This window comes from Varroa jacobsoni, unplaced genomic scaffold (assembly GCF_002532875.2).
Source record: "Varroa jacobsoni isolate VJ856 unplaced genomic scaffold, vjacob_1.0 contig00851, whole genome shotgun sequence".
Lineage (NCBI taxonomy): Eukaryota > Metazoa > Arthropoda > Arachnida > Mesostigmata > Varroidae > Varroa > Varroa jacobsoni.
Window position 1 is genome coordinate 1 of NW_019214540.1, and position 72,089 is coordinate 72,089.

Below are 72,089 nucleotides of genomic sequence, written 5' to 3' on the forward strand. Positions count from 1 at the left end.
ATAGGTCACTTGTAGAACGATAACAATGTTACTATGCTAAGGCAGCGACCGAAAACGTCGTTTTCGATATCGTTATTTTTTTATCTTCCACTATTAGCGCACAATTTATTTATCCTATTGTTGTGCTAGGTAGAAATTGACGCTGTAATCCAAATATATTCTAAGGAAGATAGAGTTTATCAGGCTGTTTTTCTACGCTGACATGAGATGGCGAGGTGTTGTTACACGCATGAAAATACCCTCTGCAAATCGCTTACAACCGCTAGAGAAATTCCGACCGCCCGTGACGCGCTTACTTTCAAATTCATCACGGCTGTTAAGTTTTATCACGTTCTACTTACTGGAGTTGTAATTTTTTTTTTTTTTTTAGCTAAACAATCTGAATTCAAAGAAGATTTCATCATGTGGTATTTGGCTTGTAAACGGGAAGCATCTATCCCTTTCCTACTTCTTTGAACAGATGTTGTATCGCACTTCGTAGAGCCCATGCGCACACATATAAAACAAGACGCTAGTTCAAATCGTCAAAAATACATTTATTATTAATTAAATTTTTGTTGCTTTTGGTTTGTGTGTATATATTACGGAACATAATTTTTTTTCTTTGTGTGACTTTTGTTCTAGCTGATTCGTCTTTTACTCTTTTAATTTACGACATACAAGTTTGTTCTGAACACGATGAATGGGGTGGATCGGTGCGCACAAACACAGAATTCACGTTCGAGATGGCAGGGTGCCTTCCGCTGCCTTCTCAACGTCCCATCGATATTACACCACTATCATTTTTACATAATCTCTCTCTCTCTCTCTCTCTCTCTCTCTCTTACCTCTACCTTACTAAAGTTCGCATTCATTTACTTCCCTGGGCAATTACTTATTTGTATATAGATATGCGTTATTTACACGTCGACATGTATATCGTTAATGCGAAACCTATTTCGTTTATGTCGCTTAAAATTTGAGAGTCCCCTATTTACTTTATGGACTTGTAGGCTTCGATAGCCGTTTACGCATGGACGATGTTCTGCTCTGAACGCGAGTGACAAATCCGAATCAGACTGTGATTTGTCGGCACATTGTCGTCTGCACTCTGTCTTCTTCACATTTTGCTCAACATGCACCACACTCGAAAGCTTCAAAGTAAAAAAAACTCGTCACGATCATCGTAATAGCTCCTGATCACGCACCCGCACATTTACAGATAAACATAAAGCGATTAGGCGCGAGCTCAGTCACACGGCTGCCACGCCACGTATGATCACCATCCTTATATCGCGCACAGATGAACCAGGCAATCTACTTTTACATGGCTCTTCGTTCAACTCTCTGTTGTTATTGGCTCGATTCTGATTGAGGAATCCCGCGAATGGAATGCTCACACCGCCTCGGCGACCTCGAACGAGCTGGTAACTCCGACAGCTTCAATGGAACCATAAGTGGCATTTAGAGATTCTACGATCCCGCCTGTTCTATCGCCGAATGTTTCCCTTATATCTAGACAAACCATGCTGTCGATGCGTTGCTTTCTATAGATGCTATCGTGATTTTCCTGTCTTTGTCTGCTCTTCTGGTGTCTACGCTCCGATCTCGCCCATGATTTGTGTTATCGACTTATAAGGGATACTATGGCGACGGTGCATGTCGCCATAAGAATGACTGCGTGCTTGTGCAGCTGTGCTGTTTTTAGGCCGCCTGATTCAGAAGAAAGAGACGAAACACAAGCGTTAGGAAAGATGCGTATTTGATACGTGTATAGCACTAAGTACGTCCAGTGAGTGGTCCAGTTCGTAAGTATAGATCCCAATCTCCTGTTCTGTTAAATTTCAATCGGCTAACTGGTTTGTTTCTTGACTGGTCATTCGTTTTGCTGCTGCTCATACGTGTTAGCCTGATGATCTAACGCATAGAGCTTCGGAAACCATCGCACAAACTAGAAACATTTATCTTAGCTGCAGACCTTCTTTTAAAATGTGTTATCGCCACTACTATCAAAAACTGACGACAGACAAACAACACGTCCTTGTAACGATCAACAAATGTTGCCAAAATGTTTTCATCGCCTATTTCAGAATTCGGGCATTTATTAAAGTTTTTTTTTCTTCGAAAAGATATTCTTTTCCAGCCGTTGCTCCGAACAATTCTTCTGTGTTAGCTTTTTCTGTACCACAGTATATTTTATTGGATCCATTTGTAATGGACGGTACTATAAAAGGAAAAAAAAAAACACAATATATTGCGATACATATGCAGACCGCAATCGTCGCTCTGGATATAGCATATAGCATTCAATTAGAGGTATATTAAAGAGAGTCATAACTGCATCAGTGACACTGGTCGTGTGCCACCCGAAAACAAACCGGGACGAATAAACTGGAATCCATTGTATGATTCTTAGGTAAATGATTAATCTTTATGCTACGCTTTTCCTTTCGGTAAGTAGGCCTCATCGGTCTTCTTACGGAAATAAGATCAGTTGTATAAGGAAGACACAGCAAATAAGGTACTGCAAAACAAAGTGCCCGCAAATATTTTAACCATACCTCTATTGCCTTGACTCTAGCTTGTACTTTGAACTTTTGGAGACTTCTATATACTGTAGATAATGAACAGACTTTAACAGGTCGTGTTTAGAGTAAATGTTGTTTTGCTTCTTCTGACTATAAGATACACATTTGATACTGATCTCTTTTACGGTAAATGTATATGTTGATTGTGACAAACAACAACGAAAGTATCAACACGCTCTTCGAACGTACATGGTTTTTTTTTCGTGATGACATCGTTTAAAACAGCCGTCTTCATCGTAAGAAGCCATTAACAGTTGTAGAGAAACTACGAAAATTCATCTTCAACTCAACAAAATCAGCTCTGATTTCTTCCCCTCCATAAAATTTCCTCTGGCATTTGCTATAATTTCGTTTTATCAACCGGTAAAGTGGACGAGGACGAAACGTGTCCCTGATGTAAAACTCTGACGTTCGTTGTTGTCCGTCATATTAGAACTGGGATAGCTCAGACACGTAAGTGTACGTCAGGCCGGGGCTGTAATCCAGAACGTTATGGGGTATAGCCGAACGGATCGTTAATAGACAAGCATCTGCTATCCTTTGCCGCTGCTGCTGCTGCTGTTGGTATAGTATAGGGGTGGAAAGATAAATCGTGCGTTTGCTGGACATATTAACGGTAGGCAGGGTAAACAGTTTGTAACACCTAAAGCGTTACCTCTGCCGAAAGAGACGCTATGTCTTTTCGCACGTACATAAGAATTAACAAGGTAGATAGCGCCACCACTCGGAACGCTGTGCTTCCAAGACTAATAATAATACAAAAACAACATTATCTGTAGGAAATTTTTGGTTGTTGCTTCGAAGGAATAATTCAAAACAAAAAACACTATCCGTTACTGGAAAGCCTGTTGATCCTGTAAAATGTAATGGAAGTAAAGTCATCCTGTGGACTATTCACATGTAGACGGGGAATTAGCAAATTCTAAATTGTTTCAGCCACTTTCAAAAAGACAGGCTTAAACCTTTATTTGTACGTATGCACTATAAGTAATGATAGTAATAAGAATATAGGTCTATCAATGTACGTTCTGTACATGTACTATTATCAGTATTATTAGCTCGTCGACTGCCAATACGAAATATTGCTGAAGTCTGTTGTCGCGACTGCTGAGAACGTTGTTACAATTTACATACCATATGTAAAGGCGCTGGACGTAGCCAGTGGCTCGCTCCGCGGCTTAAGAAGCATTTGTGCAAGGTCCTTTCCGCGGGCCGAACAGCACAATGTAAACGGTATGGAGCTTTCCGCATTAGCCTTAACGCCGGGCCTATTACTATGGCTACCGCCGACACTTCTCTGGAGGCCAACGGTTCTGGTGGTTTGCAAACTGGGGATGACAATTCGCAGAAGCAATTTTTCCATCTGAGGAACTTCTCCGCTGCCTTCCCGCCAGCGGCTGCCTGCCTCAAGGGCGAACCGTGGCTCCGGCGAGACCAGATGATCCACTACGTGGCCGAGTTCTTTATGATAGGTAGGCCCGAGAAATAGAGCAACCGATAGCAGAGTAAAAAGTATAAAAAATAAGCAAGATAATTCTTATTGATAGGCGCGCATATCTGAGTACACCATATACGTTCGAACCAAACATAAATTTAGTTCTATTCGTTTCATTGCGGAGAAATATAGTCGTTCAACAGTAATCCATTGATCACACAACGCGTTTGTTTTAGCAATACGATACACTTAGCAGTCCGTCTGTCTTTTGTAAATAAAATGGATCATCTACTAAGCCGGTGTCTCGATGGAAAAGCCATAGAAAAAATGCAGCTCGTATACAAAAACAAGCAGGTTTAAAGAAGCAATGGATTTCGTAGTTAACTCTTCCCTCCTTCGTCGTAACGCTACGGAAAAAATATAATGTTCTGTAATCAAGCCAACAAGCAAAGTTGAGAATATTTGTTCTGTTAAACCTGGTGGTAAAACATGCTTCCTGGTTTTCTTTTGTTTTCATTCCCCTGTTATTAGTTGAAGCGTAAATTTCCGATCGGAATAATTGTTTTATTTGCACACTGCCGAAGTACTAGTTCAAATTAACTATTGACGAAAGGAAAACAGCATTTACTTTAAACGTTATAAAGTAGCTCACATGCTTATGTCCGTGAATATGGCAGGTAACAAATTTACCGTTTAGAATCTCCAGGACGTACGTGTGACCCGTGCCGTAATCAGATAGTTGTACCTCGTTGCTCTGATCAGGACGGCGCCATTGTTGAGGACGACCTTCCTTTAGCGGGCATCTAACAAGAAGCGGATCACTGGCTTTGCGCAGACGGCGTGTATCGCCCCATGAAAGAACGCACTGATTTTCGTTTCCTCCAGCAACTGACGGAATTTCCAGTGAACATGGTTGAATTTTGGTAACTCCAATGCGGTTCTTTCCTCGACACTCTATTCGTAACGGTTGCTGGCTGTATCTCCTCGGTATACTAAATTCTGCTAGACGAGATCTGGACTGAGTCGTTGCTTTGACTGGTTCTTCTGAATGAGGTTGAATGTTCATTCGTACACCGGCTTCATCAAATACATCCCAGATGAAGTCACACGTCGCGCCATCATCGCAATCCAATTCACAGCCAATACGAATCTCGTCAACGATGTCCTGGCCTATGCTGGACTTCTGTGCATGTAAAGGGTTTGCTACGCCTTTCGAGATCGGCAGTAACGATGCGACACTGGGCGATCTCCATAACGAAACGCAACGTGGCCGATCTGTATAATGACGAGATGATACGCGGGAAGCAAAGGCTGTTTATAGCAATTATTAATAAGCGGTAGTGTTAAATAGCTGTTCGATAGATGCAAATAAAATGAAATAACATTACTCGCACTGGCGTCGCATGTACGCAGATCTACAATGACCAAGGAGATATCTTCATCAACAATCTCTGACATCTGCCTCTGATTTGGAGCGACGATCTAAAAGCTTTAATCTGCGATTTACTGTTCTGTTTCCGGAAAGACGAATACATACAGCCCTTGATGTTGTCTTTTTGATCGGGGACAGTTACCTCTATGCAGTAGTCAATCGAGAAGCTACTTCTATAAATCGCATGATACAGATAGGGGAAACTATTTGAGAATAGATGGCGCTAGATGCACGGGCAAATGTAATCGGCTATACGGGGACCTTGTTTCCACTGGACTTCCACTTATTTATTGTACTGTCCTTTAGTGAGTCACTCACATTTCACCTGCAGGTTTGCCGGACCGCTCGTAGCGCTTCCCAGAAGATTAGCAACAGAACAAGTATAATTTCCTGAGTGTTCGGGTCTGGCGCCTTTCAGAATCAGGTAGGGACCTGTTGTTATGGGCACAAGGTATTCTGGCAGTAAGCGGCTGTCGTGATACCTAAAATTAAGAGGCAAAATCTCAACGTCAAGTTAAAATGAGGTGAACAAAATCGAAGCAAAAGCAAGTCGTCCATATATCGGTAACAACACTGGATAGGTGAAAATGCTGACGTAGCCTTATCTGTCGGAACGACTGAAGACGTCGAGGCCAGACGTTCTACCTGTCTACGTATTGCGCTAACGGACGAGAAGTTTCTCGTTAGGTGTTGCTGTATAGCTTTGTCGGCCCTCTAACCACATCGAGCTCGTCACAGGAAATGGTCGACAAGATGAGTCGCTCAGGGTACCTCGAATTTGGTGCCACTGAAACCAGTGATTTCTGCGCAACTCGGGCCATTTGTGTGCAACAGTCCGGCAAGGACAATTGTTCTCAGACCAACCATTAATAGCTTTGTGTCATCGAATGCTCGCACACATTATCCACGTATGCTGACCCCTTTCGTCGTCCGACTTAACACGTTCAAATAACGACGTCACCACGTATACTGACCCCTTTCGTCGTCCGACTTAACACGTTCAAATAACGACGTCACCACGGCAGTCGGACGGGTTATTCAGATATGCGTAAAAGAAAAAAAGGTCATTATATATTGTCCTTAGACATTTTACTATTATGAACATTATTTGGGTGAATATAAACACCTACCTATTACTGAAAAAAACGTTCTCCGAACTCACGTTGTGCATTTAAAGGACTATAACGTCCAAAATTTTTATAAAAAACAGTCAATTGTCTGGAGAAACTATTTAATCTTTTCCAAAGCAAATTTGAACAGATAAATTTGAGAAAAAACAATTTATTATGTCCAGCTACTCCAATTTTTTGTTTTTTGTAAAATTTACAGTAAACCTAACGTCTTGTTTAACATTATTATATTACAAAGGTGTTAGTACTTAGCAAGAAATTATGACTACACAATTAAAGCAGACAAATTTTAGCACCTGAAGCTGTTTCGGTGCAAGATCAGATGACAGCGGTAATTAATTATCAAATTCGGACAACTCCAAACAGAATATGCCGAGCACGACATCTATTATTGTACTAAGGGTACTTTTCTCTATACGCACAATGCGCTAGGAACATGTTTAGATTGTTCATATTGCTACACACGGAATTATAAACACAGACCAGAGGATGGTATGAGGTTCCGGATTTGCTGAGAAAGTGCATTCTAGATAGACGTCGTCGCCTTCGTTAACCGCCAAGCTGTCGTGGCCTCCTCGGATAGAAACCTGGACCTTTGGAGCATCTGGGAGAGAAGAAGCACAAGGTTAGATTAAAAAAGTCTACATTATGCTTTATATAAATTTATGCACATGTCTCCTCATTCGATTCAATGTCTAATCAGCCATCTTTTAGTTTCTGCGCGATCATATAGGACACGATAAATGGCCTAACAAGAATGACAGTGTCAGGCTTATGTTGGAAACGTCGCATAGTAAAATATCAAATCGTATACCAACGGCGTTTGTTTCAACTCATTGCAATTAATGCTGCAATACGATGAGGGTGCCGAGAACGTGTAGAACAAGATCAATGCTATAAGACACGATGGTGTTTGTCAACGATCAACGACGATCGAGTTCTTCGATACGCTAGACCGTTAGTTATCTAGATAACTAGAAATGCAATACTCTACTCTATCGGCCTGTGCTTAGCCTAAAACCGTAATAGGTTCTGACCGAGATTATAACACATGACAGCGTAATTTGTACATATACGTCAGCGGAGTTCTATTGATCACTTCCCATACGCTGATCCCACAAAAATTTATTGATTTGATAAACCTAAATATATACTTCAGGATAGATACAAATCAAGATATAGACTTACTGTGCAAGCTCGAATAAACGACAGTTCGTCTATTGTGAGCATCGTACAATTTTCGTTATTATTTATAGACCCATATTTATAGACCCGATATATTTGTCCACGTTGTTTCAGTATACGATCTGTCGTTGTCGTATTTCCATGCTTCTGTTCCATTACAGTTTTTCTAAGTTTAGCGCAATTACTCTGTTGTCAAACTTTGTGTACGATCAGGCTTGCTGATAGAATTGTAGATAGAGAGAGAACAATTTTTTCTTGTTATTATATTTATATTATTTACTATTATCACAAATTAGAAATTATTAGCTATTATTGGGTATTTAAGACGATGTGTCACTAGCAAATTGTCCTGTATCAGGCTAAAATGACAATGCTAGTGTACTTCGCGTCGTTACGTACTTCTTGTTTCAGATTTTGTGTATAATCTGGCACGCGTTAGGATTATGGGCTATTTATGTAGTGGCCCTGTTCTCATTGCTGCAACGGTCGTTGTGAAATAATCTTAAGCAATGAATGACTGACCAGCGAAGTTACAATGTAATGGATGTTTATAAGTTTGTGAATAAGTATTTCCAATGTGTCTAAAACATTTAGAAAAATCAGCGCGACAATTACAGGAGATGCTGCAGTAAAGGCAAGTAAGTGTATATCGTAGCAACTTACGGTAATTCTACGAACCGAAAGGACACGACTATAATGCTCGACAAGACTGCCTGTGCTATACACGTACACCCTTCACTGATTACCCCCCTCTCTGTACTTGCTGGCATCCTGAGTACAAGCATTGACAAACTGAATGACGCAGGCAGTATTGGATCCGTTTAGAGACTTTGGGTGCTTTCCACTTCCCGAGACCAATCGTCAGCGTTTAAAGTTCAGATGCAAACATCATAGACATATTCGTATCTAATATGAGTGCCGGAAGAGCTCGATACATAGCAAGAAACAATCCGGTGAGGGAGAGTAATGCTCCAAGATGGCATGCACCTGTTGAAGTCGAGCTGCCCCTATAACGAAGAAGGCATGCTAAGCTGCCTAAGACTCTAGATTTGACCAACCCTGTTCCCCAATTGACAACCACTCTTTAGCCATCGTACGATGCCATACTACAACGTAACCAGAGTCTTAACATCATTCATAACTCACTTGAAGCTAGCCAAATTATAGACTAACCAAAAACGGGAACTGCTCAAACGTCACCCGGTTATGGCTGTTCCGTAATTTTTTAAAAAGTTACTATCGGCGAATACTTGAATCTGCTCATCAGCAATACCTCTCACCGTAGGAGCAGAGGCCTGTATTACAAGCACGATGGGAACGACACAAATGGTTATGACAAATAGCGTCGGTGCCACTTTTTGTTAACTCTACAGAGCTAATGGGTATTTTAAAAAGTACGTATACGCCGATGGACACCATGTAATGAATCGTGCCTTTGCATGCTGGTTCATCCACTGGATGAACACACATTTATCATGCGCGAGGGACTTGAAAGAGAGTTTCCCATGTCAAGGTACCGCTCTTCTAATAACAGTGCCAATCAAGCAAGATGGCTGAACCGGACCTGGTTCGCAATAGGCATTTGTAAAAAATGTCTGACGTGTTCGATTGTTAGACAAATATATTGAATGCTTGCTTACGGCACGTTTGTATAAAAGGATGTTCTTCTAAGCGTCATACCATAGAAAAAAATAACCTGTTCGACTCATGTCGATGAAAACGATCGCGAAGGAAACCTGCCGTTACAGGCTTCTGGCTCATCTTAATATACATGCCAGCCAACGAGATTGCTGGAAGCTTTTTCAGGTATTCCGTCTGAGCATGATGGCTTTTGCACACGACGTTTTACCCACACAGCTTCTGACATTCTGCTTCAAGAGATACACAGTGTCTAACAATGAACAAAACGAACGCTTCTCGCTGTATTCATGGATCTCAAATCACCGTTCGATATCGCCCCTCGGAGACAAAATTTTACAGGACACGCTGGAACGTTCAGGACAACATTAGTGAAAAATCCGTGAGCATAGATAACGAAACGGCCCAATTGAAATCGTTCATCCGATACACTACCGTTACACACGATGATAATCTGATCCTATCGCTGTTCATTCTGCTGCTTAATACGTTCAAGATCCAGCAGGACAGATAAAAACGTTATTGCATACTGACGATCTTGTTGCCCTTGGAAAGATTCGATTTTATGTCCAGCAAGCTCTCATTAAACTGTCGTATTACATGGATCAAACTGGACTGTAGATCAACATGGACAAGACAGAGGCTATGGAGTTCCGCCATAGAGGTCAGTGTACTGCTTTCAACATGCTTTTATCATGTAAATAACTTCGAGTATCTGGAAAATTGAAAACAAATCTGAAAGAAAAATAAATGAAAATCACATCACGTACAGAATGCGACGAGTTATGGTTGTCAGCGTCGAAACATTGAGCCTTTCTTTGTGCATGGCGCTACTTTTGTTCCAGATAAAGCTGGTCCCGATTGTTTCCTATGGAATACCTGTAGACAAAGCTCGTTAAACCGTATCGAGTAAAACCCTTATTTTTTAAAACATGCCTTGGCCCTACATCGTTAATCGTTGGGCAAGTATATGCGCCTTCTAAGCGACACACCAACAGTTGAGAATTTACCCCTATCTGGAACTCATCAGCGCGTCACAGGGAAAAACGGCAAGCATTGATCCCGACTTGTGTTATATAATACGACAGCTGTGACTAATAAAACCTGAAACACATAGTCACACGCTCTGTTGTGCGGGACTTTTTTACATTACATGTAAAACGATGAGTTTTTGTTTGCCAGAAGTTATGTATATCTGATGTGGTGTAACATACCTCAAGAAACAACACGAGCGTTGGGCTATCTCTTTAACTAAAAATACCTTGAAATCTATAAGTTTTTAGTTTATATGTTGCTATAATGTAATTGTATTACTCTAAACACAAACTAACATAACCTCAAATCAAATTAATGCCTGGAAATTTTTGAACCAGTATCAACTATGGATAACCTTTGGGTAACATTGAAAAATATCGTTTAAGCTGCCATTTACGCAAAGCGTGGCCTGTTCACGTGTGGACGCTTCTAGTGTTAGGATACGATGAACTAAACAAACGAGATAAAATTTATTAACTTTCTCTCTAAAGAGTAGTCATTATATTAGATATCCGGTAAGGCCAGCTGAAGTATACTAAGCCTGTACAATCAATGCGGCGCATTCACTTGTCGAGGTGGCAAATGTTTAATTTGGATTGTATTTCGTTGGCTCTAATTTGAGAGCTTTTTTCACACTGTGCAAACGTAAATGACAGACAACTCTAAATCTCGTTGCCGACATGCCGAAACTAGCCCTTAATTCAATCAGGTTCATGAGTGGAAAACTTCATTAACATCAAAACATAAACGTTGTAAGTAATCAAATTACTTATTGTAAACACTCTCTGCTATTCATTTGAAACAACGTTTTTAACAAAATCCGTGCTTTGATCTAAGTCTTCATTTACCTAACTTCAGCCTAGTTCTGCGCCAGTAATTATTTTTCCTAGTAATAGCGGCGGCTCAGGAGCATGCCGCCGAACTTTCTGAGAGTTCCATTTGGGGTTGCCTTTTCAAGGTGGCGTTTAGCTACGATTCATCATGAAACAGAATTCTTTCTGAGAATAGGAACAGCACTACTTACAAAATATGTTGAGTTTAATAGACGCCGTCCGAGTGAGATACGGCAGACGAGGGTGGGCTGCCACGCATTGCAGAATTCTTCCGTGAAATTCTCTACGAGCTTTAAGCATGAGAACGCTAAATGTCATATTGCCGTCAAAGTCGTCCTGGAAAAAGGCCTCTAGCCTTTGCCATTCGACGATTTGATTCTTGTCTTCTCCATCTCGAACAGCTTCGAGAGCCCAGGACACATTGGCCGCGGGTCAAGAGCCTATGGCCCTACAGTGAAACTCGCCGGTCGCTCCGCTTGAAATGCCAACTGCGCTCCGTGGTACGGACCAAACATCGACAGATTCTGCAGGTACTGCAGACAAAACAGTAAGTACCTGCTTCTTACCACTGGCAAACGTACGTTTTACGTATGTGTATTTGATGCCCATGTCGACAGTAATATACAACAGCTATCTATTACAGAAAGATCATGTTGAAATTAACATTATTGAGGAATTGTATTTGTTTTAGGAGAGTTTTTATCTAAATATGGTCTATTCCAAGCAAAGTGCCACTAATTGGAATTGCCTTCACTGAGCTAAAGAAGCTTGTTAAACAAAAATGACATTATTGATAGGACACAGCAGACGAAGCACGCTGTGCATAGCTGAAGCACTACTTACGATTGATATCGAGCCCGACTTCGATTCGTGTAGTGAAAGCTTCCACGGGAGCTTGCTGAACAATGCATTTCAGCTTACGATTCAAGTCGTTTCGGTGAAGGTTATTCAGTGTCAATCTGCTAGCTACCCACCCTTGGGGATTCGCCAGATCTGCATTTGAGCTATCAGGAGTAGCTAGTTCATGAATTTCGTGGGCACGATTGTCTGAACCGATATCCCAGCGTACGGTTGGTAATGGAACGCCTTGTCGCACTCGACATGTCAGACGAGCAATATCATTGACGGTAAGAGGTCCTGCTTCATCGTCTTCGATGGGTTGTCCAGATACCGCATCGATGATCTCCGGCTTACCCGACGGTACTTTTATCAAGAATGTGGCGCCACATAGTGAGAAAGTGGTATTTAATTATACATTTTTTTTATCTTTTCTGTGAGACCCTTCATTCTATTGTGATTGAAAGAAAAATATTTAATTTTATTTGGGGAGCCTTTTTCAATGTGTAGCATGAATACGAATACTTTGTGAAGAGCCGATCATAAAGATTCTGTATCTGTATCTAAGGGTTTTTCTAAAAAAAAAAAAAGGAGTCATTTTTTGTCGGCTACATTTCATTTTTCGGAAACGTTTATTTTTTCAGATAATTAATTGAATCGTTTTTTGGAAAGAAATTACGGTGAATTAGTATTCAATTATCAGTTGAATGTAAAAGCTTGTCTTACGGTCAGTGTTACGATGTTAAATCACAATGATTCTTAAATCCGATGCCTTTCGCACGCCTATTGCTATTTAAAAGTCGTCATTATAATTTAAACATCTTTCCTTGTAATCTAGGGGCTCGGTCTACGATGCTTAATGATGACTTTACATATATTCCTCCACCGAAATGTTCTCATATTCATATAAAGTAGATTATATCTAACTTCTAATTTTCTTCGTCTTTTTCTCTCTATCATAGATGTTGCATTATATAATCCGCTAGTTTGAACAGTTAACCCAATCTCCCTAGCTTGTGTTTGGCATGCAGGTCTTCCACAAGGACCAATATGGCCTGCAAGTTCACAGCTATGAACTTGATAGCACCTTCATAACCTTTTCAATAATTCATCATATTTATGCATCAGCCAACCAACCTGGGCACTTCCCTTCGTATTGTACTGTTTTGTTCGATTGTTCTATTGTATATTGTACGTACGAATAACGGTGAACACGAGTCTATGAGTGAGCGTCGTCCCATCAGCGTGTTGAACTTCGCAGGTATATTCATCCGAGTCGCTGAGCTCAAGGCGGGCAATTTTGAGTGTCGCTGGTTGGCGAGCCAAAGAGAAATAACTTCGACCTGTCCACGCCGGCGAGGTAACGTGATGTGGTGAGGCGAATACTCCGCGAGCGTTTATACCGCGACGGCCATCGAGACGATAGATCACCTCCTTCTGAAACCAGAGTACGCTAGCCGTCAAACGTTACACATGCATACGCTAAGATTGTGTCACACGAATGCTATGCAGGGCAGCAAGGCCTCTCGGTTGTTCACTCTAAGCCTTAACATTGGCATTTGGACGGAACTTTTTGTAAGTATCGACAACGACATCTCGAACAGACGCGCTTGCTCAGTGCAGAAATCATTTGCTTCGGTGATAACTTTTTGTCGGGGCCTAAACCGCTAACTAGCTTGTGCCGACTTATTCTAATCCGTCTTTTTGAACCCCTCCTAATAGCGACAGTGAGCTAGTCGACATTAAGCTCTTTCTAAATCACGCTCTGCACACTATCATGCAACGAATTTAAATATGATCTACAAGAGGGCCATATTCCAGAGGAAACTTATGCGTTCAACTAGCTGCGCCGGTTCGAATTTGCTTAGGTAAAACGAATGTCCAACCCTTCGATACTCTAGCCAGGTACATTTCCATTACAGTTGTTAAAACGCCCAAATATGCTTACGTATTTCTATATGAACATGACGGCGTGATGCCTTCTTCACTAAATGGAACATTCAGAACTTGGATATTATCTATGAGTTTAGTCATACCCGCATTAGAGACATATGCGGGGTGTTGGCAAGTCAATAATAGTATCAGAGATCGATTCTTGTACACTCGGCGAATATTATTTCGCTTCCGAGGTATCTACGATGGGTGACGGCTGTTACGTTCATGAACTTGGAAAAAATAACACTGATCTTATACCTTAGCTTCATTCTTCTGAGCGGCTTGTAAATAAATCAACTAATGATAGATTTATACGCGTTAAATTTAGGCATTAAAGTGTGCATCATAAAACTGAAATGCGACCCAACACCGTTCATATTACAATTGTAGAGTTCATCTAATGGTGCTCTTATTGTGTGTATCTTCGCATCCTGGTGTGCATATAAAAACCTGTTTCTGTTTCTGTAAATCTTTGCTTTTGTTAATAAACATAAGTTATTTTTCTTTCCGGCATGATAAGTTTACATTTAAGTTTCGAAAAGCAATCAGAGGCCTTTATTCTTTTAGCAGATAAACGCATGCAGGCTACGGCAAATTACCCGCTAAAAATCTATCCCAATATATTGGTACCACTCTGTAAATATAAGCTGTTGATGATTTTTCCCAGCCGTCGCGTCGAAGAACTTTTGATTCGATCGGAGCGGGGACTATTTTAACTCAAGTAGACTGATTTTATCGATGATCAAATCAAATCAAAGTCATGCGCGTAATTATGGCCGAAATATTGTCTCATCGTAGATGTCTCGTAGGGCTCTCAAGGGCTATTACAAAGGACGGGTATTCCAGGGCTTTGAGCCTCGACCTTTTCGACCCTTCTCAGACAGCATTATCTCGAAAAACTGACAAACACTAATAGGTACGCTACTTTTTCTCGTAGTCGGTGCCGGAACGACTCTATGCCAGAGCCAAGGATTCTATACCATACGAACAAAAGCAACCGAACTCAACTACTCTTCATTCCCACTATTCTGGACATAAGATACTATTACCTGTCATGCGTGCGTAAGCCTATCTCAATAAGTATTTAGTACTAGCTGTATATGCTTCGATTTTATATACGTATCGGTATAGTGTCTACTACTGATAAGCTTCTATTTTATATAAGCTTGAAGATCATTACGATTCACGACTACGCCCAGCACGACACTATGTAAAAAAAATAAGTACCGTAATGGGAACTATTAAAGATTACCCATAAACATTTTCTTTCGACATACCGCGTTCGTTGAGGGTGTATGACTTTTCTAGCGCTTGAACTTCTAACATCTGAAGCATCGATTAACTGGTGATAACGAGAAGTTTCAAACATGTATCACAAGCATTTCTATATTTTAAAAACGATACTATTTTGATATACTTGAAGACTAGCTAATTCTGACTTAAGAAAGGTCTATAAATGAACACTGGATCATAGTCTGGCACTCACGTCACTGCTCATTTATGCCGTAAGGGGCGTCTATAGGGCTGTGTGATTTCCATTGGGTCGCAATTGTTTTTTAGTTTCAAATTTAGCAAACAGACTTCAGCTTCTCGGTGATAAAATTTTCCTTCCAGCTTAACAACGGAAAGTTGGCTAGAGAATAGGGATCTTGTGTGCCAGATACCGAGAACTTTGTTAGAAAAGCAAATAACGACCTTTTGCCAACAAATATCTATAAATATATTTATAGGAAGCTCACCCGATACCAAATGTTGATTGGAACACGATTGAGTGAGCGAATCCAGTGCTTTAAAAACGAAAATGTTCCTATAATAAATATTCATATATGAACAAGCTTGCTGGCCACACCGAATGCGTTAGAAATGAACTCGGCTAAATTAAATATACGTGTATATAAGCATATTCAAGTTAGCGTAAGCAAAAATCTTCTCACTTATGGCCAAGGTAATTTAGATGCCAAGGTGTTGTATTATGCAGACAGAATGATAACTAATAGGAAAAACGTCGCCTTTTTGACGTCGACCTCTATCAGCCGTTTGACATTACTTTGTAAACAACTCTATTATATTCGAGGGCCTCGTATACATGATACGCGAGGAAAAAATACACAGTGCAAAAAATATACGTGTTCCGTATAGTTCCAATCTGTGTACAGTGATGGCATCCGCTCGATTTATTAATACAGACAAAAATAAAACTGTTTTCTGTCGTTTTGTGACAGCTAGACCCTGTTTCGATAGAGGGGTTTGCTTCGAACGTACCATCAGTCTACCCAACGCATCTCGGGTCTCAACTGTTCAGGTGGTGATCTACTTGTATTGACTGGATGCAATAAACAAGACAAGAAGGAACTTTGACACAGGACAAAGCAGGGACCCAGAAATAGCTAGAGGAGCCTAGAACGGACCAAATTAATGCCGTTCAGCATTTTTAGCAAAAAAAAAGTACGTTGATTCGAGAATCCTCTCAAGCGAACTTGTTTCGGATTGCCGCTTAGAATAGGAAAATGAATGCAAGAGAGGACGAATTAACAAATACTTTGCGTTGAATGACGTTGGTAGGGGTCAGCTTTTATGATATTTATGGTCCTTGTTGTTGCTGCTGCTATATTAGTAAAAATTTGTAGAAGGTCGCTATTCGGTATAGGCTATTTCATGTTTATGGGTATGTGTGTACGTGACTATATTGAAGTGTGGTCACGAGCTCGATCATTATCGTTCGACACAAACATTTTCTACTTTCCGAAGCTGCTTACCCGTTCGCTTGAAGTTCTTTCCGGTTTTCAATGCTTTAGATTGCTAAACAGACCATAAGATTAGGAAATGTCAATAAATTCATATAACAATAGTTTTGTTATATACAGAAGGCCTTTCCAATAGGACATTGGCCGTATGCAGACGAAACGCTGCCCTTAGCGTTGTATAACCTAAGCTTCCTCAAGCTTATCTATATATATATATATATATATATATAGGCGCATAAATGAACGAGCATGAAACGTCTTCTTGACCGTTCAGTTGCGTTTTTTTGTCAATAAGTACGTTTGGCCATTAAAACGATATATAGAAAGCTGCTACTTTTTCATGTGTCGTTGATAGTTTACTTAGTGCACAACTGTTTAAATTACTTAAGTTTCTAACAAAGTAGATACACCTATCTGTGGGTTCTTACCGAGTTTCTACACTATTCAACGTCAGCGTGAAACAAAAAGATTGGAACGCCAACGGTTGCCGTTAAGCACCAAATCGAGGCTGTGGAGCCTAGCTTCCTAGAAAGACGACTCCCGTCTCGTAAACACAGAAGCTGAATATAATAAAGGACGATTTTAAGCTTTAGGAGTTAGCACTGATCATCACTAACTCGCTATGAGGAATGTTCTCTATTGATTGGGTATCGATCTCTCGACGAAAGGTCCAATACTGCCTAATTGATATGACGATAGCAATTCGGATATTCAGTGATAATAAAAGACGATCTACGTACCGTCGACACTCGGGTCCAGACAACGTGCTCCACGACAGACGCTTCGTATAAGCGAAGATTGCAAGGCAGTGATGCTTGACCATCTTCGACGCTAGCGTAGACGTGCTCGATCTGGCCTGTTAGATCTACGACTGCAATTAAGATAACGTGCATAGACATAACATTAGGCCTGGCCCGTTGTCGAGTAACACTAATATTAGAATATTGTTAGGAACGTGCAGTATGTCTTTACATAAATATTTCAATAAACACTAGGCAAAGCGTTTTATTAATTACAAAACAATCCGCTGTGTATATTACTAGCATCGGGGACGTAGTTACAGTATGGTATAATGTGATCGTATACACGGAATGGGTAGCTTTAGAGTCTAGGAAAGTTCAAGTGTAAAGGAGGGAAGAACAGGGCTTTTTGCTACGAATTATGCTAGGTTTCCAGTTGATATAAAGGCTAGTTCGATTGTAAGTCTGCTTTTTTCATAACTATAAGCTCGACAGTTTATTGACTGTATGATTGAGCCGTGTTCAACTTTAAGTCGAGCTTTATTTCACTTTTTTTGTACATATATATGATGCATGAATCTGTAACGCATTGCTTAAGCCGATTCCTAAACTAACCGAATTAAATGTAATAACACTTATCATGAACCTCCGAAACAAACACTGAAATCACTATTCTGTTTCTGCCTAGAAGGCTTATTCGAATTGCACATGCCTAAACTCCTGTATCTCACTTCTAGGTTAGGCTAAGCTGGCCAGATCTATTATATACCACTATTATAAGTGTGGTATATTTGATTCATGTCAAGAATATCCTAATAGGATTCTGCGTGATTTTTAGGAGCTATAACTTTGACTCCAGGAGCCGACAAGAAGCTGCGGTGGTGATCTTCATCGGAAAGGGCTTTTTAGTTTCCTTGCGAAGGGTAGCCTTCGCGGTTTCGTTTAGAGGCCCTGAGGGCCTGCAGGGTTTTTTTTTGCTAAATGATCAGTTGTCATACGCCTGGACCATGTTCAAGCTGCTTCAAATAGATAAGTAACGAGAGGTAACTTAGTATGTTAGCATGAATTAAAGCGAAACGACAAAACCTCTAACAGATACGTTTGACGATACAATTGAAGTCTATGCAGTTCTCAAGCTAGTGACACATACATCTATTTGAAGACTCTCGAGTCCTCTAAGACACTGTCGACGTGTGTATGATCTGTAGAGCTAGTCAGACAGACAATTATCGCTTCAAAACACTGTTCATCAATTATTCGAGGGAAACACCCGAATTTGTTTACCTAGTACTAGGGTCACTTGTCGAAGCGAGGAGTGCTAGCATGGGTCACGCTCGCCATTCACTGCTTTAATAATATTATGACAGCTCAGTTACAGATATCATAGAATGCAGCTATCTAACACTTCAACCGAGACATAGTTATCTAAATACGAATTATCCATAAGCGTTACCATAGCGTTGTATGATAACAGCCGGCAAAGGGCTTGCGTCTGCGTAAAAGTTATTTCGACATCATTTATTGAAATTTAGGAAAAAAAATGTCAAGATTTAAGAAAGTATAGGAAGTTTTGGGAAGAATGTTTGGCTAAAGGTATTTTTGTCATCGTTGTCGTGACCTTAGTGCACATTTTCTGTATCATCTCTCTAAATGATTGTCAGTACGCTCTAACCTTAATTGACAAAACTGGAACCGATATCATCTACATTAGAATAACAGGGCGCTTACAGTTGTTTTAGGGTGATATTCCGCTAGTGTATAATACCTTTTAAAAAAAAGAAAATTTATTTTTCATCATCAGTTACGGCTCAGTGCAGGAATGGATCTTTGTCGGCACGCGAGAACAACGAGAAGCAAGCGTCTCTGCTTTTGAAACTTGCTGAGATAGTGCTGTATCAATCCACCTCAATTTAATTGGTCGATGCTTCTAATATAAGATCTTTTACATACATACAGGGTTTATATAGCGAGTCGTTCCCGTTACTGAAGCTCCGATTCGTAGTCGTGAATTACTGATATTTTCTGATACTCTATAACTCGTTGTAGCTTGCCCGCTCAGAACCCGGGTGATGCCATCCCAGAAAGCGGTCCCAGATTCTCTAAACTGCGCTTCGATGTCAAAAACCAAAAAAAAAATTATTGTCTTAGATTGAAGCATCATCTTCCAACTCAATCTACGAGATACTGTTCTCTATTTTGCTACAGATTTCCAAAAAGGAAGCAGCCTACGACTAAAACGAATCTTTTGTTCGATCCCCCTTGCCTCTAGTTAATATTGGGACAATGTACATGTCGACTCGAGGTTTATAAAGCATAAGCCTTTAAAACAATCCGGAGATTGTACCTAGCTGATTGTCATCCAGTGCCTTCGTATGCGATCTATACACGAAAAGTTCAACTGAACAACTTAACGATAGTGAAACTCAGAATACGTTCAAAGTATCGCGAGGTTAGTTGACATAACAGTTAAACAAAACCTCTGCGTTGTATCTTCCGGGCAGTTGAGCGGAATCAACGATGTTTAGCAGATTTGCGTTACAAATTTGTCTCAACAGATTCTATGTGTTTGATCTAAGGGAAAAATGTTTATCTCTCACTAAATTTTTGATAATAATAATTTACATGTAGGAGTATCAATAGATGAAGGACTCAATCGATTTCTAATGCCCCCTAACGAGAAATACGCTCGCGGAGGTCTCCATGAAGTGTCGTTCAACCCGTTCTACTAACGAGTTAATATTACGGTTTGAGGTGCTTTCTTTACTTCATCATACGTGTAGCCTCGTATATACCGATAACTGGGTGTGACCCAACCGCTTTTTTTACGTTTTAGTCCTTTTTTCCATTTAGTTTAGGTCCTGCTTGCAGTACCAAACAAAGTGACATTCATTGACAAGACGTAAAACTATTTACACAATGTTGACGTCATTTAAGAAAAAAACGCTATTTATAATTAAGACAACGACTTGAAATGATAGCGCATGTCCCGTTTATTAGAATACATCAAAAGCGTCCCCGAACATTAAAGCGTATGATGTGGTTCCGCAAGTCCAAATCGGTAATCGCTTGCAATAATAAATCTATGAACAATACGCTGCCCCTTCTTTTTAAGCTTCTTAATATAATCACTGCTAACTAAATAGCGTGCATCTTCATGCACGCTACTTATGACCCTGTTCAAGCTTACGCGCTCGACAATGTTACTTAGCGATTTTAGTTTACATTTCAGCAAATGAGTGAAAATTTCTTACATTTAGATGCACCCATATGCCATCCCCATACGAATCTCAGTTATTTACCCATCAACTTATATGCACGGCCTTGAGATTCCAGGTTGTTTGGTACTGCCGCTACAGAAGTTCTACTCTACCGTTCTTCGGCGAGGCTGGCCCGTCGCAATAAATAACCCAATGAGCGGCATTACTTATGAGATATGTCGCCCATATATGCAATCCTTGTAACATGCTTTTCTCTCAGGCCAATGTAATCCAGTGAAGTAAGCTTTTATAAGCCTAGGGTTTAATAGCGATATGAATTGAATCAATGCGTGCTAAAAAAACATCATCCACAAAACGTAAAGTAACCGAAGAGTATATTTGCTAATGGCCTCGTGAGAACACTCTGTTCTTGACAAATCAGATTGTCCACTGCTTTTGGCCGACCGATCTGCGGGGATCTGGCAAAGGCAGTTCGGTTAGAATCTTCTTCGCAAAATTTGTTTATATTTGGCCTATCGAAGGAGAGTTTGTCCTGGACAAGTATGTCTGAGCATAAAAGAAATAACGCAATGACAGCTTTCGACGACCGTGTTTAAGATTTGCTGTTACGATTATGGTTTAATCAATGAAAATTAACAATGTATAGAAACTTGTCCTGAGATCCTCAAATACGTCGTCCATTTTAAATGATCTTTGTCGTCTGTTGGTGGTGGACGGTAACGCATATCTAACAATAGGGAAAACGCTATGTTATAATGTAGGACGGCTTGATGGTCCCTCGAAGTAGTCGACTTATGGTATTTCAAGGAAAATAATTAGTTTTTAATTGTAATTTTATGTAGCAGTAGCCCGACGACAACTTGAACTACCCACAAATAGCTATCGTCTCATTCAGAATGACAACTATTTATGCGTTTAAGATCGTAACCCTTACTGTGTATTCAGAACTCGACGCTTTCAAAAGTTTGAGCGCCGTGCACGGTCAGCACAGAATTGATATTTATCTTATCACACTAAAATCGGCACCTTTTTTAAATCACTCATTTTTTCCATCCATTTCCTATGACAAACATCTATCAGGTGTGTAGGCTTCAGAAGCAGGGTACACGACATGTATAAGTACGTCGAACGTAGAATAACTTTAGAGCCTAGCTGTAGCGAACTTCAAGTTCCAATTATTTCATTCAATAGGTATTTTAGTTGAACAGGGCTGTTTCGATGCCCCTTAATTGCAATAATAAATTATGTTCATCATCCATAATGTATTGGCAAACAACAATACCAGCGAAGTCAATGAGCACTAGAACGTCTGGTCTCATACAAGCCGATCAACGTTGCTAGAGATACAATTCTAATAACCATTATAACGGCAATAAAGAAATGCGAAATAAAACGCTATAATATTTGATTTATAGGGCGTTTGATCATGGGAATAGATTCTCCTTAGCGGATAGTATAAGCTGCGGCTGGCTGGCTGACTGGCTGGCTGGCTGGCTGGCTGAGACGGCCAGAAGCATTATTCGTTCCGGAAAACGTATAAAAAGTTAAACATTATCTGTTAAATGATCGTGGACAAGAAATGTGTTTTTTTTTAGCCTCTGCACTATGCGAAAGTATACCAGGATAACAGGGAAAGGCGTAATTTCCTTTGTTAAGTGCAGTCGTATATAATTTACAAACGAAGATTATATGATCTACGATAGATAAAAAAACGTATCTGGACAATTCATAGGTATAATAAAAACTTGGAAACGGTTACGTATCTTCGTCTTTTGCAAATTTCTCGAATGCGAAATCGTGCGTTTGGTAATAATAAGGGACACTGATCACTGTACTTTGTATAAGCCAAGTTTAAATGCCAAATAAAACCTAACCGTGTACATCCTATTATAATGCTTATATGCGCTATTGGAAGACAACGAAGACATCGCAATCGAGGCGTTGGTCGTTCAGCGTCTCTGTCTCTGTGTGATATGCGAATAGACGTAATTATACTAAGTTCAATTAAAATCCAAAAACTCGGCTTACTTTATGTAAAAAAAAGGGGGGTTCATCAGTTCTGCGGGTGTAAAACTGTATTTTTGTCAACATTTCAAGCATATATGTCGCAGGTTTTTCCCAGACATGTAGTCAGACTGTTTAAGGCTTCAGGAACATTCAAAAACTGCATAATTTGAAATTGAAAAAAACTAAGCTTAACCCCTTTCCTGCGGAAGGCCTTATTCTGGCCTATATTTTTTTCCTTGACGTTTGGAATGCATACTTTGCGAACTTTCTCGAAATATTTTATCCGCTTTTTAAAGCTGTAGTGAAAAAGAAAATAGTATTAGTAAAAAAAGCTAGAGGTGCACGAAAAGGGTCTTAAGTTCTTTTCTACGGAAACCCTTCATATACCGCAAATACGATGCAGTCGTCAGAAAGATCTCTTCGTCGAACGCTTTCATGCTGTGTCCGTACGTCGCTCTCTGAACAAGTGTTTTCTTAGACGCAAGTGAATTTAGAAGCCAAAAACCTTTCTCCAGACTGCCTTTCTGAGATGTCGTAGCTTCATTTCTACTTCTAAAGGTCATTCGGGAGACTAATGATAAATTACCAGTATATGCAGCATTGGCGTGTCAGCAAAAAGTATCTATTTCTGAGTGTAGTAAATGGATATAAATATATAACTTTCCTTATTTACGCAGCACTTAAACCCTTAACCATATACCAAAACGAATAATCACTGAAAGTTTCATAAAATTAGGTTTTTCAGATATCACCATAGTCAATTGCGAGCCGGTCGAACATACTCATGGTAGTACACAATTTTATAGTATAATATATTTGTGTATATCGTGCGAAATGACAAAGAATTCCTAAAAACTGAGTCCGCCATAGCGTTAGGTCGTAACTTTTGATCGAAATATTCATCATTCAGCTGTAAACAATTCTATGCACCATCAGTAAACAATATAAAAAAACAGAGCTAAAGAATACATTGCGATGCTCTAAATAGTTCCACATAGTTCTCAGAATATCGTGTAACACTACAGTTAATTAGAACTAGATGTGTCTGTTACCTATACATTAGCAGTATAACGTCCCCGACTATGCGGAAACCCATTTCACCTACTAATGATCCAGATGTAACATCTAACGTCTAGGTTCTGTGTGGAGCATTACAATATATCGAATTCTAGATTAAAAACAACAACCCTTCGTCCTTATAGCAACGCGTAGGTCGCACGAGCACCTACTTATACGACAGTATAAGTATTACAATCCATATCTGACGATGACTTTTTCAAATAGGGAACAATAATGATAAGGCCATCAGCTTCTTCATCAAACAGTGCTCGCCGGTTTCAGACATTAAATAAATTCGTGAAATGTTTTTAACTGCTCGTTTTTAATCGTAATGCTTTTTTTCTTTGTATTAGCGTCCTGCTTGTCAAAGAAATTTAGAAAGGAGATGGGGAGAAAGATAGTTTAGTGATACTTTTGTATAAAAATCGAACTCGTCAACTGCTGCTAAATTAGCAACCTGCTGCCAAAAGAACATACTCTTTAACTGTAAAAAGTAACAGAACATCGTACGTTCTTTAGAAGTGTCTCACTCCAGGACTAAGGGTTATGATCGCAGGTGCGATGAACTTCAACTTGAATGCAATACGAGCAGTACATGCAGCGGTACAACTTCAGGCCCTTTCGCCAGAGCTGCGGTAAATGAGGGTTCTTTAGAGAGATGATTAAGTGTCACATATATTAGACAACTACGTTTGTCATAACCCTAAAAGCAAGATGCGTTGTTAAAGTGAGCGGAGAGTGATTTGAATAGGCTTATCGGTAACTACCTGTGTTTAACTAGTTTGTATAAACGGGTTATTTGAGCAATCAATATATATGACAGTTATAGGCCCCGTTTTTGGAGGCGCATTTCTTCGGAGTTTAACTGGGCATACAGCTGTAGTTAACTGAAGGAGGAATGATCCCGCATTTTACTATTGAAATGGCCTAGGAATACTTTGACTCCATAACAGCTTGTCGCGGGTCAGAAATGAATGTTCAAGAAAATCGTTCGCTGACCTTAGATACTCCGAAACCCACCTTCTTCTAATAAGTAGCTGCTAATGAAGCGTCTTGTATAATCGTATGTGCATCTAGAATATTACGTTGCAATCGCTCTATAGGTAATCCTGTGTTGCTCTTTACTTGTTATCTTACTTTCTCCATCTTGAGAAGCAGTCCTACAATGAATTTCCTATGCTCTGCGGCCATAGTTACGCACTATAGTCCAAAAATTTAAAAATATACAAATTTATTACCAGATAGTTTTTCGTTATTTAAGAACATGGTTAAAGTGGTTAGAGCTCTATTTATAATAGACGCTGTCGTTCATCACAATAGTTGAGATACTAACCAACGGCGCCATCAACGAATAGTAAGTGAAGCACGTATAGTAGAAGAAACAGCCAAGGCAGATGTGGATCGTCCGGCAAATTCCGTACCGTTTTGAATAACCACATCCTACCTTTCATTTAGATAGTGGCTCCTTTTAAGAGCCAATAACAACAATTATGTCGTACTTCCCCACGTCGGCGGCGAAAGACTATAAGAACTTCTTTACTAGTCTGTTAGAATGAAGCAGACGACGACGCTGAGACAGGAGACGCAATTGTACTAAAGTGACTAACTACGCATTATGTGAGTTCAACTACCCACTTCACTTTGGTCACGACGCAGCCAATCGAAGAGGTACTCTCACTTATGGCGGTCTTCATTAAAACCAACATGCGTGTCGCAGGCACTGGTTAAGTTGAGGCACAGCACTGTTGGCTGTCACGTGAGGGGGGTAGATGCCAGCTTGCCTAACAGTACAATCTAACTGTAATCGCTCTTACTACCACTGTTTAACGCTGACGAAACGTAAAACTTTTTTGTACACTTTACGCCACTTTCATTATCCACAAAGCATAGAAGTTATTTTTCTCCGTCAGCCGAACTTACGTCGCGTTTCAGGGTGCCGTATTTGCAATACATCCTTCCTGACGCTCGAAGGGAGTGCCGCTTCTTCTTTATGACCCACCGTCACCAAATGTACCCCCTACTCAAACCAGGTATGTGGAAACCTCGCTGCTATTACTGCAAACCCGAGAAGGGAAGGGCAGAAAGCATGGGAGAGGTCGGACCAGAAAAGGGAGAGTGTGGTATGGCTGGTTGAGGCCTCAACGGGCGTTCTAAGGTGCCCAGTTGCCAGTTGGCAGCATGATGTCATGCAGGTGGGACCCGATGTGCGAAAAGTTTGTCATAGAAGGAGAGGATATAAAGGGGTTTATTATACGCTAGCATTTGCGAGTCGTCGAAGAGGTGCACTTTATATTGCCTTCGAAGAATAGCGGATAGAAACAAATCAGCGTATCGAATATGACGCACGCGGTAAATGTTATATTGGACACATAAAGTCTGAGGTTTGGAAAAGTCTCCACCTTTTTTTTTGCTACTATTGCTAGGATGTTTTGTGTTATATAAACAAAGACACTGGGTAACACTGAGCAAAGAATAGCACGATTCTTCGTATTCGTCCATACAAATGAATACCTATTGATAAGAGCTATGCTTCTAGTTTACGAGATGACAGATGCACTTTACGCTTAGTCAATTCAGTTCAGAAGTAGGCCATAAGTAGATCAGAGGTAGGCCAAGACGTCGAATAACTGAACGCTATCCAAAAGGCTACAACGGTGCATGACGTTGTAATCTAACTGATCGCTGAAAAAGCGCCATGACTTATGACCACCGTATATGAATACCGTAAAGTTTCGTTCAATCAACTCTAAAATGCTTACGCGATATACAAGGAACGTTTTCAGAGCAACTATTCCTTTCGCTAAACCCGCACCTTTGCCAATGAAATTGTCCAAATGAGCAAAAGCCGGCTTTCTTTTGTTGGATAACCGTCGTAGCTACAATAACGTTGTTTTTATTAATGAAACGCTTCACTTAAGCTATACAGAGCATTTAGAATCAATCGAAAACAAAAGGACTTTTTATACAGCCTGTGATATATATACAGGCAGAAAAAGGACGTCTACTTTAATTTTACCAACGATTCAGCGGATTTGTCTGCTGGTATCATGGTAACCTTGTTAGTATTAATCGTGCTGTCATGTCATACCTATTCCATGGCAAAACGGTAAGGCTCAAAGGGAAAATAGACTTAAATTTAACTTTGCTGGAGCATGTTAATGCCAATAACTCTGTGAAGTGAAAAACGTAAGAAAAGGATATTGTGCAACTTGGGTATCTTGGAATTTATACAAAAGTAAGAGAAGAAAGCTTTTGAATGATTTTTATTAAAAAAAAAAAAATAAAAGCCTGTCTCTACGAATCTCTATGGACGAAATCGTGTTGTAATAATAAATAGGGCGCCGGATATGAGCGTATAGCGTGCATATTAGACCATAATGAGCGTTTCTGCATGTTGCCTATAATCTCACGATGCAGAACAACGTAAATTGTCCACGAAATTAAATCTATAGAGCATCTACTGCTATTTGAAGTTCGTGATTTTAAATCATACTGCCTTACATTATCACATAATCCTATTTGTGTTCGAATGTCGGAAATAAGGATTTGATCTATTCCATTGGATCCACTCCTAATTGTACAAATACTGATAATTTTCAATATTCTGGTTACAAAATGAACAAGTTTTGAAAAAGAACATGGAACTTTGTTGTAGGTACTTGGCTTTGGCAATGTTAATCTTAGTCAAGTTCATCTCTCGCTTTATATCGAACCTCTACGCTTTCTTGGACGACCGCAGAACTTTCGTGGATGTCGTCAGTATGAGACGTCACACGGCAATAAAACATAATACCAATATATCATAGTAATTTGATGATATGATTTCATCCTTATATCGGGGCAAATAAATCATCGTTTTAGCATAAAAAACATCTGAGAAGGCAGAAACTGCTATAGTTAACTGGACTCCGAACACCAAGAAAGTACACTTTTCTTAATTCAAGAACATTTCTACTTTAGGTGTGTAACTAGTTGGTGATTTGCCAGCATTTCCCCAGACCTATATTTAAAAACAACTAAAATAACGATGACGGCAGTCCTGTTCTGTTTTAAACAGGTTAGTCATAAGGTTAGCACATACGAGATATGCGGCACATGGTGCATACAAAGATTCCTAGCTTAATTATGATACATAGAGCCAAATCTGCCCGCAAATCAGCTCTCTTACAGCCTTTCGTTATTTACTTCGGATAAGCCATCAAGTACTATATCAAGAAAGTGGGAGTTAAAAAGATGGACCGAGTTAAACGAAGCATACGGGATAAAATGTGAGACCAGCTAAAGTGTGGTTTCTGAGTTTCTAGCCAGTCTAACATAAGAGCCTGAAAAAGTATTGTTACCCTGAATGTCTGAGGCAGAAGGGCCCACCATCAGGAGAAACTGCAAATATAAAACAGAGCTTAAAACTGCTGGAAGGCAAGCATTAGAGGACAACAATGTCCTTCGCGGGCAGACGTCACTAGCTGAATATGTAGCCACGATAAGCGACACGGAGATTAAGGCTTCAAAGGAATCACTAGGGCGGTTGCGATAAATGAAGCGTCATCTCATTGTTCTATTTGTTAAGACATTTGGTTGGCGGGCAAGCCTAGCTGTTCTCGGGGCGGCCCCAAGGGCGACTGTTTAAATTCCTAAGTTGGGTGCGCCGTTAAAGTTTTTCTTTCGAGCTAGTAAAAAAAAATCTCCGTTTTTCTTTTATGTTTAACGAAATCGTATATCCATATGTATGATATTAACTTCCATAGTTTATCACCATAAGGTACCTAAGCATTATAGAAATGAATAAAGAACAATCTATTCTGATATGTTCTAGAATCGAAGCTCTAGATATGGTAAATTTAACAAGGCTTTCCAAGTATAAAACCTATAAAAGTTCTATATAAATATAGTTTATCTTTCACAGGGTATCACGCTATTACGCGTGTCTATAATTTCGTATAAACAAACTAATAGGATACCTTACCAACGATAAGGGTCTGTCTATGAAACAAGCTAGTTGGAGTTCGACCGAGTCAATTTTAAGGAATCGTAAGCTTGAGTAGAACAATACATCCATAGGGCTGATTTAAAAATAGGATTTTTGGCTCCTGCCAAATAAGAACTTTTACGTTTGTTGTTCTGTCTTGATCAAATAAAAATTGTTTCAAGAGATCTTTACCGATTAGCCTTCTAATAATTTTTTTAAGTGCGGTTAATAATACCACTTAAAGTACAAATGAGAATTTATTTATTTGCTCAACTCGCCAAAGGAGTAGCTCAATTAAGCGAGGAAAAATCGCGTGGCAGGTCAGACAAAACTAAACCTCAGCAGTGGAGTGTTAGAGAACGCCTTTGATTAGAGAAGGGGCTTTCGATCATAAATGTAGAAATATTTTCCGTCGCTTTTGATTGTGTTCCAGCGATATCACTATAAATCATAAGAGGTGTGATGTAACTATTAGTGTTTGACTCCCAAACAACTTCACCCAAACTTCAATCGTATTCACAAATACATTTGTCTATGGTTACTATCAGCGACAGTATACTGACGTACAAAAGTCCATTATTTATCCAAGATCTATTTTGTTGCGCCCGTTGACTGCTAGTTGGCAGGAATACGCGTATAATATTGACCCAATTGCTCATTCATCTCCATATTATATCTCCGTATTGTAAACTAGAGTGGTTTTCTTATCTAAATGCCGGCCTGCTTTTAATCAGCAATCGATAACATCTAAATTTCATCTGGTATGTGCTGGGTCTACAAAGAGGATTTGGGCCAATAGAAACTCAAACGGAGTAATCTGCCCCCCTGTCAATGGTTTCGCGTCTAAATGAGATGCGAACTGTATTCGTTGTATTTAAATGCGCTCATTGCTCGATTTGACATCTTCACAATCGCAAAAATTATAGCAGTAAAAGCAAATCGGCCACTATGTATTTCCTTTATGGTCTCTCTTAATCATGAAGGTCTGTGAAGATAGTCAGCAACCGCTGCAGCAGAGAACCGCTTCGGTAATCAGCATCGAGTACCTTGGTGAGAGGTTCATATCACTTCGATTTTGTATGCACTGACAGAAAGTGAAAGAATAATTAAATGAAGTATACAATAAAACTAGAACTTAAAAAATAACATCTGCAATATGGATTGTAAATTGCCTTTTAAAACTATAAATTATATCTAGCTAATAAACTAAATGATCGAATTAGAATGCTAGGTCCATAATTACTAATATTGTTATGTGGTGCGTATCGGCGATACCTCCGGCGAACTAATCTTATCACCTTGACGGCTGATGCAAGACCGGGGCCCTCTGACAGCTTTTCTATCTAAACGCAGTTCTCCAGAGAGATATCTACAACACACTTACCTAAACGCTTAGCTTGCTTTATCTAAATAAATGTAACTTCTGTATACCGCTGATATTATTCGTGTTCAACTCGAAGTTTCGAGTAATCTATCTTAAAAAATAAGACTTTTCCAGAGCGATCCAATTGTGAGTGCATGATTGTGTGTATGTCTGATTATCACTTCAGTTTTACGCTACAAACTAAGCATGATGACTGAAGTATTGCCTTGTATGCAAAACGGGCCCGCGGAAAATGCTTCAAGTTCAATATGCAATCTTTGTTTAGTTCAGACAGGAATATCAATAACAAATTCTGACGTGAAGTTTACGTTGTCTGGCAAAAGTTCCAATACACACAACAGTCCGTGCTTCTAAAACCCATCACATCACGCTGCAACGTACAATCGATCACCAGCGACTTCAGAGTGAGGTAACGACTAAGTTTGACTACAGATCATCACTAAGCGTGTACATCAGCGTGTAATCAAATGGCGTTACCAGTTGAACTCAGCAGGAAGATCAGACGCGTTGATAATCTTCGGTGCACTTAATTAGAGTGTACATGCGTACGTATATTTACACAGATGGCAAGGTCCCGTATGGTCATTCTTGCATCCGGAAAAACTTTTAAGTAAACGTGGTAAATCGAGTTAATTTTGTCGTCCCTCAAACGGTGGCGCCCTGTTTCCAAAATGGCGAAGCTTTCTCACCAACGAATAAACAGGCGCTCGTAAAAGCAAACTGACATTTCGATCGCGGTAATACGTCGCTACGTAATCTTACGGTACAAAGCGAAAGCTCACACTGATAATTTAGCATCATATCAAAAGCTACGATGTGTGCTGGTATTTGTAAATTATTCAGAGAGGGAAGGACACGATGAATAATATTTCATTAGCATTACAGGAATGGACCATTCATTTAAGCAGCGCAGTCTCGGTAGATGAGAATTGAATGCGATATTAATCGTGGACACAGGCCTGCTTTCACTGGCCTGGGATCACTGAACGCAAGCTATTAAATACCAAAATCTATTAGAGGAATAAACCTCCCGTCTCGTACTTCCCAAAGCTTGCTTGTAGTAGGTTGGCAAATATGAGACGCTACGCCCGCCAAATGCACATACTTTTTTTGAAATTAAATGAGTCGAGTCGGACCAGTAACACACAATGTTTTATACTGCATGTTTGGGCTGAGCTTTTCTCTGTTCGTTCGATCAAATGGGCTCGAATTGGGACTATACTACTTTTTCAGAAGCTCCGGTGGCTGTCGCGTGCTTTGCAACCGTAAATACTGATCCATATATAGCGTAGCAATTCTCAGGAAGACAAAAACACAAAAGTAATGAAAGTATCTCAGTAAAGAGAAGAAAACGTAATCAAGCTATAATTTACGAGTTATCCAAATCAAACGTTTAGATATCAAACAATATCGCGAGCCAAAAAAAAAAACAAAATGATAAGGTTAGCTTGATAGTTCTGTTTATACGATGCTAGCCGCGTGGGCTGGAATTGCCTTTCCACGACGCTCTCAAGGGTTCAGCGTTCTGGCATGGATATATCCGCTCAACTGCAAGCAGGGTCCGCAAACAAGGTTACCTCTTACAGCATGTCCAAGTTCCCACGTCCCGCGAATGGCGTATCTATAAAAAAACGTTCGCTATAACAGCACTTTGACGTCTTAATTTCTAATTTAAGTTCGCTTTAGATGCACGAACGATTGATGTAAACATATTTGAATAGTCATCGATGCGTACTTAACGTCTAGAAATTCAATTGATGCAGACAATGCTGAATTTTTACAGGGGGTCTCCTAGTTCATTGTGGTCCGTAATCACCCACAAATGAATGATGGTGCCCATGCGCAATATATTGTATCATGTCGCTTTGCTTTACTTGACCTCGTCCAGATATCATTCGTGATGGCAGCAAAAGGAACAGGGCAAAATCGATTTGTGCTTTTGCTTCATGTTGTTTGTGAATGAAGTGGTTCCAAGGCGCGGTTTCGGACAACTCAAGCCTCTTCGGTAAACGCCCAATAAATCTGGGAATTCTGACAGTGGTCTGCGGTCGAAAAAAAACCAAGCCCTAAGAACGTAGGTTTAACTCGAGCCAGATGGACGACCTAGCTTGTCGCTAAATGCTTCCAGATTAACGAGATACGCAATAATGCAGTTGGGACTATTCCAAAGACGAAAAAAAGGCCAGTTCTGATTTTTGTGAGATATTGAGTCGTTTGTTCAATGCAGTTCCATGCTTTCCTCATCTTGTTTAACCGTGCTCGCAAAACACCACTCTAATGGATGAGAAGATCATATCAATAGATTGCCGTTGCAGTTGTCTGGTATTAATATGCAAAGGTGGTCATTTTCAGCCCTTAATCTTCACGTAAGCATGGAAGTGAAGGAAGTTAAGCAGGAGCTAAGCACTGTGATATCATTGGCAAGAAGTAGCGGCAATCGCTTCTTGATGACACTAGACGAGTCATTATAAAGGCGAGCAATGGGTTGCGCTTTTTACCCCGAATCAGTTCGATAACGCGGTCAAATGGCTCGAGTCTCGCTACACCATTGTCCACTATAGTCTGTTTAAGAGTAACTCTAGAAGTTTAACTAGCTAGTTCTAGAGAACTTGTTCTCAGTGTTCGTAACGGTATATTACAGTGTAAATAATTTTCGATACCATTAAATACTATTATATAGAACAATGACAATTATTTATAGGCCGTAGGAATTACAAGAGATTATCCAGTTCATTTCTGGATACGAATCATATGCCATATGTGTTAGTTTGCCAGTAAAGAAAGTCCAACTGAAACCCCTCCGAGATATTACCCACGCTTCAACTCAGCAGATGATGGGATTGATGGGCACGTTAATGATTCGCTCCGGCACTGGAAAGTTTTCGTGAGCACGTAGGATCCGATTAAATAGTTAGTTTAGGTGAGGTCGAAGTGCTAAGGTTACGCCTGGCATCAAATGTGGATGTCAAACGTGGGTCGTTCTAAGTAAAGCCGAAAAAAATTCTGACGGTTCTGCATTTAAGGGTTACGCAAGAAAACCCTAAAGTGATGATTCATTCTTTTGCACGGCTGTGTTCGCATCGTTGAAGATTCTGTGGTACAAATTAACACAAATGATATTTATAAATTAATTATTACTATTAAAATATTAAAGCGGAGCCGTTTTCGAGTACTGAACAAACGGTAGTAGAGAATTTCCACAAATAAGCACGTTGACTTGTCTCAACGCACTATCAATCCGTCCCGTACTTGGTCAGCGCTTCATTAATCCAGCATTGTTCTTCTCTAGTCTTAAACATGCCGTAGACATAATCTGTAACTATGATTAATGATTTTCATAAAGTACGAAGCAAATTACGTACGCTAATACGCCCAGGGCCCGAATTGTGCAGGTATATTTTAAGCAATATTTTTTTGTTAAATCAATCGGCTTATCTTGGGCGGTGGCATTGCATTTGCCCGTACACAATGGTCCGAGGCAAATCCAGTGACGCAGTTCAAACAGTAATTACAGTGTTTGAGATTGAAACCCAAGCTAAATGTAAGGAATCCACTCTGCCCTTATGAAGGCTCTGATTGCCTGTTGCAGCTGGTACGACTTCTACTCATATCAAAGTTAAGAATCATTCTAATGATCAGAGACGCCTTCACAAAGCGTGCTCAGGAGCGTAGGGTTGAGAGCTAACGTGTCAACATCGGGAACAGGCGAACCATAAATATGTCTGGCTCTAGGTTTTTATTGTAACTATGGGAAACTAATTACGGCGCACATGTGAAAGGCAAATGTTTATAGTAAATCATCTAAAGCTTCCAGTTGAAGACCCCCTTCATAATAGCTGAAGATATAGGAAAGGACTCTGGAGTTTGTCACGTTTTTTACTTATAGAAGAGCTGGATGGAATAGTACAATGAGTTTTATCGCCGAATTGTACAGGATACGTTCACACGGCTGAAAATACAAATCACTATCGTAAAACAGTTTGGGAGAGACTCTTGTCCATGCTGGCTTTTCTTCTAATAAATATGTTACCCTAATGATCCCACAATAAAACCTGGGGCCACGGCGAGTTAATAATCAATGTTTCTCATTATTGCGTTCTCAAGTTCGAATTGCCGGTTTTCAACTTACGAAGAATTGACAGCTCATTCGTGATTCCATATGTAACTAACTGTAAGCCGAAGGCGGCGCAGAGAGAAAGCGAAACAGAGGGCTTGAGTCGATCGGAAAGTATTTTTATTAGGTACGTTTTTTAAAATCGTAATGAAGTTTACTGATCAAGTAGCACTAACAAACTGATTGATATCGCTTACTTGGTCTAAATCCTTAGCTGATATGAATCTGTTGATATCATCTGATTACGCTTCATTCTTACTCACTATTTCCACCCGCTTCCACCCGTGTCTTATGCGGGAAATCCGGCTCCCGCACCCCTACTGCTCTTACGCATCCATATCGTATGTACGATAGCTGGCCGATACGGAACCACGTCAGCAGTATATGCGAGACCGAACGCCGCCAGCCGGTTGCGGAAATGACCTCTCAATATGGCATGCTTCGTGCAGCTGTCCGGTTAAACAAGACGACGACAAGCTTGACATCTCAGTTGTAATACACAATATAGCAACAGCGCAAGTAACGGCAACGGCGAAGACTGCGACAACGTCAACAGCAATGGCAGTACAAGCGACATGAGTTGTCGTCACTGCTGCAGAGATAAATGCCACGTGCGATAAGATTGTCTCAAGCAGGACAGACACCCAACGAGAAAAGGAGAAAGATCGGCTTTTGCGAAGAGGCGTTTTACGACAGGAGATCAAGGAGCGCCAGAGGGAGGCCGGGGGTTGGATGAAGCGTAGTACAAACCGGTCGAAAAAACTAGAGGTGACGATAGCGCAACGACGCGCGCAGTTGGCGCGGCCGGGTAGCGGCCCGCTGATGGAAGTGGCAGCCAATACTGACCAGATAGTTTAGGGCAATGCGTCGATCGACGGTGGTGTCTCGATCTGAAACGACGCAACTTATATTCGGCCCCGTAGACAGACTGGGGTGACATATGTAGCTTAACCTTGAGCTCACGTGAAATTATAGCCTACATTAAGGATATGCAGGGACTTACATATATTTATATATGTATTTATGATAGATGGCCAGGGACGCAGTTTCTCAGTGCGCGTGTCGACGTTAAATCACGCAGGGAAAATGAAGGAAGTTTTTTGTGGGTCAGCATACGTATTATACTTGTGTACGTTTGCACACATTTGTTGCCCACGCAAAGCGTTTAGAAGAAAAAAATGCAGGAAAAATGTATGTTAGGCAAGTCTGTTTGAGATTTTTACATTTACTTTTTTATTTTTTTACGACTACGATCAACTTTTTTTTATTTAGCGTTTTTAGTTATTTTAGTAGATAAACCAGCTCTCGGAACTACTCCTTTTAGGTATATCATCAAGAAACTGTCCTCTCAGGAATCTAAGAAAAGTGGGTATTGACCACAATGAGCTCCGCGCCTTTTTCCGTTGGTAAGGTAAACTGCTAATGGAAATGCTCGCGCTTGTAAAAATAGGACTCCCTTTAATTAAAACACCTGTCGACCAATGATAGTTATATAGCATAGTTATATATGATAGCTCATAGTTGGTCTTGGTTCAATTAATCGTATAGAGACCCGCGTTGCGTTTAGCTCGGTAGTCATTGCAAGTTTAATGTCACAGCTTCACTCTAGGGGAGTTACTATATTGTCTTGATATACCCCTTGGTGTATAGGTGAATTGCTAGAATGGATTAGTATCAAACTATGACAGGAACGTCAGTAAGAGGTTTTTACTATTGACATTTTATGCCAATTTGAATTGAAAAGTAGAACGAAGGTACACTAACTAACAGGCCGTTGAGTGGAACGGGCGCTGCGATAAACAACTCAACACAAAATCCCCTTTCGTATTTGGCACGATTCAATCTTACCGACAGAGGCGTTGTTACTGTGGCCAGATACACCTCGAGGTGCCGACACGAGTGCCCCGACTACAGCCAGCATCAAGAAAAGTTAGGCTGATTACTGAGCTGTCCACGCACTAAGGGTCAGCTGTTGTATTGGTCCGTTTCGACTATAATCTCCGTGGGTTACGTAAGGCACAAACGGCAAAAAGCCATTGGTACGCCGGGATATCTAGTACAACGCTGGATATGCTGAAGCTAGAACTAGAATTGCAGGTTTTAATTACGCTAGCTAAACGTACTACATAATGACTGAAAGGCAGTACATCCTGGTGACGAATAATGCTGAGCTTCACAGCCCAAAATTAAATTATCACACTTCTAAATGGTAAGGGTACCGTGAATGCGTAGCGTAAAGTATTTCTTTTTCGTTGAATTTTAATACAACGACTGTTAAAAAATAGCTTTTTTGATTTCGCATGTCTTTCTTGTCAAGATGCCCGTCGTAATTTTGGCGCCTACTGTCGAAAAACCTTCATTTTAATCAAGCTCTAATTTTTAGTATGCTTAATTGCCAATGCATGTAGCCTTGGCCTGGAATCGACTCGTTTAATACAAACAACAAAATAGGAATAGGATACCCAAACCCAAATTATGGCCACTTCTTAAAGGGCTCTCTCCTAGGGCTATTTGCACTTTAACAAATCCGCCTTTATTTGTTGGCGCATAGCGAAGCCAAGGAGTCCACGCCGACATATATATTGTGTCAAACATTTGCCTCTGTCCAATCTTACCGTACATTTGCCTTGTACCTTTTTGCAAACATGGAACGCGTTAAACAATGTGTCATTATCGTCCTTTCCTATTAATGCCGTTTCATACATTTATCGATAAAACCCCAGACGAATCCCGTCAGACCCCACAGGACATCAAGTGAAAACAAGTTCTCAATGCTGTACCTAGAAGGCGTACATAGAGAGAATAAATGGAAGTGCTAGCTTAATTTAAAGAAAAAATACGCCTCGTAACGCTAGCGCGCAGATGACACTGAGTTCTTTGTTGTTTTTTTCATTCCTTAAATGAGAGACACCTATAACGTCTCGGAACGTATATGCAATAAAGGAATCGTGGGACTGATTAAAGATTATATTCCACAAAAGAATCCATATCAAGTAGTATTTCCTGACACGCCTTCGGCTTTCCTTTTCGACCAGCATGCTTGCTTAACCAAACCATTTTCGCTAAAATCGTCTTGCGTTCAACATGGTCACCTGAAACTCTTCGGGTGTATACATTCGCGTATCACCACTACAGCCATTGGTACGCTGTCGAAGTTTTTTTTCTAATCTTCAATTCCAACCGCCAGTGGCTACTTGCTACAAACGTACACGTCTGTCTCTTACCGTCTGTGCCGTAAGCCTCGTAATCTGTTTAAAGCTCCGAGTCAATCTTTTGAAGCAACCCTGTTGTCCGCGCAGGACGCTATAGCACTCCTTATTCAATGGCGCCGCCGTGTCACCAGCGTATCGTCATCATAGAGCTAGTTGGCTGGCCTGTAACCATGGCTTGCTTGCCATCTCTCGTAAACAACGCTGAAATCACCTAATTCTTTAGCGTCCCGTTTCGACAATTGCTGTAAGTGAGACCCATCATTTTAAGCGCCTGGAAGCTTGCTGTGGCGTTTGCGTTGTCAAATAGCTACGCCTGCTGAAAAATTGTATCTGGACATTTGCGATGACTGGAGGTCATCATTCTAATTCGTTAATAAGCTAGCGTTTTCTTTTGATTCTTTTTGATGTGATACCTCTGCTATGCGATCTACCGGTAAATAGTGCAAGCAGCCAAACTCGTAGGCATTTTGTTCTTTTCGTTACAAAGTAGCTGGGCCCCGACTATGTGCTGTGGCACTCGTCACTCCATAAAGTTCACTATATACATACGTGTCTGATTATTTTAGATATATTATAACATGTATTCGTTTAAGTGTTTATAAATGCGGCCTATAAACGCTCGTAATGTACCGCCTCAATGGAAGAACAACCTCTACCCCTTGAAATTTAGTCTAGCAAAAAAATGGAACATTTTGGTGTTTAGCAGAGTTACCCTTGGGTGTACACACCTTCCTTGCAAATTAGCCTGACTAAAATATGACTTATAGTTTAAAGTTATATTAATGTTGTCTAATTTATATTAGTGTAGTATAATTGTCTATAGGATAGTCGCTATTCAGCTCCAATTTGAGCGCTTAATATTCTTTCGTTTTCAGGAACCCGTATCCTGACGCTTAATGGAACGCTTGTGATAACCTATTCAATTCGGATTGTAGCGTTTAGTTTCGAATGTATAATATATTCCTCCTGCTGTTCAAGGGGTGTGCTTAGGCCGCAAAGTTCGCGGCACGGACAAAAAAGGTCCGGCAAGGTTTGCTGCTTCTTTACGATAGAGGAAATGATGACTACTCGTATGGCGATAGACAACACATTCAAGAACGCGAAAGGTTTCATTTGATTTAGCTACTATACCACACCAGATTTTTATATGGAATATATAGCATATAGTTTTTATATGGAAAGGATCTAGCGTTTAAATTTAAAAATACACAGTGAACTTTATCGCTAAAAGACAGTCACGTGTGACAGAGGAACACAGTTCCTCTGAAGAGGTCGTTACGTAAGCGATGTAACTGTTATGCGCGCTCGGAGCAGTCAAGGGGAACCTAGAAGACGCGTGCAGTTGTCCAAGTCTAATTAAATGTCTAATTAGAAGAATATCGGCGATAGAATGGAAATAATAACTATAATCTGTAAAACGATTCAACCTTCAATAGGGCCTAAATTCTTATTAGAATGCTACGCATGCTATGTTTATGATCCTAAAGCAACTGTTAAATAGCTCTGTAGCTTTTTTATAGTGAGCCTGGTTATAAGCTTCTAGGATTATTCACATGATAATAACCGGTTTATAGATTTGGTTTATAGACCGGATTTATAGAGAATGAAGATCTATGTTTGCCTGAAATTTTGGTCATATGGCCATGGGACATAAAATCCCGTCGGCAAAAATGTTACATTTATGATACGAATTTGAAGTTTTCATTATAACGGCCCGACAAAACAAGAATGCTCATGATGAGGCAGACTAGATCGAGTTGTGTGACTACATATATATCGTATTTGTAGGTAGAATACCGTGAGTCGCAGAAAATACCAGATCGCCTAATCGCTGAGCTGCGACGAATTTGAAAACCCTCAATAGGTCCTCCATATAAAGACGCAATACAATAAAACGCAAATCGGTTAAAACGGGAACGACCATGCGAGCCTATTGACCGCTGCGACACTTCGAGAATAATTAGCTCCTTATTAAACTAGATAAAGATATGCCCAAGTTTAGAGATACGTTTCACAACGGCCAAGTCTCGAATCAAGTGAAAATCTCAAAAGAGGATAGATGCTATATTATACTCGGTCGATAACATCGTTCAAAGTGGTACTCGGTAAGAGTACCGGACGGTTTGTCCTCGCAACGTTAAGAGAATATTTTGTCAAAGACAACTTCCGCCAACAACTACAAAAACAGGATGTTGTGTGCAATAAACGTACACTTCGCCAATTGTGAACACATTCAACAAGGAGGTACTCCCGCGTCACTGAAGAATACATTTTACGGACAGGAACCACAAAGCCTCTTGCAACACCTCGAGTACGCCCCCTGAGCATTAATATTTAAGCTAATTGTGCGCAGTATACACCGTCATAAAATCTGTTATGGCCATGTACACTGGGCTAGACAGCAGTGAACACACTTGTATCTAGGGGATATATATATGCTCTTTTATATGTGCCTATATATTGTCCTTAATATAGGGAGCGAATACTGTTGCGTCTTGATTAGTGCTAAATTTACTCTTATAAACTGCTAAATATGACCAGTGGGAACCTATACACTGAACGTTCTCGGCAGGTTGGGAAAATAGAACCTGTGCAAGGGGTGAATAGGGTAAATTTTAGGAAGATTGGTGTTTGAGTAACATTTGTAGGGACATACTTACGAGTGTTCACCATATAAAAACTCGCAAAAAGGCCGCGGAGGAGAAAATGGCCTCCCCCATAGTCTCATATGGTGTTTTCCCTCTACGAAAGCTACATTTTTCACTCAAATGAGCTATTTGTCGGTATCAGTCGCTTAACGTTGGAAAATTTTCGTCATCTCATAGCACTGTACAGATGCATCGCGAAGGCGCCGAATAGTCGATAGAGTCTTTCAGCTGGATGGCGTAATGGGCCCCATGTCTGATCCTTTGGGAAGAAGATTTGCTCTTACTACTTTGGTCCTCCACACGACTTTTGAATGCGTAAAAGCCCTGAGAACGGCTGGGCGGACGAGTTATCTCTCAGCGACAGGTACAGCATACAAAATGAGGAAGCTTTTCGTGAGGACTGGAACGTACTTGCATTGGATAGAAAATTAATTGCTTCTTCTCTACTGCACATTTCGATCGACCTTGTACATGTCGGTCCTGCATTTACTACGCGCAGCTTGCGACTATAGAAAGTTCTGTCTCTGCAATACTATGTGACTGACTTTCAGCTAAAAGCTAAATCGTTTATGTTCAGGTATAACACTCTTACAATATCTGGATTTCTTCTTGCAGTGTATCTAAGCAGACAAATTAAGTCTAGCTACGTAATTCCATTAAAGTTGCGTGAACTCTGATCAGAAAGGGTACAAAAACGCCAGTGCTTTTTTGTCGCAACATTTGGATTCTTTTAGAACAGATCAAATCGATGTGTTACTTTGCCTGAATAAAAACTGTATTTTGACACGCTACTACGACAAAGGCCAATAGATTAGAGCACTGTTCTTTGAACGCACACCGGCTGCTTCACAACCCCGCTGTGTGTCGGATGCCTCTGGCAAGTGCTATATTTACTTTTAAAATCCTCTTTTCTATTAAATATTACTTTAATTACGTTTTTTTCTATAATAGTTTAATTTACTTTTAAAGTCGCAACCCGAAAACTGGGTTCTGCCCAGTATCCAGAGGCTTGAGAAGTCACGACGTTACTTAAACAACGTTTACGACTTGCAGGGCTGGTTCAGGGAAGCGTCTCTATTTCTGTAAAGGAGGCGATAGCAGTTCCGCATAAAAAAAATATGGTCTATCTTACATTATGGCCGATAAATTCTGTTAATACCCTATCTGAGCGTTTTCGAGCGATACATATAACACTTTTTCTTCATCCTGAGCTCGCTCAGGATAGGGAACGGAGTAAAAATAACGTTGGCTTTTGTTAAAAACGGTAGACATTCTACGTGGCTAGTTTCAAGAGGCCTTATGCTAGATTTGAAGTACACTCAAGTTTCTAATGTTAATCGTTCAGGCTAAATATCGAACTCTAATTTAGGTGTTTGACATCGTGAAAAATGGAACGTATTGCAAGGGATCCTTCGTAAAGGCCCTTGCATGACAACTGACGTCCGAATGCAGAAGTTAAATAATTGAATAGCTAAAATTAAATAAATAGTGAGCAATGATCTCATTTCCTAACGATTTCTCAAGCAAATGATTGTTGCACATTTATTACACCCACGGCCAAGAGGTGATTATGTCATCCTTTTAATTTGATGTAGAAAACTAACAACAATGCGAAGGGCCATATCACGTCGAGCATAAATTCAATATTGTTGCGACGACGTCACGTAACTTATTCTTGGTAACGACTGCTAAAACGGAACGATCGAAATTTCTCTTATAGCTCAAAATACTGTTTATAATAGGCAGGAGAAAAAATTGGCGTCTAAACAGCAGTTCGGGCCCACTTTCCTCAGTAGTTAATTATCCTTGACTCTATTCTAATATATGGTAGAACACAGCGTAAAATATCTTCCTATCGTCCAAAAATGGCTACCATAGTTAGACGTCAATCGTCGCATCGACATGATGACTCGCTCGTCACGTGAAGTTCGCCGCACGTGGCATATTACGAATCATGGCATCGAATCAGTGACGTACGACGGACTTTTGCACTACAAGATAGGACCGTATCTCTTCTATTATCCGTGATTAAGGCTCTTTGTAGATATTGGCAATGGTTAGCTGTAATAGCACGCAATAACCATCAAGTGTTAGCGAATTCTCAAAAAACTCTTTGCCCTACAAGTTCCGACAGCGCTTAATATCCAACTGTAAAAAAAGCAGTTCTGTTTATGCCTAACCTAAACGAAGAGCCTAATTTTGTGAATCAAACTCTTTTTTGTAAACAATGATTAGGTACTGTTCTCGCTTGTAGCCACTTTATATACTCGCAAATCTGTTGATAAGGGAACAGTGAATAATTCTCACATCTGGCCGTCCATCGGCACTTCATTGTACTACTCCCGATTTACAATGGTCTCTGCTTCCCTGCAGCTCCCTTGAGGCAGTATTAATGATAGCCATGACGCCTTCCCTCCCCCCCCCCTCTTTCCCAAAGTAAACTGCCGCCTGTCTGACGCGGGAAGTTCAAGCTCACAACAGTTCGGTTCGGCCACGTTTTACCCGGGGGCTGCTCGCCCTTACTGTATCACACCCACCCCTAATATACGAAGAGCCGTTATATACACGGAAGCCGAGTGTTGCGTCAAGTAGCGTTGTCAACTTACCTAAAACCTTAGGCTCAAATACAACCTGCGGTACTGACGGCTATGCAAGTCGGTTTTAACCGCAACAACGTTTATATTTAAGTTTCCTGCTCCGTTGCTATGCCAGATACACTAGCTTTATGAGTAATGGCTAGTGTTCGCCACTTCATTATTTAAAAGCATAACCACAACTCCGCATATGCCTCGAGTCGCCTGTATATATATATATATATGGTATGTAGATGTATTACGTATGGAATCTATGCATATCTAGTCGACGCAACGTAGCGTCTAAATCTAGATTCATTATAAACTGGATATTACATTTATGGACTGGAATTGTTTTGTTCCCTAAACCCTGTGACAACTACATCGAAGTGGGTTAGAGTAAATCTTCTGAAAGAGAATCAGCAACACTTCTGTTGTATCTGTTCTGAAGCAATCTCGCATATTTTGGCAACAGTATGCGTAAGAGCTATATTAGCTTAGGTAGACAGATCTGTATCGATACTATTCGAACATATCTCCTAATTACCATGTCAATCCTGATTTCAATTAGTAGAACAAAGACGTCTGGACATTGGTTTTTTGTGCCGCTGTCGAGGTCGAGGTCAGCTGTTTAAACAAAATTTCAATCATTCTTATCCAACTCGTAAATGTTCCCTTCTTCCTTCGACCCTATAACGATACACGATTGACGATCCGTTGTAACCTCAGAATAGTGATAATCACCTGCATCGAAAATAGGTACTCTATAGAACTATGTTCAGTGGCAAATTATTGCGATGTACCGGATCAAGGCATTGGCCATTTTGCAATTGGGAACTTGAGCAATGTTATATCCAACGGGTTGCGTCCGTCATTTAATCGTTGATTAGCTTATCTACAACTGGACAAGAAACTTCGCCTGCGGTAGCCTTCAATAGCTGCTGGAATGACAGCGACAGGAATGGGTAATGCTGGCTGCTGTTGACCCACAGTGCTTTAGGCGCAACTTAGGCAAATCTCCTTCGATGCGTGAATATATATGTTACACTAGGTAATGAAATACTTTTTCTAATGTGCTGTTTGGCCTGTACAGGTACCTGTTAGCAATTACTAGTCGCAGGAATATAATATATGATACAGTATAATAAGGTTAAGAAATAATGAGAAATGGACGCGAAAGTCAACTCTTCGGGTCTACTATTGTTATTGCAGTAAATAAAACGCTGTATGTTCAAATGATATCAGCAATACTATGTCTATATATATAAAATTTTAAAGCAGTAGAGTCCGAAACCGGTTTGTCGGAACGTCTTTGAATAGATTTACATTTTAATTCCTGTTTCTTGTGGATGTCTCTGAAGAAGCATACCTACACAGGATTACCGCAATGATTTTGCTCGTTTCTCATTTGTCAACTGTGGTAGAAGACTATTCGCACCACGTCGTTATATCTACGTTACAATTTCTTCGGAGAATTTCGCTCATTGACGATTCTCTGCGGGAGTATATTTACTGTATCAGTCTGCGTCATAACGTACAGCCGGTTTGGGTACTTTCTTAGATACTTAGTTGAATAACGTTGCAAGACACATTCATTGAACCGCTTCCCTTTTCTATGGGCGCCATTGTGACTTTACTAGAGACCTGCAAGCGAACAAGCCGAGACTCAACATGGACGGCAAGACAAGGCAGTACGTCCGTGCAGCAGAGGGGCACTGGCTGTCATGCTCGACGGATCGTCGGACGGAAACCACTAACTGTGGAATAACGGGGTCGAAAAGCAAATAGCGCATGGGGCTGTTAGGCTGTGAGCTGAATGCCGTTGGTACCCACGAAGGCTATTGTATGACACCATATAAGGAAAAAGCAAAGTTGTCCAGATGTTCTAGGTAATTAAAATTGTCTGAAGTGTGTGATACACTAATGACTAAATGTATTATGTACCCAAACATTTTTTAGTTTCAGTTTGTCATTTACTGCCTAAGGGATTTCCGTCTAAATTATTGGTGAACTGCCGTTTCGGAACTTTCAGTATTAAGCAGCAACAGCAACTTTGATAGTACTTAAGGAAAAAAAGAAAATATTTTCCTACTTCAACGTTAATTTTGGTAACCTATCACAAAAGCATCATGGTGACAGGTAAGAATAAATTTGATTGATTATACTACCTGAGGATTATGCTATTATTCTTTAAAGAGAGACCAGTGTTTAGAATTAAACAGGGTCGGATCATATGATCAAATGGAGTTTTCATTCTCTTTAGGTGATTCCTGCAAAATATGATTTCCCGTCACCAAACGCTTGCCAAAGTAAACGCGTACTTGTTCCTGCATTTGCAACCAACGAGAAAAAGTTCCATTTACAGAGCACAAGCATTTCTCCGTAGAAATCTCTATTAACGATCAGACTATTACACCGTAGAACAGGTCCATCACCATCGGAGAACCTATACTGACCTATCTTGCAGCTTGCTGCACTTTCGTACTAACGTAAAACGTCGATAGCGCCCCGTTTCTTTTCAGAAGATATCATATACGCATCTTTATGAGTGAATATATGGGTAGCTGAAATATAGAAACACAAGGCCTATGCGGCAAGTGTTACACTGCTGATCATAAAAATCAATAATATCATTTATAAGTCAGAAGCTTGAATGCAGTCAATCGGCAACGCAAGCCCAGGTAAGAACTTGAAGCCTTGAAGTGAATCGTTTTTTTGCAAGACACAGAACACAGTCCAATCGTCAAGCCTTGTATCAACATACACTAAAGCAAATAACTAATTATATTTTGGTAGAATACTGTATAATTTCTTGGACGAGCCTATTATTGTAAATTTCGTGCCTGGGAAGTCTGTTCTATTGATCGAGCGCCATCGAAATCGTTCGCTGCCGCTCGATTACCTGTAAAACTGCCAGCTCGATAAACGAAAAAATTCCTTTTTCTAGCCGTACACTCGCAAAACCCACTCGTCTGTATACACGAGGTCCTAGCGCCATATATTTTTAGCTATAATGATAATAGGATATTTGGAAATTCGCCGGCGTATTTTTAGGTAGATTGTGGACTAGAAAATTTTTCGGTTAAGGATTCAAAAACACGTATATTAACAGCAAGGAACATTAGCAAATATACGGTTGACTTTAGAATATGCGCTACGGTGTCACAGAAGTTAATCTTATAATATTAAGTTGGCCAATCTAAGTGGATAGAACAATCAGTCTCTGCTGAAATAGTGTTTACAGGAAATCGATAATACTGGTATCCACGCTAATTCATCGTTTTTTTTTTTTTTTTTTTTTCTTTCGATAATGTTTACAACCAACGACTGCATTCAATTTAAGAGAAGATAAATCCTCGTAATTAGACATGCCTTCTATACAAATATAAGTATAGAAAGGCTACTCTGTTACTTATCTAAACAACTTTTCTGAGACAATAATGCTCGTAAGACCCATGCCTTTAACCAATTATCGCAGAACTTACGGTTTTTGTAAGTTTAGCATATGTTTTTGTCGCTATCGATCGTAATAGCATAAGCTCAATAGGTAGTGGGTAAAGTTACCTCACTCACCTAAAAATATATCTCACATCGCAATAGCAGCAGAAGAAATCCATTTCACACAATAAAAATGTGTGCTAACTGTAGTAAAAATCATACTCCGAATAAGCTACTTACAGCTGTCTGACCTAAAAACTATCAAGATTTAGAGATTTAATGTAGTCTCACCAAGTTGATATGAACTTATCTAAAATTTCATCATCTAATTTACCTCGAACCATGTTGATCGTATAAAACTGTTAGTTATTTACTATCCAATAACTAATCTGGTAGCTACATCAGGATTTTTCCACGAACAATTTTGCTGTCCTCGATAACAGCGTACGACTTTCACGTTAGGATCCCTTCACAGCGAGATCTGCGTTGAGCTGCCAATTTTCGCTGGGCTTTGTTATATCCGTGTTACTTTTCCCATGACTCCACACATAACCACATGTATTGGGACTGGCATATTCGGGCTTTATTTTCATTTTAGATCATTTTATTTTTCAACTAGAACCTATCCTAAACCCATTCCCACTGGGTATACGTTCGTATCTCGCAAGCTCGCCAGCGTCTGCGAACTAGATCGCTTCCATTTCACTATTCTGTTAATGGAGCAACTATCTATAACTTGAACTCATCACTAGACCTCTTAACTATGCTTGCTACTGGTCTGAACGCTGGCTGGCTGGCTGGCTGGCTGTCTAAATGTTAGATAACTTACGGTAGCTAGTAGGCAGTAGTCGGACGGTTTTTTGTGACCTGAGAAATTTCAGCTCCTACAGTTGAGGTCTCTCCCCCTCCTTAAAAGGTGTCTAGTAGCCAATTAAACACTGCGAAAAAAAAAAAAAAACAAATACATTTATGCAAAAATCTATAAAGGGGATCTTTTTTCATAGGAGCCTACTGGTTTATCTTGTGTAGATGGTCAAATAAATCTATAGGTGAGACAAAATTCGCTTGTCATAATAATAGTGCCAACATTATACCATGTTAATAACAATAATTCCATCACGAAATCAAGGAGGACCGTGTGTATTATGTAACCGTGGTCAGTTTCGTTGCGTGAAACTGACCTAGTGTGTTAAGTCTATATCTATATATATATATATCGCGTCGTAGCATTATACGTAATTTGCGCTTGACGCTCTTCCCGCTTGAGTCGTTATGCAAGCACGTGCTCAGAACACAAAAAATAGCCGCAAGTATTCCTTCGTCAAAATGTCCTATTAGAAAAAATGTCCATGTCAACAAAAATCCACCATGCTGCCATTATATGGACAGATTTCTACTACCAAAATCTTAGATACTATAACAAGCTTAAAGCCGTTGATAAAGAGCGTTATGTAAATAGTCGTTGAGTAATGCTATATATAATTCCTAAGAATACTTCAGTAATGTATCACATTTTAAATGAGTAAAAAATGATTGTTTTGAAGACAGTAAGAGACATCCTACGCAACTGCAACTTACGAAAATAAAAAAACAGGAAAAGTAGCGAAATAAACAAACTCCAATGGGTACCTTTATTATTCGTGTCGAAACGTGGACCAAAAGGCCGGAATTATTGAACAATCACGACATTATTCAGGCCCAAAGGCTCGAAAACGGAAGACGATGCTGCTGGAAACACGATATGATTCAACATTTCGCCATGATGAAAAAAATAATGTGAGAGCATAGAACACTTATACGCATGCATTATTGGACAATGATAATAATAATAATAATCTGGGTATTTTGTATTATTTAGTCATCTGCTATGCACACGCTAGTATGATTTATTTTTTTTTTTAATTACTGCACTAAATTAATTTTTTTCTAATTATTCTGTGCATTCGGTTACACGTACATAATTCAATTTAAGTTTAAGCGTTTACTGTCGTTGTATTTACTTGAAAGTTATATGTAAATGTTGTTGAGGGTATGAACGTGTCAATTTATCATAGTTTTCTATCTTCCATGAGCCCTTCGTAATTTAGCTGCCTACTGCACGCTGCGTCTCTCCTTTATACTATAGTTACATTTGATATTTAGATCTTTATTTTTTTAAAGGTTCGGCGTGCTAGAACGATACAGGCTAACTGACATTTTTACTTTCATAAACATCATATGTGTACTAGCATAACATTTCGGACACGGATACGTCCTCGCGCAACTGTTGACCACAAACCCACAAACCGCACTTAACCCCCCAAATCCCCCACCCCACCCCACCCCACCCCAATAGCAAAACAGATGGACAAGATAAAATATGAGTTATAGTGCTCAGGTTAAACGTGTTACAATTCGTATTGAATCATTTGTAAAATTACATCTATTATGGGTTTTACACTGTCGCAAATGAGACGTGTCCCGTAAGGTTAGAAATGTCACCGCGGGAACGAGCAGCAAGGCTATGGGGTAACAACTCGTACATATATAGAGCATCGATGAAAGCAATAATGATCGCAGTTATAGGACAAAAAAAATGCTCAGGTAAACGCCGTCTGCGCATCCTCCGCAGGCGACAGTACCTACGAAGGGTACTGTATGGCTCGGATAGACGAAGGAATCAGATAAGGTTTAAATGGGTAAAATAGCGGAAAATACGAACATCACCTTTTCTCTCCTTGTGATTCTCAGTAACTTCAAGTAACAGTATTCTCGTAGGTTACACATTTAAATGACTTTATTCCTGCAGATTATGTACATTGCGTCTGTTTATCATAGTGCATACGTATCTTAGGGGTTCTTTTTTTTTTCATTAGTTGTGGTGTAGTGCGTAAAGCACACAGTACACCCTGACTAATGACCAATGGCAGTATTGGTGAGTGTTTGCCAAAATGTTTTTTTTATATTTAACATATAAAACAACGACGGTACAGAAAGTCTATTTTTGATCAGTTTGTAGTATCACCGAAACGTTAACAAAATGCCCCTAGTGATGCGACTACTGGCGACCAAATAAGCACACAGGAGCATAAATTGACGAGTTCTGCCTATCAAATCTCTTTTCTTCAGTTTGTAATTATATGATGTAATCATATTTGATGAGTCGATGTTATCAATGTCGTAATAGTCGTTGAGATCCATCGCCTTCCCTACAACCCACTGTCATAAGAGCAAGAGGCCTTAATAGCACTTTAAAAATTCTTTCTTCACTGACATGTGATAAGACTAATTCAGCTTCAAGCACCAAGAATCCGAAATCATATGGTTTCTTCAAAAAGCCCCGCTGCATAAATGTAGTCTTCACACAACAGGTACTAGCCTTTGTAAGGTTACGGTAATTGTTGTCATTATACGAAGCGGCTGACTGCGTCGTTTCGGCTCAAAAATCATGCTTCAATTATTATATACAGTGTGTATCATGTAGATACTACATATATTCGGTTTTCAAATGTTTGTAGTTTTCTGTATATGTGTATATACCTATATATATATATATATATATATATATATATAAACCTCCACAAACCTGTATTCCCTATTAGCCTCGTAGTAAAGTGAGGTTGAGCTGATACAATCGTTGCGTTTGCGTACAGTAGACACTTCTATTTGCATACTTATCTCCATATATACAAAAATGTCTTTCGTATTATATTGAATAACCCCTATTCAACACAACATATTGCTTTTTGCTTGTCAAAGTTCCTTTGAGCTAAGGTTCAGCAACAAGCAATGCTAAGATGCTCAAACGGAACTTCAAACGTAAACAAAATTTAGTACAAATGTATGCGTCTCATCTTCAATTAATTCCGTTCTATTTTTATCAATTGAATTAAGACGATTTCACATAAGCACGAAAATGGACGGATTGCTACCGTGAAGGTTGGACATAGAACCCCGTTGTGCTGTTTGCCATGCAACTGTGCCATTAGCACGTCGCTTATGTGCCTGACATGGCATCATGCTTATTTTACTTAAACCATTACTACTGATCTGTTTGGAAGAAGCTAATGCGATCTATTTTCGTTAGAAGCACTCGTGTAGTCAGTCTCGTAGATAGATACTGCTCAGGTGAACTAGCCCCACCTTTACTGGCAGACCACCAAGGAAAATATGAAATCCGGACCGGAAGTTAAGTAGGTTGTAGAGGGAAGGGAGGCGAATGATAGTGCAAGTGGGCGGCAACAAACAGTGAAGAAAACGCTAGCATAGCCACTAGAGAAGAGTTGAGGGAAAACAGCCTTCCACTGCTACGAATCCCAGTACACTTCCGTTTGAAATTGATTAATTCAGTTCATTAATTACCCAGACAATGTCGAGTGCCAGCAGAAGATCGTGCTGAAACTATTAATACGTCAGCACCGCTACGAGGCAGACACTGTCAGGCAGGCAACAACGATGGCCTTATATTTTCTCTGAAATAACATCGCGACAGCAATAACAGCAGCAGAGGGGCCTGATATGTCCAGCAGCACTTTCTTTCGCCTATTTTACCACCCCCTATCTACCGAAAATCCCAACCTAATTCTAACTGACCGTCAATGTGGGACAACGTTGCTACCCCGAAATTCCGTGCGTACCGCTATGTTGACTATTATCGATCATTCTGTATATATATTCACAAAAAAAATCTACTCGAATCATCAATTCCTACCCCTACCGCAACTGCCAGAACATACCTCTATCTAAAGCGAAACACAGCGACGAGCAGATCAGACTCTGTGTTGGCCGATCTCGTAGCCGCTGACAGAATGTTGGAGACTTCGTGACGCGTTAGGCTAATGCCATTACCTGGTTCCACGCTGTCGATGCTTTTGTTCGACATGTGTGATCATCGCTGATGTTGTATGTAACTGTAAAACATTGCAAAAACCCTTTGTTCATTTTGGTGTAGGCTGACGACAAGGATCTTTCTCTATACATATCCTGAAGCGAGGATGCTGGTGGATTCGATTCATTTCTGTTCATAAAAAAAAAAAAAAAAAAAAGATTAAATCTAAAAATCTGTGAACCCAACGTAAAATTAACTATATAAACGTTAGAGCACGAGTAAAAGTTGTCCTTGAAGCCTGAGTATACCCAATATTTGTTGTCGTTAGTAGCTTTTGGACAAATAACCTAGATTAAATTATGGCGACTCCTTCCGCAAACCCACTAGAACGTTTAAACATGATCTGATACACTGACCCTTGCGACAGCTGTATTTAGTATGGTGTCCAAAATGAATGTAAGGCGAGACCGTTATCGTAGGAGGCGATTATAGATTTTATCTCTTTTTTGCAACAATCTTCCGACAACAGCGAAATAGATAAAAAAACAAAAAAAAAAAGTGTGGAAGAGTACGTTTTCTTTTAATTGATTCGAAATCGTTCCCTTACTTTTATTCAATTTTTTGTCAGCTAAACATCAGACCTGCGCGCTTGAATCCCAGCTGGCCAAATTTTTGGGCTACCACAGGATTCAGGCCAGCAACCTTCAACTTCGCAGTCTACGACTCAGCCCCAAAAATGAGCTTACTGCAGTAGTGGTATTTCTATGTTGTTTTCTGTGTTCATGTAACTGCATTGATTCACTTCCTCAAAAGGTTTCATGGTGGATTACGTTGCTTTATGCATTTGCGCCAGCCAATTTTAACTTACCTTAGAGCTCAAGCAATAGCCACATTGTAGATTGCTTGCGAACTTCACGCTAGATAATTGACAACAATAATTGCGTTACTGTCTGACGCACCCATATACTTTTTGCGGTGGCTCGTTTTTCCTCCCAGTCCAGATTTACTTCTAGTTCAAAAGTTAATTTGCTGAACCCCACCACGTGCACTGATCAGCGATTCAGGTGGAACTGGAATCACCTAAAGCTATCGCATGAGACCTACATTTTACTCATGCTTATGTCGAATCCGTCTGCTGCGGTCGGTGTACGAGTGGTTGTACACAGGCATACACATGTACACCCTAGTGCTTTCGCGTAATTGCATTAACGATTCACCGTAATTACACAAACGATATGCTGCCTTGTTTTTTTTTACCCAAAACTCAGTAAAAACCTATTAATCTTTCAAACCTTCGAATATGTAATCATAACATTTTAGTTAAGTAACCGGTCTTAGATGATAAATTAATATGTTATGACGTGTTAGAATTTAATTAATACAAGCAAAATCAGTAATTCGGACAATTATTCCTCTTTGAAGAACCTTAAAAATTGTCTGATGAAAGAGTTCGCTATTATCGGGGGAAGGGGTAACGGGGGTATGCTTTTCCTAATATACGTTAGTTTCAATACGTAAAAGCGGATGTAAATGTTTATTGAGTTTGTCTAGCACTATTAAAGAAACGGTAGCCACCCGTCGTTTTTTGTAAAAATGCCGGAAGTTTACCCTAATAGTTAGTGTTTAGTAGTAGCAGATTGTTGTCGCTACCTATTTCTTGTTATCTGCAATATGGTAGTTATCAAACGCTTGATTCCGATTTGCTTATAATAGCCTACTTACAGGAGAAATCGTAAGCTGTTAATACGCCAATGATAAATATGCGCGATAAGGCTGAGTGTCGTGAAGTCCGCTAATTTCAGACGGTTCTAATAGCTAAAAATTTAGAGGTCCGAAGCAATCCGATTCCTCGCGGGCCGAGTAACCTAAATTTGAAGCGCAAGGCACCACCTCACATGTTTTTTCCATTGCAGTGTCCATCTGTAATTTTTTCTAGTGCTATCTTATTTTCACGTTTTACCATCACTACGCATCATTCATGCGCTTTCCAAGAAATATTATATTTACATTATAACGATACGTTACACTTCGTAACATACAGTTACGTGTGAACGGTACGAAATACACGATATACTGCTTTTCATTCGGGGTTAACGATTACTGGCATTTTTTTCTATCAGTTCGCTTACATTTACAGTAACGTTCCTTTCAGAAATGACGTCTTACACTGCTATGGGACAGTTTAAAGGTTCGCAATACGCAATACGTTGAGAGAAGGCGATAGAATACGTGGCATATGTGCTGTCCTTAGAACTTTCGTTTGCCCCACCTGGTATATTCTGCTGAAGGAACTTCTTTACTACTGCTATACTGTTAGCATGTTAAATAAATAAGTTGATATCACAGTCAGATCAGGCCTGCAGAAATAACGGCCACGGTGAAAGGCTTCGCCCCGATTCCAAACGACCGTGTCCTTGCACTTGATCAACGCAGTTAGCGAGGTAGTCCGTTGATTGCGTATATCACATATCTATCATCTAATCATAACAAGGCATTACAAACCACTTAGTGGTTTTAACCTTACATTACCGGCGATTCCAATGGATTCCTCTAAATTTTAGTGTCGTCGTAGATAGATACGACTCAAAACCTACCATGTTATTCTCACTCACTAATGTTGGCTATGCGCGATAAAGATGTACGCCAGTTTACTAGATATCTTACGGCAACGGGACATCTACCCTTAACAATAGAGCGCAGACATTCTAACAAAATACGCTACCTTTTAGAATTTGAAGACTAAAGCAGCAACAATGTACTACGGGCTCGCTTTCCATTAGGTTTGCTTTTTTAGACAAAGATGTTTTGTAGGACTTTCGTATGTAAGCCCGTCTACGCTAACACAAGTTAGAGCAAAATAACGTAGCTTCAGTAGGCAAATATCTGCCCAAAATCCTCTTAGCCATGCAGCCCACTATGCATCGGTTTTCATCAGAAGTTTGATTTACCATCCGGAAATCGAATAATCCCAATGTTTCAATGGTTTTCTACCACGGTTTTTAGGCCACAGTTTTGTAACGGGAGTTTTACTAAGTCCTTGTACTAAAGTAGCCAACAATTCCACTAGCTTACTGCGTAGGCCCAAGGACAACCTGAGAAGTCTACACAACAAGCTCATCGTCGACATTTTGCCAGTATTATTTCATATACTCCGAGAACCTACTAGCCAATAGTAATTTACATAGCGAGCGCCTCTGTACATCAGCCATGAAGAGGTGGACGGATCCGCACTAGTCGGTTTACGTCTGTGGGCAGAAGATGGATAGGTGCGGAACTTCTCAACGGAGAGACTTAGGGAAACCACGGAGCATAACACAATGAAAAAATCAACTACAACGTAGGACAAATTTATTCTAAATACTTCGTGCGGACATTAAAAAGCGAGCTTAACGTGTGGCAAAACTTCAAGAGTTACCAGAAATTTGAAAGGCAGTCGTCTCTTCACCCAAAAATCAAACGGGAATAAGACCCGAGTTTTCACAACGTTCAAATTATACGTCACTCAGACCAAACCTCCGATTTTTCTACCCCTGAGCCTTTTTTGCAAAAACAAGAAGAGACACTTAGTCGCTAGACAGATAGAAACCGAACACGTGATTGCTATTGCTTGAAACGTACTTCGTTTTGTCTTCGCCTTCAAATGATCGAATTTTGCAGATAGGATAGAGACTGTAAGGAAACGCGGTTGCTCACGTCGGTACACGGCAGACTGTGAAAAATGGGAACGCATACAAACAAACAAGAATTAACCCAGGCTACAAGAAGTGATTATTGGACTTCTTCTGGATTATGTAACGAAAAAAAACCATCATTCTCGTCGGTGGAAGATGATATGCTGTTATACAGAAGCTTTTTGTATTCCCTATGATGTCTTTCAGCTAAAGCTTGTACGGCGGCGCCGTTTTTTCCAGCCAATTCTGAGAGTCTCGTTAAATAGCAATAGTAGATTTTACGTTTTATACTTTCATACGCATTGAATTAGCGTCCAGGTCTCTTGGCTCCAAACTGAGTCCTGGTACCTCGATTATACTCAGTATGAAAAAGCTAAGTTCTATAAACCAATGTTGCTTTACGCTTTACCGATTTTCTTATTTATATAGCAATATTTTTTTCTACAAAATGTACTATACCACGACCGAAATATCCTCATAGATTTTTGAAACACGTTTCAATGTAAAAATCTTTAAGGACCGAGAGACACTCTGGATCTTTACTAACGAACACTTTATTTTTCACTTCATTACTAGGCCACTAAGTTAACCCTGCGGCTAACGTGTGTTATGTTAATAAGAAATCTTATGTACGTATAAAGCATCTCATGTACCCTAGAAAAAAGTTACTCGTAATATTAGTCTCCAATTGCGCCTTTAGTTCTAGTTAACCGCAACCAGTAGTAAACATCCCTGAATTATCCATTTCGAAAAATTAAGTTCTAGCATTCGATTTGCGCACGCAAAGGATTTCAAAACGTAGAATAGGTTAAGGAGAGTTACGGGGTGTTTGTACTCTGCGATGGACTGCACTAAGGTTTCTCTAGACCCTACGTTTTCCTGCAGAACAATGAAAAGCGGCCTTTGCATCGTACCTTTCAAAACACACAACGCTCATATCTGTCGTTATAGGGTCACCAACAAAGAGGTATAACTTTTTCCCCCACTGACTCGACTCTAGGCGTACGCAGCAAAATCCAGCGGGCACGCACGACTCGAGCGCGCGACTTCGGCCGACAACTCCGTGTGGCGGGAAGCGTCCAAACAGTTAGCTGAGATGAGTACTGAACTATAAAGATGGGTAGGGAAATCGAAGGAACGCCAGATAGTGTAAAATGATTTCAACTACTGAGAGACTGACAGAAGCACTGCAGCTGTGCCAGCGGCAGTATCAGAAAGCACATCCATTAACAGCAAATGCGAGACTTTTAGTCGTTATAATGTAACCACAAAATCTATTACTGATGGACTCATAAATCACACGAACATGTGTTAATTAAACGTTGATAATTGTTTTTACAATGTACAGGGGTGTCACTTCAGCATCATGCATATGCGGATATATATTGTCACCGATGTAATGAAATGATTTATTACATCTTGAGCGGGGCACATGTGAATGTCGAGCTACAAACAATAATTTAATGTAAAAACGCAATGTTTATAACATGACCTATCGCATGAGATTTTAGCACACGATATGAATTGTGGCCTTTTTTGGTAGAGTGAATAGCCTAAACCTCGTTTTCGCAATTCGTGTTGATGTATATTTTGCTTGGTCAGCCCTCGTGATCGACTGTGGCCAACAATCGCTGATATTAGTTAGCACGTTCGCATAGAGGAATTGCCCTAAAACAAATTATGTGTCACTCTAAAAATCTTGATTGATACCGCCATCGCTTTGCTTGCATGGGACATTTGGGTGCGACGTGCTTAGGTGCATTTGGGAGGCGCGACAGATAACTATTTCTAGCTTCATTGCTTTTAGGTCAAAATAGGATAATAGGCAACCTAGCGTACCACCATTCGATCATAGCGAAACTGTCATGCATGAAGGTGGGGCAGCCGATTAGCTCAGCACATGTTTCGGGCCTCAGACTCCTTGATCGAAAAGATCCTCTTTGTCTTCCCAGTGGCGGTGATATGATCTATCTCAAATCCTAGTAGTTCCAGCCCCCGTGAAAGAGACCAGACGTCCTGTGTTGAACTGCACACGTGGCGAAGCATACTTATATAATGGGTTTAAAGTATCAACATGATTGCCTGTTGTTTTCGCAAATGCACGTGGTCCTCGTCATCAAGCTCACGTTGCTGGCATTATTCAATACATTCGCTTTATCTGTGTGCTTCAACTACCCTAACATACTAACAAGGGTTTTGCCAAAGTCGCACCTAGTCCTTAATCGACCAATTCATCCACTTCTCGCGCGATGGTTCGTATTTGCATATCATAGCCACAACTCAAATTGCTCCATTTCCTTTAGCTTTTACTAACTGACTTACCACATGGATCAGATGTGAATCAGAGCACTGATTTTCTCGTTCTGTCTCCTATTTTTAGACGTGTATACTTTTCGCTCAAGTTGGCCTAGGACTGCTTCTACCGGCCCGGCAAGATGGCGACTGTGTTAGATTGTATCCTAACAAGGTTGTTTTTTTACGTGCCTAAATCGCTTGCCTGACCTCTCTGAATTGTTTGTGCGCGTCACCGTGATCCTTAAATTTGGCTTTACTGCTTGCAAAATTGTTTTGCTTAGGATAAGAAGACTTTTTTAAAAATGTGTCAGCTACACACTTCACTATTTTGCTCGCGTCGTTCCTGGTATCTACTAATTTTAACTGCTTTGTATTCTTGTTTAGGGCATTGACGAGACCTTAAGGCACATTATCATATTATTACGATCAGATCCTTTGTATACGGCTCCTATGTCGTTTATTGGCACAACGCTAGTGATTGAGTAAACCTCCTCTTGTGGTCTGTCCGTTTCCCGGAAAACCGCAGTTTAGTCATTGAAATCACGCCTTAGTTTAACCTTAGGCCTGCGTGTCATTTACTTATTAAGGTCGCAAGCTATTTTATTAATCTCGATCGTTTCGATCGTCATATATTTAGCATGTACTGATCTCAGGATTCCGAGTCGTATACAACCATCATTTTTCCCGATTTCCAATACCCTCAATGGGGAAGTTATCATTAGGTCCGACTTCTAGCTTCGATGCTCTCTACCAGTGCCTAAACAACGTAAACGAATATCTTTTATTAAAACGAACGTCCTCGCACTATCTATGCTACCGATTCATTTCTGTATTTCGTTACGCCAACCATTCATGTATAGGATGGAAATGTAGATTATTTCAGTAAGTCTAATTGTGTCTTGCCCCATTTCCGGTGATACATTGGTCCGTCTGCACAATGTCCACAATCATGAGTTTTTCGGTACACGCTTACATAGATTATCTAGTCTTATTGCTAGGCAGATATCATAATTACTACCGATATTAATTGCATTACTACTGTGGAACTGTTGCTGATGTGCCGGTTCGTCGTCGCTTTTCTAGTAGCATAAATATCTATTTAAGGTGGCAAACTTTTTTTGACAATCGCCTCGCGTCATGTTGAAGTTTGTCGTTCACGATTACGTTTTCAGGGTTGCATAAGACTGAATCTTCAGCGCCCTAATATGCTGTCTTTCACATAGGCCGACGCCCATATTATCCTAGTTAACCCAGGTTTTATGTCGCTACAATATTCCAGTTGCACTTTGTAAAAATCCAGCCAAGTGTGAGGCGGGCACGCACGACCCCGCCAACGATTGTGGAGTACCGAGCGGCAAACCAGAGGTCCATACGAAGAGCAAGGGGAGCTTTGAAAGTACCCAGGCAACGATGCTGAACGACAGGCGCTGGTGACCATTTACTACATGAACAGAGACAGAGTATATCCATTATATGCGATAAACCCAAGGCAATTATTGCTAATCTTTGCTATTTATTAATTTAAATACAATGATCCTATTCTAATATACTTTATATCTTAACCACTTATGGTTTATATTGAACGTGCTCTGCCCTGTCAAAGTGGCTGGCTATGTCAGCTTAAAATTGGCTTTGGTCCTAACCCTTTTTCTTTTCTATTCAACTATACATATGCGTATGGAGGGGCGGGGGCGGGGGGGGGGTACGCATGAAATGTATTCAATTTTCAGGTGCAGTTGGTTACTACTGGCCAAATGTACGAGGTTTATTTTTAAGCGCTCTAGTTTAGGGCAATGAAACAGATATATCAGTGAGTACCGCTGAATTCGATCCTGTGATCGCTATTGACACTTCGTGCGAGGTTTGTTATTGGTACATCACTAGAGGTGTGCCTTCACAGTCCTATCACTGCTTTACTTGTAACACGAATAATGTTGTTTCAAACCGCATCGTTCAACTAAATTCTATATAGGCAAAAAATAGATCGTTGTTATTTCGGTTTGTCCAAGAGACACAATTCTTCACCATTTTACTAGCCATTTTCATGTCGTTTTTGTTAGGAAAAACGAAAGCTATGAATATATGATTTTTTTTTACCTTAGTAGATCACGAAACCTATTTAGGTGAATGTGCTCGAACAGCTTTCCCAGTTATAGGCATAAAATTTGTATCAAAAAGACTCCACTTGCAAAAAGCGTAAGAACTATGGTGTTTTTTTGCTTCATACGTCGGGTAGATTGGCTTCTTCCGGCAAGAACGGCGAACCACCCAACCTTAAATGTGGCTGCATATCACCGCTGAATCACCCTACGCTGCGTAGGAAAGTAATGGCGTATGCCATCGCGATGGCAGTGCTGATTGATGGCATCTCAACGCATTGGCAGCGCTTGTCGCGGATTTGGGTTCGGGGCGCCACCCGAGCTCCACATCTGGTAGATAGATGTTATGCATTATTCAGATAAATTATTTTCCAAATTATTCAGATTGATCGGATGCTCTTCCATCACTCGTTGGACTATTCCCACTGAGAGGGGCGCCATAACAGCTGCACTCCTCTGGTCGATCGCAGATAGGTGGCGCTGCCTCCGCTTTTGACTTTCATCTTTTTACCCCTTTCCGACACTTTACCCTTACAGAGACGGCTTATTTACATAGTTTTTTTTTGTGAGTTAATAACCCGTGTTTATATCCCATATGCAACTTGTCTTTTGAGGATAAGACAAATATTTTTAAAAGGCGCGGTAGATGTCGTTCTTGTCATAAATTATACGTAGAGCGATGAATAAAATTGCAAATCATCGTTACCTTGCGAAAAGAAACTTCCGAAACGCCTCCTCCATTGCTTTGTGATCTCATTCGATAATATGGAAAACGTTTCTGGGTAACATGACAATGATCACATAGTAGATTAGTCGGCGATGAACCGATAGGAGTAACTAGGATTGGAAAGTAAATTATCTATAAGTGTAAATTTAAGCCTAAATACTTTGTTAAACACATTTCCGTATAAATAATGAAAAGGCCATGTCTATCTTCATATCTATATAAATCACGTTGACTCCTATTTAGTACTCTACGGACAACGTGTGCACACCTAATACCTGCGACTATGTTGTAAGGAAGTATTCTATATAGCTAAACGCAGTAAACCATTATATTTTTAAAGGACTTCTGCTTTCGGCGATCCAAATTTGAAACAATTCGACCACATTAGTCAGGCTGAGTTGGACGCGACCGGTCTGTACAATTGTAACCGCAAATTTTCCGTTTCTCTTTTTCGTTGGAAAACGCTTAACAAACCTAGATCTTTTTATTTCGCCCCGCTGGCCAGTTTCTTTGTGCGTGCGTCACATCGCATCCTCCAGTGAGCAGCTGCGAACTTCGTCTTATCTGTAACAAATAACTATACTCATATTAGCTGTAATTTGTTATTTCCCTCTTTGACTCAATTTTTAGCATTGTTCATTCTAGTCTATTAACTGTTTACTGCTGATTAATACATATGTAATCCTAGTACTAGGGTTACATCTACGTTACTGCGTTCTGTGGTTCCACCTGTGCGGTTTTGTAGTTGCGAAAGTACTTCATCCCATAGACCTCCCTGGAAATCATCGCGTGGTGTTGCCAACGCGCGAATACTTCGTAGACATCTTACTGACAGAAGCTCATCTTGAGTCATTTTACGCAGCAAGAAGTTAAATGCTATAGATATTCGGTAGCTTGCATGAGATCATCGAAATAAATTCTATCTAAAAAAAAATACGAGTTATTATTTTTACGACTACCAGTACCAATACTGCAAGACATTCCCGCTTCCATATAAGGACAAGGTGTTATGACGCCACTATATCATTATTACGGGCTTATTAAATGTTACCACCTATATACTCGAGCACGGTTGTTAGCTAGCCCTCCGAGTTCACCCTGTATTCGGCCACTGCTAATTGCTGGGTACTGAACTGGAAACACGCGCATGGTGGCGTCCTCTCTTTTGGTGCGGAAACCGACTGGGGCATTTATAGAAGAAAGCACGTTTTCTCTAATAAATGCTTACAATTAGAGTAATCGTACTGGAGTAATCTAAAATAATGTTCAATGGACAATGCGTATTGGCAGATAGGAGAAAAATAAGAAATATCATCTTCGCCGAAGCACGGAAAATATAATAAATAGCATATGAAGCTGCGTAAATAAAAAATCTAAATTCCCAATGAAGAATTGGCTCTAATTTCATATCTGTTAGTATTCCGTCCAATATGCTAGGGATACGGATATCTGAAAGCAACTATGTTACGTTACACTCAACAATAACGTGCCGGTTAATATATAGTCCTACTATTTTAAATAAACAAGCTTTCAGTTAACAAAAAAATGTAGCGTTAGTATAATACTTTTTTAGGGTTCAAGCGATATTTGACTATTTTTTATCGATCGCGCGATCTTTCAACAGGCGTTCTCACGATCGTTTCTCATGCTTGGAAAACACTTCGGCCAAATACCCACAAACGTATATCTTTATTGTTAACGCCAATACCAGGTGGGCTCGTTTATTCAGTCGTAGGTTCTGGTGCTTATAGTGTTCATTTTAGTCTGGTTGTCTGTTCAGTTCTAGATGTTCGTTAGCATATGTTGCGTAGAGCTAGATTCCGCTGGCATTCGGGCCTTAAGTTTGATTGTTTCAAGAAGACCCGATCGATCAATTATATGGTTTCGTTAATATTTACCGAGTAGAGAAACTCATTTTGCGAATTATCGATATTTTCAAGTATCTTTCTTTTAAGTTTCAAGCGAGTTATTCAGCGAGAAGTTCGATTATGCTCACGATGGTCACATTTGTCGAGACGGGGATGATGAAAACGACGCGTCCTTTAGACTTCGTCAGTATCGAACCTTCGATTCCACTCGATCTGCTTGTTCATTCATTTAGCGGCCGCTTGCTTTCTGTCTAATGCTTGCTTTTGCAGCATGCGACATTTGCCACCCTCCTGCCACCGCTACCGCTGTTTCCTCACTCCATTCTACGTGGGGTCACCGCCATTTGTTGAACGGCATAATTTTTCTTACCTTTTTAGTAAAAATTTGTTGTCAACACCGTGTCACCGTCGTACTGCGCTATCATGCGACCTACGAGCTGATCTCAAATATATTTTAATTAGATTAAATGGTACTTGCTTTTGACCTAAAAAAAAAACGGAGTAAAAAAATAGTGCCTTTCAAGAGTTCACTGCGTAATACTATTAATTCAAAATAACTATCCATCTTGTACAAGATTTTAACGACAATCAGCTTTATTAACGAAGATTATCTTATAAATAACGATATTACGAAGATACTATGGTGGTCAAGGTGTAGATTTGTTTTAGTTGATTGCAAAAACAGATATTTCTATTACCCGCCTAGAAAAACAAAAATACAGATTGCGATAAGAAAACATAATCATTGCATGCCTCCAGATAAGTTCGATCCTAAGCAAAAGTTGTTGAAATCACAAAATGACGACAATTAAAACAGCTCTGAAAAGTGACGCAGCGTCCTAGTCCATTGCCGCGAAAGATCGAACTCTCAAACGCAGGAAAGTCCTCGATGCCGCGGGTCATTTCGTTTTGTTTAAACTCCGAATAGAAGGACTGGGTTCAGCTTTAACTTTGAAACGTAAACCTAACTCACTCTTAATAAAGTGATGCTAGCCAAAACTGTTCTTTAATAAGAACGTATCAGATACTAGCAAATATATGTAATGACGTGACCTAATGGCGTTTATTATTTTGAAAGCGCGAGTCTTCCAATAGCTTTGCAGTATCAGCCATCTAATAAAAGATGTCCTTTATTACGCAGATAAACATTGCGTCGTATAGTTCTTACCCAATGATGCAGAACCAAAAGTATGTTTTCATCACAAACACTATAGCGTTGTTAGGTTCACTGTAGTGGTGTACATTAGTACCAAGGCCTCCTAGACAAGCTGCCGTCAGCTTTTCACATCATCCTACAGCATCTGTCAGAAATCGTCGGTTTGCCGAGTATTGGTTATCCATGAAGAGATATTATGAGAAGGTTCCATATTCGCGTATCGATCGATCGAGCGAACGAACGTTCTGCCACAAGCACAAAAACTGTCCTGAGATTAAGTTCCTTCCTGATGCCCCCATGACGCTGTGGAATATCCGAGTAGTTCTACAGCTTTTCATATAATGCTTTAGCGCTTCATTTCCCTAGAAGTCGCGTGAAGCTTATCGGAAAAATCGAAGAGAATGCTGGTAGCGATGGCGAGAAAGTTCAACTACCTCCACCTTTTACCCCCTGTGCCTTTCAGTGATTCACGGTTGAAGATCTAAGACCACGCAAGAGGTTAGCCAAGGGGCCGAAAGCTTTCGAATTCACAGGTGCGCTGTCGTTCAGCGTCGAGCTTCGGGGGCGGACATGAAGCAGGCTCTGTTTGATTGAGGACGCAACCATAAGATCGAATGACCTTTCAAAAAGCCATCGTGCAATATCACCGGATTACACTAAGGAGTGCATGTACAGTATTGAAGTTGAAAATTTTTAGTACCCCTGGGGCCCAGCGATGCCCGTAACAACAACAACAGAAGCGAAGTAACAGTATAGAAATAGCATATTAAGGGTAATATGGCAGAAAAGGTTTCATGGAGCTTTACATTCGATTTAACATCGAATTCATAAGTTTGTCATTATTAATATTTTCCTATACTAAACTATAGGGGAGAGGTATTGATAAACGTGCTGTATAGTCTACTCAATCTTATGAGGTCGAAGCGTCTATCGAGGGAATGGGTCCTAGAGGCCACTTCCCATAAAGGTACGTGTTCGTATCGATATCTTTAAGACAGCAATGGTCAGAACAGATCTGACTGCATTAATAAGCTGATATGCTTTTTCTCGAAATCAATTAGAAAAATGACTGACTAATCACTCTGCAGCATGTAACGAGCCTTTTCAGCTTCTAATATATTCTTGGTCCTTACCACTCATTTGTACCTGTCTAATTTAGACTATTTTCAATCTTATATATGCATACCATACTAAGGGTATAGCTACATACATACATAGAGTAAATATATTGTGGATATCTTCTCAGGAGTCTCAGATCTTCCAGTTCGGCGGCATCAAGTTATGTAGCTTGAGTAAAACATTATTCAGTTCTTCACCATGGTGATTTGCTGCTATCTAATATCAATGTTAATAGCTAGTAGATCCTGAGCAAAATTCTTCGCTATGACACGCCAGTTCTATCAAGCAGATACCTTGACAATAAGCTCGCATGCTTTAAAGTAAAATTACTACTACGTAAGTCAAATTTTGGATACACATGCTTCTATCCTAACATTGACCCAAACAAGCTTCGTTTGCTAAAGGTAGATTGTAGATGTGGATGGATGCATGTAGAATGTAAAGGAACCACTAGTTCTCAATACTTATCAGCAACCATACGGGGGCAGCTTGCCAGACGAACAAATGTTTGCAGACACGTGGTACTCGTTTCAAAGAAAAATGATAATGTTTCATGTACGCGTGCAGTAGGGATAATTAAAGTAATTTCACTAAATCCATAATTCGATGTGTAATTATGCTTGCCTGAGCTGACCATCACAAGCCGGTTCATAGAAAGGTTGTATTCTAATTAGTCATCTTCAGGTCCGGTTTCTGCCTCGATTGGCAACAGACGCTTACCTCTTAATTCTTCTTAAAGCCCGCCTCTTTGAGGGAAATTGTGAAGATAAGTAGAATCGCCATAGTGATAAAATTAATGAATCGTTGAAATAAAAAAGATCGTGAAGATAATGTTGTTAATACACAATACGGTGAACCTGTTTAGAAGCGAGCTTTTTGCCAGAACACGTTGTGCCAACCTCGACGGCTGGACTCTTGTGGTAGAAGACAAAACATGACAGCCAAGTCTGCACGAGACGGCCAGCACTTTTTGTCTTGTTGCGGTCAACGTATATGAGAAACACGCTAAGCGTCCGGCTTCAGAGCGAGTTCGCCAATTAACGAGATTCTGTAATACTCATCAATGTGGCATAGCTTAGAACTAGCCTAACTGTATATTCATTGTAATGCAATCAGCTAACTATTAGCAACAGCTTTGAAAGCGGCAACAGCATGCCAAAAGATCATGGGAAGGATTTGAAGTCGCTCCGCTTTTTCAAGATTGTGCGACGTAAACTTCACGTTTCTTAGAATAGTACATACGTACGTCGTCGTAGCTATGCACAGATGAGCATTTTTCTTGCTCCACTGATAAGGTACACGTAGGACAGAGTGCAAACCATAATCAAGCGCACGGTACCTCTGAAACCGTGAAGAGTAGATATGTTCCAACTTTTCTAATGGACTTGGCCAGCTTGTAGCCTATCTGTTACGCTGCCACTGAACTGTGTTAGTGGATGCCGAGCTACTGAAGCAAGATGTAATATGTCGTTAATACGTTCTGTCGTTAGTTTCATAGGGACATTTGTTATTGCGCGCGTAAGAGCAGCGGCAGCTTTAACACAGAGCTTCACTGATTATCGAGATATTGGATCAACTTGCAAAATTCGCAAATTTATTAAAAATTCAGATGGTTTAACATGGTTAGGCCTATTTGAAGTCTGGCCAATTTTCCCTAAAACGATACCGCTCAAAAGGCCAAGCATACAATGTTTACTCCATATTACACCAAAATCCAGCTTTTACCCTGGCAAAACATCACGTAAAAGTAAAAAACGAGGAAAATCTCGCTTCTATCTGATCATCGTGGCTAGTTGACGAATATTGTAACGGGAAAGCAACTATATTCAAAGCTAGTTTCTATTTATTTTTTTTATCCTTTAGAGCTTGGAAATGATGTAATACAGAAATAGCATAATATATACAGATCTGTGGTTTGGAGTTTTTTTAATAGTGTTTTTTGTCAACATACATAACTCAATACCGTTATGAAGAGTCCGAATTCTCTTAATCATGCTTATCTATCGTTGTATGATGTGAATAGGGAAATCCGTTAGAGGAAATCGATTTTTCCTCCCACATTTATGTGAGATAAGAGCCCGACAAGTCTCTCAAAATTTAGATATGATACAGTATCTTGTTACTTCTCTTTGTTCTTATTCAACTTTAAATTACACCACTGGATATTATTTCACGAAAAATCCATCTATCTGTGCTAGCGTGGATATTTTTCAGGGTATCGTAGTTTCGAATTGTCGGCATCTTTCAACGCAAACGGTCGTGACGGCTCTTCTTCGATGCCGTTCTCGTCTACACTTTTTTTTTTATGTGAGCTGCAATTTTTACCACCAATGCCCTCCTTCCCACTGAAGCTGTTTACTGTTTCGACGGTGTTTAAATCGGTGCTATTAATCAACATACCTTATAGAAATAATACGTCAACGTATTCGTACCGGAAGGCGAAGGAGATAACCTTTCGAACGTCTGAGGTTTATGAGAATGGGCATAAATACATAGCAAGCAATTAAACCCTTTTTCCGAAATAGTTTCTGAGTCATTTGCTCGTAGAAAACGATTTCCCCTTGGGCTATTTTCCCTGGCTATACCAACACAGGAGCAAACTAACCCCATTGACTGAATAGCATCTGAATAGCGCATCGACTATCGAACAGCACACATACGCTACTAAAAGAAAAAAAAAATTACGTTTGTCAGTATGTGTGTATTGTATTGTTTAACAAAAATTACCACAGGAGGACGACTCATGCGAAAATTCTTATCATATTATAAAGTGGGACAGATAATAATAGATACTTATATTTAGTTTGCCTCCGATAGTCTAGTCTACTCTTCAGACGTGAACAAATTGTTCCATTTCCTCTGTTCAGTTATGTTTAACTTAGGTGCCATTGCGCCAATGTCATTGCTGTGCGATACGAATGTATAATAATATAGCTCTTTTGTAATTTAATGATATTCCTATCGATATTAAGACTTTTGTAGACGAAAGTCTTTGTGAGTTTTCAGTTAAGCAAAAGGTTTTTTTGCTTAACTCAAAACTTCGGTGAGCCCTTATTTAATTTATAAATTCAAAAGAGATTTTATGATAAGCCTTAGTTGAATTTGATATACAAATGGTGAGGATTATAAAAACCCTATACTCTAATTGCAAATATACTCTGTACTAATGTTGGCGCAACGTATTGCTACATGACAAAACTGACCGCTGCTGTACAGTGGAGGAAAACGCTCGACAACAAACAAACCCCTCCTTTCATTGTGACTCTCGATTCCGGTCTTCCCTTGTTGCGATAACGTATTGCCTAAATTGTACAGATTTAAAATGCATCCATATGATAGGATCGAGATACTGTTGAGGTAGCTTTTTTTTTTTCTTTCTTATTGTTAGGAGGCGAAAGACATGCTGTTGGCCTATCGTGATCTTCACGAATGGTGACAGATCTTATTCATTGCTGTCGACTTAGCCTATATATTTATATTCAAAAAATACTGTAAGATATTTGTTTATCTAGTAGCTAATTAGTACATATTTTATAAAAAACTGAATACTTAGAATCGTTCTATAGAAAAAAAAAAACCTGAAACACTTTGAATATTATATTATGTACATGAAAGGAAAAGATATTTTGTCCAGTTACAGCTTGGTAACTTTGTGTCGTTTTTATATCATTCATCAGGAAACTGACGTCCGCTAGGGCATACTCGAAATACGTGATCAGAAACTTCATTCCAAAGTAGAAAATGCATAACAGGAGGCGGCGGTAAAAAGCATCTACTTGGATTGCAAATGTTTTCTAAATTCAATTAAATAGTGTTGAACCAAATAACCAGACGCTAGTGTACTAAACGTAAGACTATGATCTTCCATTTGAGTTTTTAAATCGAACCTGTTGATTGTTCCCTTAATGCTTGCTAGTGCCATAATCACTACAATGTTATACGGTAAATATATACTCTTATGTTCAATTTGATAACCGAGGGAGTCCATAGCCTCCCTTTAATATAGGTCTCTGCAAAGCCTCGGTAGAAACGCCCAGGTTCTCGAGATTAGCACTTTTTTAGCTCAAACGACTTTAACCTGTACCCAACACCGTCTATTTTAACAGTTCTCGTATTCTAGAAAAAGCACTCTCTTCAAACATCGCATCTACTATTTGGCTGCTGTTAATTTCATGGTGGAACCCCCGGCAGAAGGCATTAGCTGAATAATATTTGCCTCAATCGAGTGTATCTATTATCGATTGCGGAGATAGGGCCAGGTCATTACAGGCCGTCCAAGGTTGGCAAATAAAGGTATTTTACTCCACTGTTGGCAAGCAACTGAAGTTATCGAGCTAACAATCGAGCGATCGAGAGAAAAAAGCTGGAGAGACAATGCTTCAAGACTATTTTTTGCGTGTTGTTTATCGTTGTCTAGTATCTGGTACGAGACGGCTACGTTGACCATTTGCGATCGTGTTGTTCCGTTTGTGTTGTTTGTATGTTGGTGCGGTTTCCTCAAAAACGAAAAATCCAGAGCGATCGTGCTTAGATGTAGAATTACTCATGAAACAAAGAGCACGGTACCCGTGGCTTCTGTCCGTGTATCACATGGCCACACTTGTGGCGACCGCCTGATTTTTCAGACCTTTCACCTTAACTAATAAGCCGAGTACGGCAATCCTTTAAGACGACATACCAAAGACACACGGGATGCTTAGTGATGATCGCGGTACTTTTACTGTCCATGAATTACATTTAAACAGCGGCGAAGCTGACTTGAATGCAGTGCTTTTTCATTAATATATGTATATGTTATATTAGTTTATGGGAATTCACCTAAAATTTTTAATCGTCTTACTGACAGTGTTATCACCTCAGTTCTCGGGACAATGGTGAACTTTAACAAAGTCAACCCTGATGAAAACAAAAAAATTTCAAATTTAACCCGAAGGCGTGACCCACTTTGCATGAAATCAAGCCCTGAAAAACGTGCCTAAAACGCTAGCTGCATGCACCGAGTGCCCAAAGGCGCGCAAACGCAATCTCCGTGGATGTAAGTCAAATTATGAAGCTTTCATTGAATACGACGTCTCGATACGTTTTTTAGAATCATCGCGCATAGTTCATTCCTGGTTCTAAATGGCGTCTATCTTGGCGATAAACTTACGAAAGAGAGGAAGAAATGTGATTATTACTGGTTTTTGTGCTCACGACCCTCCTGCTTAGTTGTTATTCTTGGCTACAACGCGGAGGCTTTTAGTGGCTGGTTTGACAAGGCCTTTTTGTCATGCCCCATATCAACCTTCTCACTGGTCTGCGGGCTCCGCAAACTCAGCGATATCAAGTTCGTGACGTAGCACAAACTTCTAACTTAAACATGGGCGATTGGTGAATCAGTCTTGTGGACAGGAAGGCATTTTTTCGTTATCGTAACTCGCGATGCGATTTTCAAGCGTTACTGACTGTTTCGGGCACCATCCTTTAGTCGAGTAGTAGAAGGAAATATTTGATCCTTCTTAATTTACGAACCTATGCACAAGAGGATATCTCTAGCCCCCCACGCTCGTACTCGATGACAATCAAGAAGCAGACATATGTACGTAGTTCAGGAAATGCAGCTATATCAGTTCTATTCAAAATGCTTGATGCTTGAATGGATCCCATATTTGGCTTACTCATAGCTTATTGGAGAGTTTTGGATGATATTAAACAGTTATTGTGTTGACCTAATTCGTTATGCTTGAGTAGCTCGGGCTTGATTATTAATAAATATGTATTTAACTTATGGTAAGTATAAAGAGTGTGGCGTACGACGAAGTCTGGATCAGGGATCTTCGCTTCTATAAGCCGTTCACGGTCAGGACTAGGCTGATGACAGCAAATGCATTGTACTACTACACATCTATTTAGAATTATTTTATCAATGACTACACACAAAGGAATCACATAACTAAAATAGCGATCTTTCAGAACACTGAATTAGCTGGGATAAAAAGGACATATTCCTGACAATGAGTCAGGTTTGGAAGTTTGGCATACCTAAATAAATAAGCGACCCTAAGGACCATTCGTTTTCCCTTTAACAAAAAAAAAAGTTGGCTTTAAAAAATACTATTAAGGTTCCGGCATTTGGAGAGATACGAAAACGTAGGGTTAAAAATTATAAGCAATTCGGACAACTGGGAACGTGTATTTATGCGCACTATGTTAAGTGTTGTCCCTTTCGACCATCATAGGTAGTTGTTTTTGGAAAAATGCAGTATATATATATACATATATTGCCGCAACGCATTGCCAATAGATGATCCCATATGTTCAAACTCATTGATCTGGGTAATTTTTATGCCAAAATCAGAAACAAGCACAAAAAATATAGACGCTTTCGTGCGTCCAAGTTGGCTTTCGAAACAGATGCGTATATTGTACAGTACTTACTTACTTTTTAAGCGAAATACATTCCTTGGATGCACCATTGTTCTGGTTTTCTCATTATTCAGTAATGTTTCGGAGAAACAGTTGAGCAATTGCCATCCTTAATCTAGCCAGGCTGGCATTATATATCATAATTATGAAGCCAAAATCGCACCTTTTTCTCGGAGGAGCTACAATTTTTTTTATAGCTTGGTCAAATGAGCGACTTGTACTTTCTATAACCCACAAAACTATAGTAGTCATCGTTTAGAAATTAATGAATTGATATAAGCTACTCGTACGCCGCAAGAAGGCGAATATATTGGTGTTTTCTTCCGTGAAAATGATTCCTCTTAACGGCCGCGTCAAAAACACTGTGACCAGCGTAAACCCTATTCCCTACGTTTCTTTTGCAGGAAGTGTGTCCTCGAATAATTTGCTGTGATTCTTTCTTTGGAAACGAATAAAGGCACATTCAAATGTTCGATTGATGCAAACAACATAAATAAATCCGCAAGCAATTATCGTCAATTATTTTAGACGGAGCACACCTTCCCGTCCTATAACACAAGACTGGTACACGCATGCTTATGTATTATATATTGGGAACATGGACCCCACAATTCATTCCACAATCTTTTATATCCCTGTGTATATTATTAAATAGGGGTAGGTTTTGATGGATGGCTTGATCTGAGATTACAAAAAAAACTCTAGGCACGGTAACTCCTGTATCTTCGTTCGCTTGTATTTATTTTTATTCAGGTTTCCATAATTCAAATAAAAAACAAATATCAAATATATGTTAAAAAAAGGCCGGTCATAACTTGGCATTCAAGTTGATTGGTGAATTAATTGTAAGGCAGCAATTACCCTCGTCTCGTTCAACTTAAAATAGTTTTATTCAGAAGTTTATTCCGAAATTCAATAGCCGAGTGCGTATATATAATTTTTGTTATTGTTTAATATTTAGGTCTTCCAATTCGTTCTCAGCACTGACGCACACATTTTTTCGGAGTCTGAGACTGTATGGCCCCTCGCATTAGAGATCTATACGTGATACGTTCGTAAGCGATAACTTATTTACAAACAAGGTCGGCCTGCTAATGCACTCCGGTTTCTAGCAAGAGGCAAAGCTCGTTAACAAAAAAGGAAAGTTCTCGACGCTATAAAATAGGCCCGACGTCAATTCTGGTTGTCCACTTGTTGCGGTTCCGCACCGACAATAATAAGAAACATGTTTACAAAGGAATTTTATAGCGTATTGCTTTCTTAGGATTCGGAATTCGCAGTGATATATCGCGCTTTCGGAGTGCTTTGCACTGGGCCAACAAATTAGAGTTTAAATATATCGTATACTGATCTGTAAGACTATACCTAAGGGGTTCAACCAGATCGCGAAGTCAACGACTTTATCAAAGCGTCGACTGGTATACGTTAGCCTCGCTGCGCCTGGAATCTTTACATTTTGTTAGATCTAACTTTGCCCTGTTGGTATTTAGGGCTAGCCGCAATCCGAACTGGCTTCAAGCGACAATTCCCAATTCAGTTGAAGGGGGCAAATTATTGGTATCAACGAGAGGGACTACGAGTTAGTAATTTGTGGAGCTCTGCGCAGGTGTTGAACGCACGTTTTTCGATGCGCGCCTTGGTCAGAACCAGAAAAGGAAACGTTCTGCAGCTTTGCTTCTGCAGCAATTACACTCTACGACTAATTCCCAAAGGTGAAGAAACCCTGATTGCAGGCCGACCTGTTTGTCAATAGTTGGGACACGGATGCGTACAGCCTGTTGAGCAAGAGAGATCTTCCAATTTGTTGAAGAG

At 40.0% G+C, this 72,089-nt stretch overlaps 2 protein-coding genes and 1 long non-coding RNA gene across 3 annotated transcripts; all 3 read right to left on the reverse strand.

The window, feature by feature from the left end:
• Positions 1-515: 515 nt before the first annotated feature.
• LOC111271675 (uncharacterized) lies at positions 516-11,674 on the reverse strand. The gene is made up of 6 exons (XM_022852625.2): positions 11,447-11,674; positions 7,048-7,168; positions 5,753-5,916; positions 4,693-5,277; positions 3,702-4,028; positions 516-1,692 (listed from the first exon to the last, which is right to left on the reverse strand). The coding sequence occupies exons 1-6, from the start codon at positions 11,571-11,573 to the stop codon at positions 1,604-1,606; spliced, it is 1,413 nt and encodes a 470-aa protein (XP_022708360.1). The 5' UTR covers positions 11,574-11,674; the 3' UTR covers positions 516-1,603.
• On the reverse strand, positions 11,589-26,844 carry LOC111271674 (uncharacterized). Its single transcript, XM_022852624.2, has 6 exons — positions 26,812-26,844; positions 25,716-25,812; positions 17,512-17,642; positions 13,292-13,529; positions 12,099-12,458; positions 11,589-11,788 (listed from the first exon to the last, which is right to left on the reverse strand). The coding sequence occupies exons 1-6, from the start codon at positions 26,842-26,844 to the stop codon at positions 11,688-11,690; spliced, it is 960 nt and encodes a 319-aa protein (XP_022708359.1). The 3' UTR covers positions 11,589-11,687.
• A 14,227-nt stretch (positions 26,845-41,071) lies between these two features.
• On the reverse strand, positions 41,072-42,900 carry LOC147751965 (uncharacterized). Its single transcript, XR_015315420.1, has 3 exons — positions 42,726-42,900; positions 41,993-42,180; positions 41,072-41,199 (listed from the first exon to the last, which is right to left on the reverse strand). It is a non-coding gene; the product is annotated as an uncharacterized LOC147751965 (long non-coding RNA).
• Positions 42,901-72,089: the final 29,189 nt, after the last annotated feature.

What these genes read in the sequence shown, in the direction of transcription:
- LOC111271675 (XM_022852625.2), bottom strand. Translation starts at nt 11,573, where the DNA reads ATGACATTTAGCGTTCTCATGCTTAAAGCTCGTAGAGAATTTCACGGA. An exon ending in GGCAAACCTGCAGGTGAAAT is followed by an intron (nt 5,278 to 5,752) that starts GTGAGTGACTCA and finishes GTCATTATACAG; the next exon opens with ATCGGCCACGTTGCGTTTCG. An exon ending in CGTCCTGGAGATTCTAAACG is followed by an intron (nt 4,029 to 4,692) that starts GTAAATTTGTTA and finishes CCTATCATAAAG; the next exon opens with AACTCGGCCACGTAGTGGAT.
- LOC111271674 (XM_022852624.2), bottom strand. Translation starts at nt 26,844, where the DNA reads ATGATACCAGCAGACAAATCCGCTGAATCGTTG. An exon ending in ACAAATCCGCTGAATCGTTG is followed by an intron (nt 25,813 to 26,811) that starts GTAAAATTAAAG and finishes TGGTTTGAGTAG; the next exon opens with GGGGTACATTTGGTGACGGT. An exon ending in AGTCGGGCTCGATATCAATC is followed by an intron (nt 11,789 to 12,098) that starts GTAAGTAGTGCT and finishes TTTTGTCTGCAG; the next exon opens with TACCTGCAGAATCTGTCGAT.